The sequence below is a fragment of the Gymnoscopelus braueri genome (assembly GCF_963280865.1).
Source record: "Gymnoscopelus braueri genome assembly, chromosome: 6".
Classification (NCBI taxonomy): Eukaryota; Metazoa; Chordata; class Actinopteri; order Myctophiformes; family Myctophidae; genus Gymnoscopelus; species Gymnoscopelus braueri.
Window position 1 is genome coordinate 57338368 of NC_137607.1, and position 72089 is coordinate 57410456.

Here is a 72089-nt window from a genome sequence, read left to right on the forward strand (position 1 = left end):
GATTTTATCATGGTTACAATGGGTTCTGTATAGCAGTGGTTCTAAAAATAAATCATGTCAAGGACCCATACATTAATGTGTCTTTGGCGCCAGACCGCCATCTGAAAATAATTTGTGCCAAGGACCCCCCATACAAGATTTGTGGTGTGAACATTACTAAAAATATTCTGACATTTTCAAAGAATGTCAATTTTTTTTTTTAAAGAGCTGACATATATGTTTAGGGCCATGTGGCACCCTGGACCACACTTTGAGAACCCCTGCATTAAACCATGGACCTTACGGGTCCATTTGGTTCAATTCTATCCATCATTTATCTGGGGACCCCCTGGAACCCACTCAAGGACCCCTGGGGGTCACCGGAAACCACTTAGAAAACCAATGCTGTACAGGAACAGGTAAATACTGATTCAAGAAACTTGAAAACAGCCTGGTTGAGGAAATCTTAAAATGACCCCAAAGCTGTTTGAAAGTGAAAATACCCTTTAAAGTTTCATCTTATGTGTAATTAATGCAAGATATTTTGTATAATTGTTTTCTTTTTTAACTTTATTTTGGCTATCACTTGGCTTGATTTGTGTTCCTTCACAGTTATTAAAGTGTTTTTCTTACCTGCACATTGTCCCATGTGAGTGAATATGAGTTGTCCCTGGGCATTTCAACTGTCTTACGCAATAATGTCAGTCTCCTTTTCCCTTTTTGCTGCCCCTAAAGGTGAATCAAAACAAATTTGCATCTCATTACACAGCATTTGAATATAAATGTTGTAAGGGTTATTTTTGGGATGCTTTCTAATTCTCAAGGTTTTTCTTTTTCCTTGAATGAGAGTACTATTCCTTTATTCTGATGGATTCCACTGCAGTTAATGACTTTAGCCTGTGCAACGATGACTATACAGCATTACCGGTAAATACAACAGTTCAAACTGGTTTCACACCTGAACTGACGCCTTCCATTTCTTGACCTGGTGATCATGGCCAGTGCGCATACGGTCAACATGGCCTACAGCAGCAGTGATGGACTGACTGACTCCCAGGCTGTTCAGGGTGTTAAACATTTTCTTAGAGCAGCCCTGCCTCCAACATTCCACTCCCAGACAACTTTGCACAAAGTTTAATTTGAACAAGGAAGATGTGTAGAGGATGATCGACAATACCATCCCTGCTCTCTTGTCAATCACTGCTTGGGCTTCTGTCTGTGTAATATTCCTTAAAGAAAGTAAATGTAAATTAATAATGTATCGTTTTCTGTGTTTCATAACACTTACAAAAATCATTTGTAAATACTCCATAAAGTGTCATACCTCCTCTTATCATCTTCAGTCACCCAGTGTTGTCGGGTGATTTGTTTGGCCTGGGGAAACATAGACCTGAGGCAGTTTAAGGTCACTGGAGCCTTCCCCTCCCCCCAGTGCAGGCTGCTCTCCCATGAGAATTTAGAGAGCACTTCAGGATCAGCTTTCTTCGTGAAAGGCCCTTCTTTGTCAGCAACTAGTACCTTCCTCTATAAATAAAATCATTATATCAAACAAAAACAAAATGGAAAAGGTTAAGAGACAGAAATCATGAACTAACAAACAAAAAAAGGGTTATCTTGCTTATCAAGGGGGCCTCTTGGTGCCACCCACCCAAACAGACTCAGTAACAATATATAATGAATGATTAATATGTAAATGAATGATTGCAAGTATAAGTATGGATTACCTCTTCTTGGATTAATTGAGAGACGCAGGTCATGATTGATTGATTGATTGAATATTTTATTAGGCAAAAAATGTAAAACAGCACAGTTACATTTAAAATACTTTGTCTAACAGGTCCGTTCATAAAAGTCCTTGCGGACTTGTTTCCAATGAGGGCCTTGGCCTTTTTTGCTGATTCGATTCCAATGAGTACCCTGAATAACTTAAGCCATTTGCTATGGCGTAAATAGCTGAAGGCTTGGGCTTTGGGTCCATCTCCCATGGGAACCCATGGCCAGTCTTGAAGGTTTTCTGGTTCACTCCCTGTTGGAACCTCTCCCTCCATAGGAGAATTTGGGGTTGATCTGATGTTTGGGTTGGGTGATGGAGTTGTTGTAGGGGGTGATCCTCTTGGTTGTGAAGGAGAAGGTGATCCTTTTGTTTGTGAAGGAGAAGGTGACCATGTTGGTTGTGAAGGAGAAGGTGATCCTTTTGTTTGTGAAGGAGAAGGTGACCATGTTGGTTGTGAAGGAGAAGGTGATGAAAAAGTACTCTGTGGGGTTGATCTTCGTTTTGGGCTGGGTGAAGCTGTAGATTTTGAAGGTGATCCTCTTGATTTTGCTGGAGAAAGGAATGTAAATTTTCTTTTTTTCCCCCTTTTCTGTACACATTTCTTTTCAAGGAAATAGGTACAGATTTTACAGATGAAGGTATTTGCATCAGGAGAGACTTGTGGAAATACTCTTTTTACTGTCCTAGGACTTGCCAGGTTAAGTATTTTTCTTCTGCTGTATCCTCTTGAAGCAGCTTTAACAAATTCCACTCCACAATTAGCACATTTTAAGTCACTAGCAGACTCCATGGTTAATTCGCATCTGTACTCCTTGCTGATGTTCTTCAACTGAGCTGTGAAACCTCTGTGAGGATGAGGTCAGCAGGGCGTGAACGAATCGAGTCCTTTGAACAGCTCTTTAAAACAAACGATGAGATTGGGAGCTGTTCATTTATATTTACACACACACACACACACACAAATATATCTATATAAAATATATATGTACACACATATACATATATATATATATATATATATATATATATATATATATATATATATACATACATATACATATATATACATATACATATATATATATATATATATATATATATATATATATATATATACATATATATATATATATATATACATATATATATATATATATATATACATACACACACATACATACACACACACACACACACACACACACACACACACACACACACACACACACACACACACACACACACATACATACATACGTGTGTGTTGTATATATGTGTTATATAATGTATATAATGTTAATATGGATATTATATGGATATTTATATATGTATTATATACATATGATATACATTGTTTGGTATAAATACATTATATATTATATTATTTTAATAAAATGTTATATATTATAATATTACATATTATTAAATGCAATAATGTATTATTATAGTATAATGTTGCGTGTTGTACTAGAGTATATAATATGATATAACGTCAATTATATCATATTTATATAATATAAATATATATATATATATATATATATATATATATTTACATATATTTTGTAATACTAAAAATGACCCATAAATGAGCCAGCCTTTTCCTTTTCTCTTTGAAAGGAACGGATCCCCAAAATCCGGCTCCCTTAAAAGAGCCATGAATCCCAACAAGAAGGGTAATAAAATGTGTTTGTGTAAACAGGCATTTACACACACACACACACACACACACAAATATATCTATATAAAATATATATGTACACACATATACATATATATATATATATATATATATATATATATATATATATATATATATACATACATATACATATATATATACATATATATATATATATATATATATACATATATATATATATATGTCACAGTACGTTTGGAGAACCAGTACGATTGAAGACAGAGCGCTCGTTTTTAGGCACGGGGCTCCTTCGGGGCGAGGCGGGGCTTTTCGAGACAGGGTTTATTAGCGAGGCTGGCGAGGAGGAGAAGGAGGACGCGCGGCGCTGCGAGGCGGGGGTTTATTACGCGAGGCTCGCGAGGAAGAGGAGCCTCCTCCTCCTCCTCCTCCTCCTCGCGTAATAAACCGTCCTCTCCTTCTCTCCTTCTCCTCCTCCTCCTCCAAGGAGAAGGAGAACGCGGAGAGGCGGGGCTTTGATGCGCCGACTCGGACCTGTCTTTTGTTGTTCCCCCCCACATAGCAACCAGGAAGCTACGCTAGGGGAACCATAATATCTATGAGGGGAACGCTGAACACGCGTTCACACGCACACGCTTGTCCATGACGGAGGCGCGCCGGCTCAATAGAGCTTGTGTGGTGTAAAAGCCCGGTTTGAAAGACGGAGTAGGAAGTGTTTCCTGGTGGTATTGATCACACAAGTTTGCGAGGAGTCCGGAGGAGTCGTGTCCAACAATTTCTTTTATTGTTTAAACAGGCGAACAAGATACAAATTCCAATAATGTACTGCGCAATGTTTCTATCTAGAGTGGACGTACTTATACTCTGTATGGTACTGTCTCCGGGGCGGGACCTTGACACCCGCTGTTCAGTGACAGAATGATCACCCAACCACGGAAGCTAACTATTTGCAGCACAGCAGCTGCGACTTAGTATACTGGCTCCACTTATTCAGCCTTACGCTTATATCATAATCAGTACATTTGCTACTCGATTTCATTAGTTATACATATCTTCGTTCAATTATACACATTCAATATCTCACACACATTAAAATGAGACCAAAAGGTATTTCATTAAATTATTGCAAACCAAAGTTATACTCATGCAGTCCTATTTAAAATACAGGTTTCTTTTTGAGCTTTTGTGTAACTAAACATTTATCCACCATAATTTATTTATATTCAACAGGTTCTAGGTTTTATATCAGAATATCATTGTGTTTTCACATTAAGTTTAATTATTGTACTTTATAGTCTTTTAGCAGAGTTTTAACTAAAGGCAAATACTCTGAACAGGTCGAATTATAGCAGCTGGTTCTGCTCCCCCAAAATATCAGCTGTTTCCTGACTCTGGGCTCAGACAACATATCCCTTATTTACCTTGCCTCCCAAAGTAGTTATTTTATAATTAGTGATCACAGCTTCTTTTTGGGCATCTGTTCACAACAGGAGGTCACCCTGGTCTATTTTCTCCTATTCTTGAGTTAGCTCTTAACTATATCATCTTACCAAAAAAGGTGTTAGGCTATGAGCCTTACACTGTCTCCTGAACTAGAATACTTATTTTTAACCCTATTATTTTCCATTGTACATTTCCTGCAGCCTTCAGTCATGAATACACCACATATTCCTCTCTTGGAGATATATCAATAATTCTCCACAAAAGGGTATTCAAGGACTGATGGCACTCATGTAAGTGTCACCTAGAATCTCTTTTTTTTTTTTTTTAAGACAAAATCTCCTGTGGATTGGTTAGTTTTCGCCTTCCTCTCTTGATTATTGGACTGTGGAGTCAAGCTTTGGTTAAATCAAAAATAAAATACATCAAACAGAAAAATAACACTTCACTCTTTGGAATAAACTAAAAATAAGAATAAGAAATCCCTTCCTCAGTTGGACCTGCATTTAGCGAAGCCTAAGGAAAGTAAAATTAAAAGACATAGTTATTACAATTCAAATTCATTCAACAAGTTGATCCCAAATGGGATGTGCGCGCTTTCCTGGTGTTTCTCCCTTTTTTTCTTTTCGCTTAAACTAACAAACGCAATTCTTCTTAATTATCCTCCTTCCAGGCTCCTAGAATGTACAGTCTCTGAGGTAATGTTCGTTCACATCTGGGGGCTTAGAATGTGATTACCTCGACGGTATGTTTCAAGGGGTATGACACAGAACATCTGGTGTGTCCAGCTCTGTAGTGTGCTCGTACTTCACCAAGTTGCACAGCTCTGGGTCAGTGTATGCAAAAGAACTCAATTCAATCTCTACTTCCTGTGCACTGACCTGTGGGGACTCTGAGGTGAGGACGGGCATCTGTAAGGCTTGTCCATACATGGTTTTGGACATGCCAACCATCACCAGGTTTCGGATTATTGGGAGGCAGCAGCATAGGATCAGAACTACGACGACCAGGATCACTAGAATAGTGGTTCCCATAGCAGCAAAGGATGCACCCCAACCACCCAGGTGACTTTTCAGCCAATCAGTGAGATCGTCGTGGGTGCCCGAATGCACCTGGACTTCAGCTTTCAACATTTTCAAGTGATCCATCGCCCGGGTAAAAGATCCATTCACTGCTGTAGCGTTAGGGATATAGGTGCAGCAATACGATTGGAACATTGCGCAAATTCCACCCTGATCAGCCAGCATAAAGTTCACAACATGTCGGTTCTGTAATGTCATCACACTGGTTGCAGCCAGTTGTCTGCCAATGGCGCTTAATGCTTCTACCGTGAAGTTTAAGAAACGTTGTTGGTTGTAATAGATGTAATTGATCCAGGCAACGTTTGCATTAATTCCAGCACTTGGCATGAAAAGAGACAGTGCGTACAGCGCAAATTCATCTTGGGCCCTGGCTTCCTTTGGAATATTTCTAGGAATTCCAAAAGCGTCAAAGTATACCTGATCCTCTTTCATGTCTTCCCTTCGCGTCCTCCCAGCTCCACCCGACTTCTTCTTGCTCTGTAGGTCACCGGCTGGAATAATCAGTAGACTCTGCACAGCCTGTACCCTGGCACAACGTCCAGTCCAATTCAGGGGTAGTGTAGTATACAAGTGATGTTCCCCACACAACCAGAATGTGTCTGCCACGGCTTGGGTGGCATAGAAAAGTGGACATAATTGAGGCTGTGGGGATGTCTGGTTCCCTTTAATCATGTGTCTTATTGGGTGAACTGACAACTTTCCGGTTTTTGGCCTGCATTCATACTCATAATTGGTTCTCGTGTACAGGTGTGTATAAGATAGATCGTATGTTTGCTCACAGTTGTTGTCCTCTATCTGACCGACATCGGTAGTGTTGTCTCCTCCTCGACGTCTTTCAAAACATTCCAACTGTTCTCCTATCTTAAGTGTAGTACCACTAAGTGTGGACGGGGACCCAGTGTCAATTCGAACGTCCATCTTTGCACATCTCTCTCCCATTGACATCACAGGGGTGATCAAGTAATGTGAATCAGCCAATTGTTCGTGTTCCATAACTGACTCATCATAATATTCCTTGGAACTTAAGTACTGTAGACACTCTGCTCTGCAAAATGCAGAGGGATCCTTGCGCTTCTCCTCTTCACAGCTTTTCCAGCTGTGCGGTGTGTTCATGATTAATATGGTGTCCATTCGGGCCTTGGAGCAAATATAACAGTCTGTCTGTCCTGTTGACCGACTAGTGAATTCACTCCACTGCCACCACGGATTGTCCATGGCGGTTCGGTGTAGTTCATCCACTGGTTTTTGAATTCCAAGGTCAAAACGTTTGAGCTGTTCTTCCCAATGTTCGTCATCCTCAAAGGACGTCTTCCTAGTAGTCCTACTTTTATTCAATACGCTCGTCAATGTTCCTTGTGATGTATCATCAAGATAGATATCACTGTTCTTAATGTCCAAAACTAAAGTAGGTGTAATGTCATTTGGAACGGTGGGTGCATTGCTTGGGCCCACAGTGGTTGGTACTGGGTCACGTTCAGAAGAATCATTTTCGGGGTCTGGCTGAAATTTGGAGACTAGAAAATCAAAAATAGAAATAATTCTCTTTATGGATTTTACAGCAGGAACATTGTTAAAAACATGTATTATATCTTCGGGGATGGATTGTCCGACAGGAACAGTATGAGGGACTGGTGTTACAACTGTATTGTTGATGGGGCTTGGTGTTTGCTCTAATATGATAAGAGCCACTTGGCCAATAGGGCATAATCCGTTTCTTTTGTCCGCATCCATGCCGTGCTCCTTGTGTAAACAATTGGGATCCTGAACAAAACAAGTGTATAATCCTGCATCTGTACGTTCAAGATCCATGATTACTAGGGAGCAATCTTCATTGTCAAAAAAACGTCGTCCGCCTTCTTCATGTGCCCTTTTGTCCATACCCACCATCTCCCCTCTGGCATCTTTCCATACAATCCCATGAGTCTGGGGATCCAATGTCTTATTGCAGGAACAAGGAAGAATTATATATTCCCCCAGTATTCCTCTAGATGTCTTGACAGTATCGGAGTGGCCTGGTCTTAGTTCGAGCTGGCCTACTGCGTGGGGCAGGCTGTGGTTGTCCTGATTGGTCAGCTCTCTTACGAAGACGTGGGGTAGGCTGTGGTTGTCCTGATTGGTCAGCTCTCTTACGAAGACGTGGGGTAGGCTGTGGTCTTTGTGCTTGGTTCCCACTGACAGGTTGAGATTCGGAGCTCCTTGTGGGATGAGGTGGGGTTGAGTCTGGTGCGTGTTGTAGGTCGATGCAGTGGTCGTCTGGTCCCTCTCCGCCGTGCTCTGAGATGCTGTCACTGGTAGTTGCTGGAGGAGAAGGCTGGTGATTATCAGTTTCACCAGTAGGATGAAAGATGTCGTCAGGCGTAGGTTCCCCCGGATGGAGATCTGATTGACCTCCGTCTGCCTCTGGTTCTGCTGCGATATCCTGATGTCCGGTAGGGATGAGGTCTCCTTCCTCAACGGGGGCTTTAATGCAGTGATTAAAGTGGAACCAGGTGGGCGAGCCTTTGACCTGTATAGCTGTTCCGGTAGTTCGGACGACTTCATATGGCCCCTGACGCCGTTCATTATACCAGCGTCGTCGGAACACCTTTACAAAGACTTTATCACCCGGCCTGATGGTGTTGACGGCTGACCTCTCCGACTCCTCCTCCTTCTGCTCTGCTTCCTGTTTTGAAGACACGTACAGTGCAATTTCCCTGTGCAAGCGGGACATATAGCGAACGTAAGCTTTCATTTCGTCATCCAAAATTTCAAGACTAGGCCCTTTTCCACTGGCATAAATTCTTGGAGTAAACATACGTCTCCCCATCGCAAGTTCATGTGGAGTCATATGTAGATGTCTTATCTCACTAGACCTACAAACCATCAACGCCAAGGGCAGCGCGTCTACCCAATTAAGCCCTGTGTGTTCACAGATCTTAGTAATTCGGTTTTTCAAAACGCCATTCATCCTCTCACAGATACCTTGACTCTGTGGATGATAAACTGCTCCCAGGCGCTGTTTTATTCCTAATTTTTGCAAGATTAGTTTAACTGTTTTATCTACAAATTCCTTGCCGTTGTCAGACGAAATGCGTTTTACAATTCCAAAGCGTGGGAAGACTTCTCTACAGAGGAACTTTGCCACTGACTGTGCGTCTTTATGCTTTGTTGGAATAGCCTCCACCCACCTGCTAAACCTGTCTACAACCACAAGTAAATATCTTTTCCCTCCTATTGGCCGAATCATGTCCACATAATCAATAACAAGCTCCTCCATTGGACCGTGTGGTGTTGGAATGTGTCCTGGGGGAACAATCATGCCTCGTCTTACATTGTTCTTTAAGCAAATCGTACACCTTCCTATCATGTAGTCAATTTGTTGTAAGAGGTGGGGTGCCCAAAAGCCATATTCTTTAGTTATCTTCCTGTTACACTCCCCTCTTGAGACGTGACCCATTCCATGGGCTTCACGTATCAATAAGCCTAATAAATCAGGTGGTGCAACTAGCAACCCTTCATGTGAGCGCCACAATCCAGTATGATCTTTACTGGCGCCCCTCTCATCCCACAATTTTTTGTCTAATTCACTGGCATTGTCTTGTAACAAAATTAAATCTCTCATTGTGATTTTTTCTTCCAATTCTATCACATGAGACACTAGTAACACATTACCTTGCCTTTTTGCACTTGAAACAGCTTTGGCAGCTGTGTCTGCTGCATTATTACCTCGTGTGATGCGTGTGTGATCCGTCTTATGAGCTGCACATTTCGCAATAGCGATCTTTTCAGGTTCCATCATTGCTGATAACAATTTTAAAATCTGTTCTTGGTGCTTTATGGGGACGCCACTACTGCCTTTAAAGCCTCTGCTCCTCCATATCGCTCCAAACAAATGACATACATTCATGGCATATGAACTATCAGTGTGTATAGTCACCCGTTTCCCTTTAGCCATCAAACATGCTTCGGTCAGTGCTATCAATTCAGCTAACTGGGCAGAGCATGGCTGTGGTATCTCCTCCGCTTTCATAGTGATAAAATCTGCATCGTGGGCCTTTACCACCGCATAACTGGCAATTAAAGTTTCTCCAATGCGGTAGCAAGACCCATCAGTCCATAATTCCAGTTCTGCGTCTGAAAGTGGCAGTGCCTGCAGATCAGATCTAAGTTTAGAGTACATCATAACCTCGTGAATGCAGTCATGGGGTGTACCATCCGATTCTATGGGTATTGAATCAGCTGGATTAACAGTAGAACATCTAATTACTGTAATATCTTCCTGTATTAACAGTTTGTGATAATCTCTGATCCTTGACTGGGTCAAAGAGTACTTGCCACGGTTCAAAAGATTCTTTACGCTACAAGGGGTTGCGATGGTTACAGGGTAACCCATAGTTATAGCTGAGGCTTTCTCATACATTAAATATACTCCCGCCAATGTCCTGTAGCATGGAGCAAGTCCCATTTCTACATCTGAGTATTTAACAGAGTAGTAAGCCACCGGCTGGGATTTACCGTTAACCTCTGTAGCCTGGGTCAAAACAGCTGTAGCATGTGTTCCATCGTCTGACGAAGAAAAGTACAACAGAAATGTTTTTGTATAATCCGGTAGTGCTAGCGCTGGTGCCTCCATCAACCTCTCTTTTAAATATACAAATGATTGTAGTGCCTGCTCTGTCCAGGTAACTTCAGCATCTAATCTTTCTGATTCTGTGTCTTTTATTAAACTTCTAAGGGGGCCCGTTATTGTCGTGTACTGGTGTATCCATGCAGCTGAAAATTGTACCAGACCTAGAAATTTCATCACTTCCCTCACTGTCCTTGGTTGTGGGGCATTCCGTATGGTTTCCAAATGACCATCTGAGATACCACGATGTCCATGTTTTATCTTTTGACCTAGGTAGACCACAGAGTTTTGGCAATATTGTAATTTCTTTTTTGAAACTTTGTGGCCTTTCTGAGCTAACTTCTGTAACAGCAAAATTGAATCTTTATGACATGTCTCCCTGTCTTTTGAACAAATTATGAGATCATCGACATAGTGGAGGACTGTGCTGTCCATTAGCTCACCTACGTCAGCCAAATCCTCTTTTAAAACTTTGTTAAAAATATGAGGAGAGTGTTTGTAACCCATGGGCAAACATGTGTAAGTGTAGTGATCCTTTTTGAAAGTGAAACCAAATAATCCCTGACTGCTCTTTTCTAGTGGGACACTAAAAAAAGCTCCTGTCAAATCCAGGACTGTAAAACAAGTGGCTGTGGGTGGGATATCACAAAGGAGGATATGTGGGTCTGGAACCTCGGCTGTGGATGCCACAACAATATCATTTATGGCTCTAAGGTCATGTACTAAACGGTAGGTGTTGTCAGGTTTTTTAACTGGTAAAAGGGGCATGTTACTAATGGGGTCTTTTGTTTTTTGCAACACTCCTGCTTGAGTTAGTCCTTTTATCTGGGAATCTATGCCTTCAATTGCAGCGTCCTTGAGGGGATATTGATTTCTCCAAGGGGGCGTGGTACCTGCTCTGATAGTCACATTCACTGGTTGTGCAGATTTGACACGTCCAATGTCTGTGCTATTCTGGGACCACAGAGTTTCTGGGATTTGTTTCAACATTTCCTCCATAAGAACCTGTTCAGGCTCGACTGGACACATGGACATATTTGACATTCTTACTGTCTGGGGTGTCGACATTCCCTGGGCAGACAGCATAATCTTCAGATAATGTCCATTTGTACTTCTCCAGATTGACGGGTTTTCTTTCAACTGCTCAAAAATGAGTTGGTCAGCATCATACATCATTGTTGCTATGTGTTTTTGTTTGAAATGTTCAGCCACCCTCAATGTGACATGGGGTATGCTGTCTTGTATACTGAAAGTACTGTCCATGTATTCTTGTCTGTTTATTTTCATGGCCGCGCCTTGGGGCCCAAGAATTATGCAACTTGAACTGAGGTGTACTTGGTTTGGCTGTTTTTCCATCCATCCTGTAGCATCAGCGGTGCTGGCATCTTTGAAGTATTTTAATGTGCAATGTGGTGGTGTTGTGGGAATTCTTGCTCCTTGCATATTTGCAACAATGAATTTTTCCCATTGCCTGGCGGGTGCCATTAAATCATCACTCAAATCTCCCAACCAATATACAATCGGATCTTCGTCTTCAATGAGCATGGGCATTTGAGTATGTTTATCATGTGGCACCTTCACCACACAGCCCTGTGGTGTGCATTTGATTGTACAGCTCATTCTGCATAGAGCATCACGTCCCAAGAGGCCAATGGGGGTGCTGGCGGCTATTAGAACTGGGATTTCACAAGTCTGTGTCTCCAGCTGGATTCTCACAGGGTTTGTGAGTGGAATCAGCTGTCCTCTACCCTCAAATCCGATTGTCTTAACGAAGTGTCCAGACATAGTGAGGTGATGTGCGTCTTCAGGCCGAATGCATGTATAAGCTGCCCCGGAGTCAGCCATTAATTGAGTTGGCCTTCCGTTCAACTTTACCCACACTGTGGGATCCTGATCTGGCTGCGACATCACCAGCTGTTCACACCTCACTTCGGATTCATCAGGGCATAGTCATTCGAAACCTCCTGAGTGGGGGCCTCGGTGGGGATTCACAGGTCCCTGTGGTCCAGATTTCTGTGTAGTGTATGTCTGGTTCTCTGAATCAGAGGCTGAGGATTGGGAAAACTGCGTGGGCTTTTGGGGACAGTTCCTAATAAAATGCTCCATTGATTGACAGTAATGGCAACCTGTATAATTGAAAGGCCTCCTTCCGGTATATCTTGGCTGGTATCCTGATCGTGGCTGGTTCGTACCCGGCTGGGCTTGTGTTGGGGTTGAAGCGGAGGCTTGGGACTCGGTTTGCTGTGTGTCGTACTGGGGGTTTCGTGATGTATAGTTTGTGGGCTGTCGGGGTGCAGGAGGTACTGTCGCTCCTCTGATGATTTCCGCTTGGACGGCCTCCTGCTTGACCAGTTTCTGGCTTAACTGTACTTTGTTCAGTTTCCTTAATATTTCAGCGTCTGAAGTCATTAAGCTGTCAGCCCTCTTGCGTTGTTGTTCGACCACATGAACAATATTGTCTGTGTAAATTGGCAAAGTCATCTTGGCAAGCCCCACAACTGGCTCCAGCTTCTCCCGCATAGAAGGAGACAAGCCATGCTCAATCTTAGCTCTCACCAGGGCTTGTTCCAACTGGTTCCTTTCTGCGTCATTCCCAGTGATGTCACGCCACCGGCTGTATGCTCTGGCTATGTAAGTTCTTGGGTTTTCAGTGGGGCCTAGGGGGTCTATAATAATGCTGTCCGGGTGGACATTAGTAGGGAACAGGTTTCTGAGGGCACGCCACAAGGCCCCCTTGTGGGCTGCAAAAAGCTCTCCGTCATACTGACCGGTTGCATTGTACCTGTCCAGTCCCGCCTTGCTCAGGACATCTTCCAGAACATGGCGTCCACTGATCGTCGAGATCAGCTTTTTAAAGTCCCCCATCGCTAGTGGAGTCCCCACCAGAATTTCCTCAAACTTTGAAAGCCATGGAAACGCTCCATCTTGCAGGTGTGGAAGTTTCGCGACAATATCTGTCATATCCGTGTTTGTCCATGGTCTATAATCCAAATTCTGTCCTCTTATGATTACTGGGCACTGCTGCGCAGATCCTCCCTCTCCGTCTCCCTCTCCCTCGTCCTCTTCCACGTCCTCTTCCACTTCCTCTTCCACTTCCTCTTCCTCTTCCTTTTCCTCTTCCTCTTGCTTGTCACTGCTGATTGTCATTTTGGATCTTGTGTATCTACTGATACTGTCCTTTTCTTTTCCTTTACTTTTATCCACTTTACTCCGTTTCATTGTGAGGCTTTTAGGTGCCCCACGACTGGGGGTGTCGTCCTGATATCTGAATGCGTCACCTCTCAGACTGTTCGTCAACTCCTCTTCCTCCAGTCTGAGTTTCCTCATACTCTTGTTTAGAAAACGCCTGATTTCACTGCCTGGGGGTTCCTTTCTTACATCTCCAACCAGGGCTTCCCTGTCGGTTCTGACGTCTTTTAGCCGACGAAACAGCAAGCGTCTGGCGGTGTCGGACAATTCAGTTGTGGGAATTGCAGACGGAGACCCCTGGTATTTTGATGCCTTCTCCTCGTCTTCTTCTTCAGATCCATCCTCAGAAACATCTGTACCTTCGTCTTCCTCGTCATAGGCGGCGGCTCCCTTCGGCTCCTTTCTCTGAAGTTCCCATTCATCCGCTCCTTCCCTCTCAGCGTCTGCAAGTATTTTCATGATATTGCGGTTATACCCACCGTATGACGTCGTCTTTTTGCTGGGCTCAGCTCCCTCCGCTGACCGGTATTTTTGTCACTTTGAGATTTGTTGCGGGGTTGCGGCTTGGTCTCCGACCTAAGCTTGGTCTTTTTCCCAGAGATTTTAGACTCTTTTTCATCACTGTCTCTGTATGTTATTTTCGGATCTGGATTCAATTCCATCTTGCCCTCTACACGTCCTTTCTCAATGGGCACTCCTGTGTCGCTCTCGATGTGATATCGGCCTCCGGTATACAGGACAGGCAAGATGGGATATATGTTTGGCGTTTTAGTAGTGACGGATTCAGTGGTCACGGGGCAGACTGGCACAGGGGGCAAAGGTGAATCTGTGGATGTTATGGGGATCTGCTCTCCATATGGAGGAGGAGCCAGGTGGGAAAATGGGACAGCAGTGGCTTCATCTAATTTGGTAGTAGCCAGTGTAGACATGAGAATCTTACTCTGACGCTCTGTAAGGGACTTGCTCAGTTTCTGACCTTCTTTAAGAAATAAACCCAACACTTTCTCCTCATGCACTCTTTTCTCATCTCTCTTTTTCCCTTTCCTGCCTGTCTTTTGATTGGTCCTATATGTACTGACAAGAATCTGCATTGTTTTAATGGTTTGTACGTCAAATGTACCTGTGATTGGCCATGGTTTCTGCAATGATGGCCAGCGTGTGTTAAATTTTTTAGAAATCTTTTCAATGTCCTTAAAAAACGGATTATTCTGTTGCACAATTCCAGTTGGTGTAGTTGCTGAAACAACAGCCACAATGCTAGAACTTTCCATTTTCCCCAAGTTACAAGGTCACGTTTTTACAAAACTACAAAGATGTACTCTTATTGCCAATTTCCTAGTAATTCTGCATATATTTTGTCTCACACTAGTCCAATTTATTGCAACACTGCGGATATGTGTCACCAAGCTATACTTTGCAATTTGATAGGTTCAAGCACAGATTTCAAAGATTTGCCAGCCCCAATAAGGACTACTATCAGCTCTCCAAATGTATATGCAGCAGTGGTGAAAAGTATGTATATTTTGGAAATGTATAGTCTCACGTCAAGTACGTGTAAACCCTTACCAATTTTGTATGTGTCTGTTATTTATTTGAAAATAAGCAAAGTTATGTATGAACAAATATACCGATATGTGTACGTAGTTGATATGTCGCAATAACTACAAGGCCACAACAAATGCAAAATATAAGGCAGTAATAACTCGATATATACCTGACATGACAATTTTACTCCTAATTAAAACTAGTATATGTTTAAATTATATCTGTTTGCAACAATTTAGCTACTCTACTGTATAGTAAAAAGGAAAAATAACCTGGGTCCCTAAGACTGTATCTGTATTGTACACAGCACGGTCTCCCCCCAGATCCTTATCTCCTCCCACAGCACAGTTTTTAAGAAAGCTTTTATGCAGCAAGTAAAAGAGTCTTGGTATTCTACTTCTCTCCCCCCTTCTTTCCTTTTGAAAAAAGGAAAGAAATAAGTATCTAAAAAATAATCACACACAATCACCTAATAAAATTTTTAAGGTGTTCAAAAACGAAATTTATATTAAATCAATTGCACAATTTTTAACTACCTCCAAAACAGCCCAATAATCAACCAAACGTATCATACAGTGCTATTTATGAAAGTAGAAAAATGGCATAACGATCAGTACGATTTACAATTCAACTTATCACAAACGGCCTTTCAGACGCACTGAGATGAGAAAAAACTACAACTATGTCCGCTCTGAACTACAACGATTGTATTTCCTGGAATACGGAACCACGGACCAATAGCCAACCGATCCGACAATGCAGTACAACGCAACAGTCACGTGATAGCAAAAGGCCAATCAAAGACTCATAACAGAGCCAGCGTGTCTGTGACGATTTAACGCACTGAGGGGTCCGGACTAACACAGAACAGTATATAAAACAAAACACAATATTTGGGAACGAAAATGATGCTCACGGGGAAACAAAGTCATTAAAGGGAAAAAAAGTTAGCTTGGGAATAAAATCATTAAATGGGAAGAAAGGTTAAAGTGGGGGGGAAAAAAAAGTTAACACAACAATCAGGCCCACGAAACAGCATGAGCTGAGACGCAAACGGTTTAACCACAGCAGGTTTAGAAAAATGACAGAAAGAGGACAGAAAAGGACCGATTCCAAGCAGTCATTAGCTGCAAGGATCGGGGAGTATCAGTATTAAAAATAAATCGTGTACAAGAGTTAACCTTAACACATGTGTATGCAGTTATAACAATATAAATACAACAAATCAGTCTTTACATGAACTAGTAATAAGTATGTATGCAAGCCTTCTCAAACCTAATTTACGTAGCAGGAATGGACCCGTTGTTATCAGTCCAGAACACGTTGCGCTACAGGAACGGCGTCCCGTCCCGTGTCGCCACGGCCTCAACCGGAAAACAGCCCTATCCTACAAAGAAAAAAAAGGAAAGAAAACTGACATGACACAGCTTCTTTTTACACAAAAACACAGAAAGCTACAAACGGCTAAAGGAATCATTCAGCCCACATTTGAGACCAATTAAAGAAGCATGTGATTAATAAGACATGCATATTATATGAGATAGGACCAAACATGAGTGAAATCCACCCCGCCGCTTGAAACTAATATACTTCGCCATACATAACAAACATTTTAAACCATTCCCCAGGATCCTATATAAGTGCACATCAGATGCAAGCCTGTGCTTTCTGATACGCCGGTGAACGCCACATCTCTGCGGGCCTCCCAGCTACTTTCCTATCTATACACTGAATGTGAGTTCACACTTTTCAGGTGCCTAATGCAACCCCGTGCTTTTAGGACTAGACCAACAGATTTTGTTTAACAGATCAGATGTCCACCTATAGGACTTTCCAACATGTTCATGTATAAATTGATCAGCTAATTCAATCTACCGATAATGAAAATCTGTATCTCACAGGACTCTACCTAAACATACACTGAATGTGTCCAACACTGTCCAGGTAGTCCTCAACAAGCTAAATGTACATCATTACTACTTAGCCCGTCTATTTAATTACTCCATGATGGGAACCATCACAGAGTAACAAATATTCCGGGTGAACGCAAATGTATCCTCCGTACAGTGAAATGCGAACATCGCGCATTCAACTGAACAAAGGGGTCATAACAAAAGCGTTCCACCGGAGCCGGCGAAACACACACATCAATGCATTCTGTGTTAAAGTGTACGCGCCAGCACAGTGTGTAAAAACACAGCGATTCCTCAGGACTCCAGGCTCGCAAAACCACCCGGGGACGACATCCATTTCCGCCGGAACAAAAATGGCTTAGAGGAGGTTCTTCTTAACCTACCGCTATAAACACGGACAAAACTTAGTTTTAAAAGTATAATATACATACCTTCCAATGGTGTCCCGTGTCCTTTTAGCAGTAAAGAGTAAGGCTGGTTCGCCAAGTTAAATGTGGTGTAAAAGCCCGGTTTGAAAGACGGAGTAGGAAGTGTTTCCTGGTGGTATTGATCACACAAGTTTGCGAGGAGTCCGGAGGAGTCGTGTCCAACAATTTCTTTTATTGTTTAAACAGGCGAACAAGATACAAATTCCAATAATGTACTGCGCAATGTTTCTATCTAGAGTGGACGTACTTATACTCTGTATGGTACTGTCTCCGGGGCGGGACCTTGACACCCGCTGTTCAGTGACAGAATGATCACCCAACCACGGAAGCTAACTATTTGCAGCACAGCAGCTGCGACTTAGTATACTGGCTCCACTTATTCAGCCTTACGCTTATATCATAATCAGTACATTTGCTACTCGATTTCATTAGTTATACATATCTTCGTTCAATTATACACATTCAATATCTCACACACATTAAAATGAGACCAAAAGGTATTTCATTAAATTATTGCAAACCAAAGTTATACTCATGCAGTCCTATTTAAAATACAGGTTTCTTTTTGAGCTTTTGTGTAACTAAACATTTATCCACCATAATTTATTTATATTCAACAGGTTCTAGGTTTTATATCAGAATATCATTGTGTTTTCACATTAAGTTTAATTATTGTACTTTATAGTCTTTTAGCAGAGTTTTAACTAAAGGCAAATACTCTGAACAGGTCGAATTATAGCAGCTGGTTCTGCTCCCCCAAAATATCAGCTGTTTCCTGACTCTGGGCTCAGACAACATATCCCTTATTTACCTTGCCTCCCAAAGTAGTTATTTTATAATTAGTGATCACAGCTTCTTTTTGGGCATCTGTTCACAACAGGAGGTCACCCTGGTCTATTTTCTCCTATTCTTGAGTTAGCTCTTAACTATATCATCTTACCAAAAAAGGTGTTAGGCTATGAGCCTTACACTGTCTCCTGAACTAGAATACTTATTTTTAACCCTATTATTTTCCATTGTACATTTCCTGCAGCCTTCAGTCATGAATACACCACACTTGAGGCCGAGGAAGCGCGCCCTCGCGCCTCCAGGCGCGAGTGCCCGCGCTGACCGGCCGATGCTCTATTAGTCGACTCAGCGCCGTTTGATTTGTAAACCGATAGGGACAGAATAGTTATTTTCATGGATCACTTTGTGTGTGTGTGTGTGTGTGTGTGTGTGTGTGTGTGTGTGTGTGTGTGTGTGTGTGTGTGTGTGTGTGTGTGTGTGTGTGTGTGTCTCAGGGAGAAAGTAAAACAAAAGCCAGAACACAATAAAAGTATCTAAACAGTCCTGCTTTCAATAAACCAAAAAAAGCATGAGCGCGTGCGCATGTGTGTGCGCTTGTGTGTGTGTGTGTGTGTGTGTGTGTGTGTGTGTGTGTGTGTGTGTGTGTGTGTGTGTGTGTGTGTGTGTGTGTGTGTGTGTGTGTGTGTGTGTGTGTGTGTGTGTGACTGTGTGTGTGTGTGGCCATATATGTTTGTGCACAAGCCTGGCTTGTGGCTCCCTCTAGTGCTGGGTGGGTGGTAAAAACGAGCGCGCTTTCTTCAATCGTACTGGTTCTCCAATCATACTGTAACATATATATATATATATATATATATATATATATATATATATATATATATATATATATATACATATATATATATATATACATACACACACACATACATACACACACACACACACACACACACACACACACACACACACACACACACACACACACACACACATATACATACATACATACGTGTGTGTTGTATATATGTGTTATATAATGTATATAATATTAATATGGATATTATATGGATATTTATATATGTATTATATACATATGATATAAATTGTTTGGTATAAATACATTATATATTATATTATTTTAATAAAATGTTATATATTATAATATTACATATTATTAAATGCAATAATGTATTATTATAGTATAATGTTGCGTGTTGTACTAGAGTATATAATATGATATAACGTCAATTATATCATATTTATATAATATAAATATATATATATATATATATATATATATATATTTACATATATTTTTTAATACTAAAAATGACCCATAAATGAGCCAGCCTTTTCCTTTTCTCTTTGAAAGGAACGGATCCCCAAAATCCGGCTCCCTTAAAAGAGCCATGAATCCCAACAAGAAGGGTAATAAAATGTGTTTGTGTAAACAGGCGCACACTCAGAACAATTGAGGAGATAAGAGAAATATCAGGTTACAGTGAAATGACCACAAGTCTATTGAATTGACACGGTGAAACCAGATGTTATCCTTTTTCAGACCAGGGGTGGCAGCACCGCTGAGAAGTTCCGGGTGGTACAAAAAAAACAAAAACAGTTGGAATATCATGGGACCGGTCTGAAATCCGATGCAAATTAAATACTTTCTTCAACACGTTGGAAGCTGTTATGTTCCGCTAAAACTTAAAACATCTGAGAGAGTGGCGCAATTGCTTTGCTTTTTGGATACGATGTGTAGAAAGGGGTAAGAAACATGTAAAACTGGAAAATGTGCGAAAATGTCGACCGCAGCCGGCAGGAATTAAAGAGGGACCTCATCTCGGAGCTACTTAGCGGAGGGAGAGGTTCCGTAGGGGCTAGCTCAGAATCAGCTATATAACCTCAGTTATCTTGGCATATGCCTTAAATTTTTTATAAGATGGTCTGATCATCTGTGACAGCACATTTAGGAAACATCGGATTTTCATTTTGCGCCGCTGTCTCGTTAAACCCAGCTGGGTGAATATTCAACACTTCACCACGGTAAACGCTACGCTCATGTAATGTTCACTGCATTAAAGCTGTGGTTCTCAAACCTTTTCAGGCCGTGACCACCAAAAAGAATCATATTTGAACTGGGGATCCAGATTTAGTTTGACTAGGTTCCACAGATAAATATTGTGAAAATAGCAGATCTACAAGCTCGCGAGGCATTGTGAGCTCCGTTGTGGTCCCGACCCACAGGTTGAGAACCACTGACTACAAGCAAGTTACATGTCTATGTTGACCACGTAATGTAATATTACAGACAGGCTTATTTGGTTTCCAAAATGCGTAGTGTTGTATACTCCGTCGCGCCTCATTGTTTATGTGCCCAAAAGATCAGATCTGTAAGCTGTCGACACGCCATGACGCAGCGTGTTGATAGCTTTTATGTCTGTTATTTTGGGTAGGTAGGCGACGACATTACGCGCGGTAGCAATGTATCTGGGTTTGAGAGGCTATGTTAACTTACAGTAGCCTACTAGATTATAGCTGGCAGTTGTCACACTATTGTAGCTCTGTTCGGGATTATTGCACAAATTGCTGTAACCCTCATGTCAAATTAGGGTGTACACATTATGACATAAAATAAATACATATGAACCAGTTCATTAAATGAATAAATAAGTCATTAAAATATGAATGAGTAATTCATTAAATGCATAAATGATAAATAAGGATTGAAATTAAAATGGTTTGATAAAGTTTAGAGTCAACAGTCAAACTGTACCTGTAAAAAAAAGAACACATCCCTTTAAGGACACACTGTGTGTCATATTGGAGCTGAGAGTGGAAGGGGTGAGAAGCAGACACAGAACGACAGAAAGTGACTTTAAATTGATTTGAGAAAGAATGAACTGATGAAAAACGTTTCATACAGCCATAAAGAGTGTTTAAGAGTGTGAAGAGTCAAACTTAGGAGCAGCACCTGCTTGGTTTGTGCTGGTGTTTGTAAAGACCAGGTGTTTTGGTGAGTTAGAAACAAATTAATTCACCACTGCTAAATATTTGTACTTGCTCTTTTAAATGCAAACATTTTGTATTATTTGAACTTATTTGAGTACAAGAGTGTGATTTTTGATGGTAAAATGTAAAGATTTATTCATGTAAAAAACAAATTGTTTGGTCAAAGCAGCTTAGCTGGGCAGCCAGCTGACAGCAATCAGTCATCAATTTGGGTCTAGTTGTCCACTGCAGCTAGTGTTAATTGGCCCACAGTAGCTGAAGCCCTTTGTTGTGTGATCTGAGTCATTGCTGATTGATAGTGATTTATTTTCTTTATGACCTGTTGTACAGGTCAGGTTTTTTGTCCCTGTTGAAAAACAGTGAGGATATGTCTTGGAGATACAAGATGGCGAGCTAGGAAGCCCAGGATTCAAGGAACCGATCTACACCCCAGTGCAAGGGTCCACTTTGCATGGTCAGACTACTACTGTGACACTCACTGCCAGAGCGGTAGGAGTGTTGGGATTTATTTAGGATTTTTTCCAATCTATTATTTTTATTTTTGGACTGAATTAATCAAGGCACAACTTGAACTGAAAGAAGGACAAGTGTCAAAGTGTCACAACATTTTGGATTTAAGACAACTCAACTGAACTGAAACCCTAACCCTTCTCTGGACGAAGTTGATTAGGAAACATGGCGATCTAATGCTGACTTCTTACTCGGAGATGCTCAACAATCAGATCTACACAAATCAAGGAGAATACTTGAGAGCCTCTTGTCACCAGCTGTTGACATTGTAAAGCAGCTGACACCTTACTCACCCCATCCATGTATTTGGAGATTCTTGACTCAGCCTTCGGCACAGTTGAAGACGGGGATGACCTTTATTTCAAGTTCCTTAATACACTACAAGACTACACTGAGAAGCCCTCAACTTACCTTCAACGACTCCAAGTAGTGCTGAACACCACCCTCAGGAGAGGCGGTGTAAAAGCAACCGATATGGACAGACAGCTTCTGAAACAGTTTTGCAGAGGTTGTTATGTCAATGCCCTGATATCCGAACTAAAACTTGAAGATAAAGACAAGAAAGACAACCCACCTACCTTTGCAGAACTCCTGTTGCTACTCCGCACTGAAGAGGAAAAGCGTTACTCCAAAGAGTGTCGCATGAAACAGCACTTTAGTGCTTCAAAGCAGAAAGTATCCTCACACTTCCAAGGTGCCTATGGTCAGTGTGCTGAGGAATACAACACATCACCAGAAAGACACAGTCAGTCTAATCCCGAAATACAAGACCTAAAAAAGAAAATAGCTCAGTTGCAGTCCCAACTTACAAAAATGACACAAAAAGACAACAAAACCCATTCCCAGAAAGCACCTCAAAAGCCCACTACTAGCAAGTCCCCGGATGAGAGTGCCAGACCACAAAAAACACAGTCTAGCAACCGTGATGGAAACAAACACCACAGTAACAAGCCAAGGCCCTGGTACTGTTTCAGATGTGGTGAAAATGGGCACATAAAGCCTCAATGTGAAGCTGAGCCCAACTCCTCTCTCGTAGCTGCAAAAAGGAAACTGTTAAGAGAGAGACAACTGGAATGGGAATCAAAACATGGCTCCACAGAATCGGATGATTTAAACTAGCATCAGTTACCATTGAGGGACAAATGGCGGCTGAGACACCAACAAAGTGTCCCAAGAGGAAACAGCATGCCTCATTAGCATGCTCACACCCAAAGCAACGGGCCGTAACCCTACCAAAAGGGCTAATTGGAGCTAAAACCACTGCACAAGTGATAATAGCAGGAAAAGATTGTAATTGCTTGTTAGACACAGGTTCACAAGTGACAACAATCCCAGACTCATCCCAGACTCAGAGAACCTGTCACATGTACCTATCCAGTCACTGAACAATTTACTCGAAGTGGAAGCCGCCAACGGCCAAGAAGTCCCCTACTTGGGGTATATTGAAGTGAACATCATATTCCCCAAGTGTTCCCTTGGCCTAGATCTCGAAGTGCCCACCTTAGCCTTAATCGTGCCCGACATTGGCTCAACCCTGTCATCAGTCTTAATAGGCACTAACACATTAGATGTCCTTTATGAGCAGTACTCAAACGCCACACTTCAGAATGACCATACACTGCCCTATGGCTACAGAGTTGTCCTTAAAACTCTTGAAATGAGACAAGAAGTTGATTCCAGCCTCGGAGTTGTGAGACTGTTCAGCAAAGACCCCGAAACTATTGGCCCTGGTCAAACAAAAGTTGTGGAAGGTTCAGTCAGTTGCCGAATACCCAACACTGGAAATTGGGTGGTGGTTGAACCACCAAAAATCTCATCCCTACCAGGTGGCATAATGGTCAACGGTGGCCTAACGAGCCTCCCACCCAAACTGCCCCGCTGCATAGCAGTGATCCTTAAAAATGAATCAGGCCATGAAATCACCATCTCTCCAAAAAGCATAATAGCTGAAGTGAATGCCATTCAAAGCGTTGAGCCCATCACCACTGATAACCCTGACACTCACACTAAACCTGACCAAAACTCAGAGAGAGACTTCGACTTCGGGAATTCTCCAATACCCAATGAATGGAAAGATCGAATAACTAAGACACTGAACTCCATGCCAGATGTCTTCGCACAGCACGACCTCGACTTTGGTCGCACTGACAAGCTAAAACATCACATAAAGCTCAGTGATGAAACAACCTTTAAGCACAAATCGAGACCGATACACCCCCAGGATGTGGAAGCTGTGTGTAAGCATCTCCAAGAACTCCTTAAAGCTGAAATCATATACGGGAATCAGAGTCCCCTTTCTCTTCGCCGATCGTAGTCGTCAGAAAAAAGAACGGTGACGTCAGACTCTGTATAGATTATAGGAAGCTCAACCTCCAAACAGTGAAGGATTCATATGCTTTACCAAATCTGGAAGAGTCTTTCTCAGCTTTGAACGGATCAAAGTGGTTTTCAGTACTAGACCTCAAGTCCGGCTTTTACCAAATCGAGATGGAGGAGTCAGACAAACACAAAACTGGATTTGTCTGCCCACTGGGATTCTTTGAATTTAACAGGATGCCACAAGGGATTACCAATGCCCCGAGCACCTTTCAGAGGCTCATGGAACGTTGTATGGGAGAATTAAATCTGAAACAAGCCCTTGTCTTCATTGACGACTTGATAATTTTCTCCCAGACTCGGGAAGAACATGAAAAACGTTTGTTAAACGTGCTCAACAGATTGAAGGAGTATGGCTTAAAGTTGTCTCCTGAGAAATGTAATTTTTTCCAGTCGTCCGTCAAGTACCTTGGCCACATTGTTTCCGAAAAAGGCATTGAAACAGACCCTGAAAAGATTTCCACCCTTAAAACCAAACAACTTGAAGGAGTTAAGAACGCTGTTAGGATTTTGCGGCTACTATCGTCGCTATCTAAAAGATTACTCAAAGATCGTGAATCCCTCAATGTACTCACTGCTGGATACCCACCTCTGTGGAAGCACAGTAACTCCAAGGTGAATACAGGAAAATACCACAATCCTAAAGATAACTTTGGTGATAGATGGACAACAGAATGCCAAGTAGCATTTGAGATGATCATAGACAAGTTGACAACTGCCCCCATCCTTGGGTTTGCTGACCCCAAGTTACCCTATATCTTACATACAGATGCAAGCACTGTGGGGTTAGGTGCCACCCTATACCAGGAACAGCAGGGGCAGAGACGCGTCATTGTTTATGCAAGCCATGGCTTATCACCTTGTGAAGCTAGATACCCAGCTCACAAATTGGAATTCCTCGCCCTCAAATGGGCGGTAACAGAGACATTTCAAGATTATTTGTATGGAACTCCATTCCTCGTGGTCACTTGACAGTAACCCGTTAACCTACATACTTAGCTCTGCTAAGCTTGATGCTACGAGCTATAGGTGGCTATCTGCTTTGTCAACATTCAACTTCCAACTGCAGTACAGAGCAGGAAAGCTGAACCAGGATGCAGATGGACTGTCCAGACGACCACATAGTAGATTGATTGATGACTTCACATCCCAGAAAGAGATGGAACGGATAATGCAATTCACTCAAAGACACTTACCTGAATCGGAACACTCAAACCTGATGGTTGAAAGCACAATCAAAGCTATCTGTGAAAAACATTTGGTCCATTCCATTTTTTATGGAGAGCCTGCGGGGACATTGCCCGTCACGGCTTTAGTCATGTCACTTACCTATAGCCCAAAGGCCATACCAGTAAGCTTTGGAGATGAAGATAAGCTTGGCGGTCTACCCGTCATTCCCAATTTCACAGCTACTGAATTGATGGAAAAGCAGAAAGCCGATGCCTGTATTCGAGAAGTGATACACCAGATGGAGACCGGAGAGAAACCTCCACCGTTTTTGAGGAACGAACTCCCTGAACTCGGGTTGATATTAAGGGAATGGAACAGGCTGGAACTGTTAAACGGCTTACTATATCGAAAACGACAAGATGGTGCAGTTTTCCTACCAACTTGTTCTACCAGAAGAGTTGAGACCCATGGTCCTGAAAAGCCTGCATGATGACATTGGCCACATGGGCGTGGAGCGAACATTAGACCTCGTCAGAACACGGTTCTATTGGCCAAAAATGTCAGTCGACGTAGAAAGCAAAGTCAAAACATGTAACCACTGCATACGCCGTAAATCCTTACCTGACAAAGCTGCACTGCTTGTTAAAGGAGAATTCCGGACAAATTAAGTGTTATCTTTCATGTCTCGTTACTCACCTAGCGACGTAAAAAGTGGCGTTCTTTTTTTCCATATATTCCCCTGTCGTCATTTTTTAAACACCCTCCGTTGTTATAATGGGAGCGCGAGGGTTAGTGAAGTTCGTCTATTATAACCGACGCAATGTTATTTTTTTCTCTACTACGATTCATTGTAGAGTCTCATGATAGTCAAACATGCGCTGAAAATTCCTGCGAGCCTGCCGTTAATGGCGAACGATTTAACACTGGATGCTTGTTTCTTTCCAGAACCTGGCAACTCGTGTTGCAAGTATTGGAAGTAAGTATTGGAAATTGTTATACTCAAGTAAAGTACAATTACCTCAAAATTGTACTTAAGTACAGTGAGTAAATGTACTTAATTACTTTACACCACTGCTGGGGATCCCCACCCTGACAAGCACTTGGACGCACTTGAAAGCACTCTGTCTGTCTGTCTGTCTGTCTGTCTGTCTGTCTGTCTGTCTGTCTGTCTGTCTGTCAGTAAATGAAAAATCAACGATCAACGTCAGAAAGCTAGTGCGGACCATAATGTATTGTAGCCACACTGTACAGTGGTTCTCAAAGTGGGGTCCAGGGACCCCAGGGGTCCTTGAGGGGGTTCCAGGCGGTCCCCCACTTAAATGATTGATAGTTGAACTTAGTTGACCTTGTATTTGAACTGCGTTTTCAGGTGCTTTTTTCTGCAAAGTTCATGCAAAATCATTCAGATCAAGTACATTTACTCAAGTGCTGTACTTACAGTAAGTACAGTTTTGTCAGAAGCACTTTTTAATACTTTCCATTCGTTCAATATTTTTTTTTACCAACACACGGACGTAAAGGGTGTTCAATGGCCCTGATTTATGGAAAAAAATGCAAAAACGGAAAAATGGAGTTAGCTGGTTCCTGCCGGACAGCAACGATTATAAATTATATATAAAACATACAATAATAATCAAAATGAATTGCTCCATTGATTAGAAATTGATAATTCAAAATATGCTCCTCATTGACTTACATTGTACAGTGAAACAGCTCTCAAAGTCACTATTTTAGCCCGTAAACGAACACAAACGAAGCTGATTCAGACAATATAGAACATCACCAAACCCAGTACTGTTGACGTTTTTAATAAAAATGTCAACTTCCTTTTGATTTTACTATTTGAAGATCCGGATCCGGATCTATGAATCCAGTCCGGGTTTTCTTCCTAATAAAATATAAGATAATAATTCAACAGGAAGTAAACATTTGTATTAAAACTCTATATTGTACCGGGGTCGCTGTGGGCGCTGGGGGGCGTGTCTTCTCCTCCGTGTCATCAGCGCCCATACCCTAGGTGGGGTTGGCGAAAGGGCCTACTCTGTGTGGAGTTTGCATGTTCTCCCCGTGTCTCCTAGGGTACTTAATACCCTCACAAAAACATGTAGTAATCCTGGTCTCTATACTGCCTCCCCCATGACTGCCGGGGCGCCTGATGGAGGGGAAGGGAACTGGTTGGAATAACGTGTTCCTTCCACGCGCTACATACCGGGTAAACTCCCCCCTGTCAGGTGACAAGAAGGTCAGTTGGCTCTCATGCATTGAAGGAGGCATGAGCTCGGCCCTGGGCTCCCTAGGCTGGTGGGGGGAATGTAGCACCCAGGATCACTTAGAAAATTGGCACCGGGTGAAAAAGGGTTACAAAATCGTGGGATAAAAATTTATATATAAAAATAAACTCTATATTGTCAGTATCAGCTTAGTTTGTGTTCATTTATGTGCTAAAAGAGTGACTTTGAGAGCTGTTTCACTGTATAATGTAAGTCAATGAGGAGTATATTTAGAATTATCGAATCAATGGAGCAATTATTTTTGATTTCTTGCCCACCTTTGGAGTTACATCATGGCAAGGTAACTACACAACCCAAACCTCAACCAAAGTGGTCTTGCTCTTTTACGTTATAATTGAAAAAAAGGTGTTTTTAACAATGGAACTGATGTGTTGATCTAATTTGAAGGCACTGTGGAAAGTTGCACCAAGGTTTTTGGTAGATGTCGGCCAAAACCCACAGGGGTCCTTGTGGAGGTCCCAGGGGGTCCCCAGCTAAGCAGTTTATCCACTTTAACCCTTGTCATACTTTGCTTATTCGAATATAACAGATGTACAAGCTCACAACACATCACAGTGAGACACATTGTGAGCTTGTAGATCTGCTGTTTTTGAAAACATTTGAAATAGTAGAAATGAGGGTGACCATATTCTGAATTCCCAAAAAGAGGACACCTAACGAATGCACGCGCGCGCAGCGCGCGCGCGCGATTTTTTGGGGCGGTTCTGGGCGGTTTTGGCCGTTTTTTGGGGCGGTTCTGGGCGGTTTTGGCCGTTTTTTTGGGCAAAAATGTGTGGATTTTGTAACTGTTTTTTTTAAACTTTATTTCGGTTTTAAGGTTAGGGTTAGGGTTAGGATTAGGTTAGGGTTATGTTATTTAATTATTTTGGGGGAGCCATTCTTCAAAATAACCTCTCTCATGTCTATAATGTAAAAATGTAAAAAATGACTCAAAACCTGTTAATTAAACAAAAGAAAATAGAGAAGTAGCCTGTTATTTAATGTTTTGGTACCCCATTCTTCAAAATAACCTCTCTCATGTCTATAATGTAAAAATGTAAAAAATGCCTCAAAACCTGTTAATTAAACAAAAGAAAATAGAGAAGTAGCCTGTTATTTAATGTTTCGGTACCCCATTCTTCAAAATAACATCTTTCTCATGTCTATAATCATGTAAAAATGTAAAAAATGCCTCAAAACCTGTTAATGAAACAAAAAGAAAAAAGAGAAGTAGCCTGTTATTTAATGTTTAGGTACCCCATTCTTCAAAATAACATCTCTACCCTTATTTGCCACGGAGACATATGTTCCTGCTTTGCAAACAGTACACTCTGCTTCGCATTTGTCACGACCCAGACGAAAACACGGGTACTTTTTGAGCATTTCATCCGTGAAGTTACATTTGCGTTTCGGCATTTTCTCCGCCTCTGTCTGTCTGTGTAACTTTTTCGGGGAGCAATGATAGGCAGCGCTGAGCGCGACACTGTTCCGTGTGTGTCTGTGTGAGTGAGTGTGTGTGTGAGTGAGTGTGTGTGTTTGGTCACGTCTGCTGACAGGCTGCTGGAGGCACACGTGAGTCACGTGTGCCTCCAGCAGCCTGTCAGCAGCCGTGTTGCGGAACCAGGGTTACGGAAGGACCATATTTAGCGCTTTCAGTGTAAAACAAATAATAATCCCAAAACACCGGACATTTGAAGGATTTTATAAACTCCCCCCGGACAGGCCGGACAGCACCTCAAAAGAGGACATGTCCGGGTAAAAGAGGACGTATGGTCACCCTTCCAGCCCGAAAGGCAGGCCTAATATTGCCATTGCATTTTAGCTATGTGTGCAATAAGGCAACTTAAAGTCAATGTCCAGAGGCATTAAAATGCCTTTTGTTGAATTAATATCTATTTAATGATTTTAATAACTGATCTCAATATGGGCCCACAGTGATTATATGATATAGTTTTGGCATAATCATCATCATCTCTCTCTCTCTCTCTCTCTCTCTCTCTCTCTCTCTCTCTCTCTCTCTCTCTCTCTCTCTCTCTCTCTCTCTCTCTCTCTCTCTCTTTCTACCTTTCTACCTTTCTACCTTTCTTTCTTTCTTTCTTTCTTTCTTTCTTCAGTAACAGTTACACACCTCCTCCACCAGGGGGCGAACGGCAACGGTGTGTGGTGGACTCTGGACCCTTTTATTGCGCATGAGCGAAACACGTGTACTTATCAGCAGTAAGTACGTGTCTTTTGGGGGAACAAGAGAACAACAAATGAACAAAGTGAACAATATGTCTCATAAAGGAGGTAAAACGTGTCAAATGGAGTCTGTACGGCTGAAGATAAATGAACACATGACATCGGTGGGAGAGGAGATATTGTGTGTTTTGGACAAACAGCAGCGTGGTGCTGATGTTTGTTGTGTGAAGCTTGTCAGAGTGTTTGTGTTGGAGCGCCTCAGTGCGGCTGCAGAGTGCATGTGCAACCTCTTTCAGAGAGAGATAGAGACACTAGAAACTCTGCTGGAGAAACAAAACAAACTGCTGGACATTGACTTTGATATGGACCTCGATCTACACACTACAGGTTTGTTAACACATCTTTCCCTGGCTGTCAGGTGGAAACCTTGCAGTGGTGTAAGTAACTAAGTACATTTACTCAAGTACTGTAGCCTACTTAAGTACAACTTTTTACTTCTACTCCACTACATCTCCAAGACATATTATGCTTTTACTCCGCTACAATTGTTTGAAAACTTTAGATACTAGTAGTTACTTACTAGCTACTTACTAGATTTTACATAACATATTACCCACTTCAGCCCTATATACATTTCAACCATTTGAAAATAGCCGATCTACAAGCTTGTAGATCTGCTATTTTCAAAAGTTATTTATACATTTGAAAACTTGTGAAATGGGACATTATGCATAATGACTACTTTCTACTTTTGGTACTTAAAGTACATTTTGATACCTATACTTTTGTACTTTTACTCAAGTAGATTTTAAATTCTTGACTTTTAACAGAGTATTTCTACACTGCAGTATAGATACTCTTACTTAAGTAAACAATTTGAGTACTTTTTCCACCACTGGTGGAAACCTTGTCATGTTCAAAACCTTTTTTACTCTTATATTGAAAACATTTTTTTAAAAAGTGATAATAGCCGATCTAAGCTCACATTGACGATTGATTTTGGGAGGGGGACGTTGAAATATGGAGATTCAAGGTTTCTGTTCAACATGAGCTGCTTTTACATTTACCAGTAGCTTCACTGCATGTTTGCCTTCCCACCTTTTGGCATCGCTTTCATTGGCTGAGCTAGTGGTTTTCAAAGTGGGGTTCGGGGACCGCAGGGGTCCTTGAAGGGGGTTCCAGGGGTCCCCAGAGGAATTAGTTAATACAGCATATCATTGCTGTCGGGCAGAAACCAGCTAACTCCATTGTTGAGCTTTTTCACTTTTTTTTCATAAATCAATGCCATTGAACACCCTTTACGTCTGTGTGTTGAAGAAAAAAAGAAAAAAAGCTTAAAAATGCTTATAAAAGAAGTATTAAAAAGAATTTCAAACTTTCTGCTAAACCAGCTAAGTCCACCAAAGGGGGGTGGAGTTAGCTAGTTTTGCTGACTCCAGGCTCCACCCCCTTTTGACCTCATTGTGAGCTTGGAGGTCCATTCAGCTGTTCTTATCAATGATGAACAAAACCTCCACTTTTTGTTTAGTTTTTTTTTTTCATTTCCTGAAAAATGAACATTTTGGAGTTAGCTGGTTTCTGCCCGACAGCAGAGATGTACAGCAATATACAACCCTATATACATACTACAAGCTCACAATGCATTGCTTTGTGAGCTCGTAGATCTGCCATTTTAAACAAAATCTAGGGGGGAAATGGGGGTCTGCGGCCAATTACATATTTATTTTGGGTCCTTGACATGAACAAGTTTCAGAACCACTAAGCTGTCCTCCTTTTGGCTGGGTTGAAGGGACATGCTGTGAGCTTGTAGATTGGCTATTTTTGGTGCGTGGCTTTTAGAGGGAGGCAGAGAGAGAGAGAGCGCATGGACCCCCAGAACTCTAAGAATTACAGACTGGCAAGGATCCATTTGGTTCCTAACAATCAATCACTTTGCTGGGGACCCCCTGGAGCCCCCTCAAGGACCCCTGGTGGAGGCGGGACCTCCCCGGACCCCACCTCTATCAGTCAGCCAGTCCTCTTGCATTAAGATTAGCTGAATTCTAAGTGCAAAATGTGCGGGATCAATTTAATTATGCACAATTCCCGCAATCCCATGCTGAAATTCCAGGTCTTATGTTTTATTCAATCACTTAGTGTCATAACATGTACTTAGCCACATTAATGTGTATCATTTAATACAAATCTTTGTATTTGTTTCGTATTTATTTTACTTTTATTCTTATTTGCTTTCATCTATTTGTTTTATGTCTTCAACTTTAATGTCGCACACAGTTAAACCGTTTCTAAACTTTCATTGCATCTATCTGTCTAGGTGTTGACATTAAGGGACATTTGCTGCCTTTTACCTGCTTGTGTGTGAGAAGATTGTGCTCATGAGGGTCAAACACTGTGGTGTGTTCTGCTATCTGGCCTTTGCTGAGTGCTGAATCCCTAAATCACTGGTCTTCAACATTTTTCAGGCCAAGGTCCTTACTCCTTATCTGAGAGAGAGATGAAGCAGAGATCCCCGCTACACTTGTGTTCCAGATTAAACGTTTTTATTGATTTCATAGATAGCTTCATAGACTTGTTTGACAGAACTATCATCAGTTGTGAAAATTCATGTTTTTTTGTTCACATAATTATCTTTTGCATTAATATGTAATAATAATGTAATAATATTCATGTTCACAAGTATTTTCAGACATTTAACACATTCATTGCCAGGTATTAATTAAATAATTCATCCACCACTGCCAGCGGTTTTACCTTATTTTGAGTCTTTTTGACAATCCACAGAACTTTTTTTTTCAACCCGGATGTGAACAAACAATGTCTCTGTAAAAAGTCTCTCTTCTTTCCACCGGGAAAAAATAAATTGTAACTGCGATCGCCCATTCTGTATTGGCAGTTGAATATAGCTTGTTTTCACCAAAAACGCAATCTGGGAAAATAAATTCGAGATACATTTATTTTTATAAATCTGATTACATTGCAGCGTAATCACTAAAATGGTGGCGCGGCGCTGTCAGACATAGGATAGGCTCCTGTCCTCTGAATTACTTTCTGTTTAAAAGAGACTGAGGTGCTCTTATTTGTAAATGGGGGGGGGGATATTGCCTAGGGCGCCAAATTGCCTAGCACCGGCCCTGCACACACACACACACACAAAAAATAACAAGTTAACCTAGGAGTCCTCTACAGTGAAAAGGTGGGTCGTAAGCAGGTTCTTAAAAGTCCCTAGGGTGGGAGCAGCTCTAGCTATAGCCTGGTAAACCCTCCCTCCGGAAATCTCATTTCTATTTGATTCCAGGAGTGAGTCTGGCCTGATAGCCCATTGTGGGGGCTATCAGCGCCGTCGCACATCGTTCTGTGATTGACAGCGACAGTTGGCCAATCAGGTGGCGAGTTCGAGTGAGCCCGAATGGCACCGAGTGCAGCCTGAATCCAGCCGACAAAACACGAACGGCAGCCATCTTTTCTGTCCGCTATATTCTCCGCTATTTTTTTACTTCAAAAAGCTCTCTAACTTCTATTTTGAGGCACGGAATTTACTTATAAGATATCGTTTGGATAGAATTTAGTTGTTTAACTTCATATATGTGGTCAATTAATCATGACAGAGCCTATTTAAAAATAAAAATTTAGAGAACCGGTAGGGGCGGGCAGTGACACCCATGTATCCGAATAAGGCAACCCATTTTGGGCATGGCCGTCTCAAAAGTCCCGTTGCGTCACATTAGACTGGTGAACTGCTGATTGGCTGAAGGGGAAAAACGATCATTGGCTGAAGGGGTTGTCAGTCAACGGTATTACTCCCGCCCAACTCCAGCCCACAGCCAATATTGTAGAATGGGCGATCAGGCCAGACTCACTCCTGGAATCAAATAGAAATGAGATTTCCGGAGGGAGGGTTTACCAGGCTAGCTCTAGCCCGGAAACAGACAAATCTGCCAGTGCAAAAAAAATAAGTCTGGCTCCGCTTGGTTGTGATTGTATTCCGGGTCACCAATTAGGAACCAGTATGCAAATATGGGGCAGGTTTATCACCAGAGGCATTTTTTTTATCCGCCCCTTGGAAATGCAGGTTCCACACAGAGATTCCAGACTAATATCTACGCAGTGATATTAATCTGGCCATGCCAGGCTAGGGCTAGCCTGGTAAACCCTCCCTCCGGAAATCTCATTTCCATTTGATTTCAGGAGTGAGTCTGGCCTGATCCGCCTTTCTGCAATATTGGCTGTGTACGCCAAACGGACGAGCCTATCAGCGTCGTCGCTCATTGTTCTGTGATTGACAGCTTACGTTGGCCAATCAGGTGGCGAGTTCGAGTGAGCCCAAAACACGAACGGCAGCCATCTTTTTCTTGTCCGCTATATTCTCCGCTATTTTTTTACTTCAAAAAGCTCTCTAACTTCTATTTTGAGGCACGGAATTTACTTATAAGATATCGTTTGGATAGAATTTAGTTGTTTAACTTCATATATGTGGTCAATTAATCATGACAAAGCCTATTTAAAAATAAAAATTTAGAGAACCGGTAGGGGCAGGCAGTGACACCCATGTATCCGAATAAGGCAACCCATTTTGGGCATGGCCGTCTCAAAAGTCCCGTTGCGTCACATTAGACTGGTGAACTGCTGATTGGCTGAAGGGAAAAAATTATCATTGGCTGAAGGGGTCAGTCAACGGTATTACTCCCACCCAACTCCAGCCCACAGCCAATATTGCAGAATGGGCGATCAGGCCAGACTCACTCCTGGAATCAAATAGAAATGAGATTTCCGGAGGGAGGGTTTACCAGGCTAGGCTAGGGCAGCTCGTCCACATAACATACCTGTTCAAGCTACCTCGCCAAACAAAACAAAAAACTAGTTTAGCTGGTAGAACTTGGATCTCGTCCTAACACTCTCATCTGAGTTGTCCCGCTGATGCTGCCTTTTCTCTCCTCCTTTTGTCTGTGTGTAAAGAGGTTTCCCCCGAACATGAGGAGAGCAGTCCCAGTCTGGTCGAGGAGGAATCACAACCTCCACAACATGAGGAGAGGAGCCCAGGTCTGGTCCAGGAGGAACCACAACCTCCACAACATGAGGAGAGGAGCCCCAGTCTCGTACAGGAGGAACCACAACCTCCACAACATGAGGAGAGGAGCCCCAGTCTGGTCCAGGAGGAACCACAACCTCCACACATTAAAGAGGAACAGGAAGAGGAGGCTGATGTGTCAACATTGGCATTACTACCTAGGAAGACCAGTTGTGACACTATCTTAGGTAAAAAAAAAAAAAAAAAGACTATTAGCACTTATCTAACAAGACTAGGGGCCCTAACTTTCGCCCGGTGATAATGGGCAACACAATTATCATTGCTATCTACCGACCAGAGCAAAATCATTAATTGATAGTTGATTCACCTTATTGATAAGGATAATTCCTTTTAACACTCGCATGACTGAGGTTTCATACTCCTCCACCAAGCCTGAAAAACGATCATTTTGATCCCCAAATCAGGCTATCCTATTGGCCACTGTCTCCCCTCTTGGCTCCAGACTAGTTCACACTTTCTCCCCCAAACAGTGGGGGGTTCCATTGTCTTCTAAATAGCCATTAACATCTCAATTGCACTCTGCTGCAGGCAGAAACATTATAAAATAGTAATGTAGTATATATATATATATAAAATAGTATTATAAAATGTAATGGTAACAGCAGATTCTGTATGTAAAATCTTTATTAAAAAAAAGCGTATAAAACCGCGCAATCTGTAGCGTCACATTAAACTCTTCAGTGAAACAGACAGTGAAATGGGTTGCCAAATTTTGAGAGAGAAATAAGCAGGCAGGTCTATGAAAATGTTACTGCATACGTTGTGCCCTGAGAAAAGTGAGACATGAAGCAGTAGGCTAGTGTGTATTTCTGTCTGACTCCTATATTGTGAGCAGGCCTGGTGTTTCGGGCATCAACTCGCGAGTTGAAAAACAGTAGAAACTAGCTAAATAACTTTTTTTTTTTTTGGCTGATTTTCGTTTTTTTCCATATTAACACAGTTCGAATGTTGAGGAAGCTTTCGATCCCAACAGATATCCGTTTTAGAATCATTAAGTGGTTTAAATTACATTACAAACACAGCAGTGTTTCTGTGTTTCTGTCGGTCTTGTGGGGGCGGAGAGTGGTTTTAACTTGCAGGGACAACAGTAGCATGAGTGGTTTTGGTTGGTCGTTGGCCCATTGTTCTCCAGTTACAAGCCTAATCCCCACCCATCAGTTTCGCTCCTCTCTGTGGTGGTGTAAAGTTACTAAGTACATTTACTCAATTACTGTACTTAATTTTGAGGTATTTTACTTTACTGGAGTAATATCCACTGGGTGAATATTCAACCTGAGGCTGAAACTAACTTCACCACGGTGGGAAGCGGCTAGCCCTGGTCCAGAGCGTTAGTCAGTTCCCTCAAGTTCCCTCAAGAGTAGTGAAAATAAACAAAACCATTTCGCTACTCACCGAAACAAAGGCTGTTTTGTGTTGTTGAAAGTCTAGTCTCGGAGGTGGGAAGCCTCTCAGCACCCCACCTACTCTGTAAAATACACTTTTTGGGCAGAAAATAAAATATGTCCGCGAGACGGAAATTATTTATATTTACTCCACAGTGCCCTCTACAGATTTGGTTAATGGTAAGTTCAAATTGTCCAGATCTGTAGAGGGCGCAGTGGAGTAAATAAAAATAATCTCACTAACGCTCTGGACCAGGACTAGGAAGCGGCCAGTATTGCGTTAGTCTTTTTCGGGACAGAATCTAGTTGTATAAACAATATAACATTGTAGCGAACACAGCAGCTACAGTAGGTGAGGGCAGCCCCAGCTAAACAACAGGCCGCTCGACGTTCGTATGGAAGTATTTCACTGAAGATGTGGCCAAAACAACAGTGGAGTAACGAGGCTAGGAGCTAGCATTGTTAGCTCGCCGCCAAGCGTCATGGCAGAACGTACACCTGGTGTTTGCATTTCTCCATTTACAACTCGTACATCTACATAAACGTTCATATTTCAAATATAAAGTGCTTATCTCATGGCCAGGGATGTTAAAATTCTGTTCGGGTAACCCATAAGTACCCATAATCTCCGTATTGTCAAAAAAAAAACATTTTAATCCGATCGGTGGCCATTTTCTCCGTATTTTCTCCATGCTTTCAACTACGTGACCCTATCGGTTGGGAGGTGTAATTGCACTCTGATACACTATAACTCTATGAGCAAATGATCGCCAATCGGATTAAAATGCTTTTTATTGAACAATACAGAAGTTACGGGTACTTATACCCACCCGAAGTAAATTGTAACATCCGTGGCCACGGAATAAGAACTTTATATTTGAAATCCGAACTTTTATGTAGATATACGGGCTGCTGTAAATGGAGAAAGTGCAAAAAACAGGTTGAAGTTTCGTCATGACTGTCATAATATGACCGTCAAGTAATGCTGCTATAAATCTAGTAGCAGCAAGCGAACTATAGTAACTTGTAAACAACCCAGTGTGCAAACTGCACAAAACACGTGGGCAGCTATATTATTATTACCATTATAATGTAATTATATATATATAATTATAATAATAATAATAATAATAGGAAGACGTGAAAAACAAGCCCAAAGTCGCTTATAATAAGCAGACATGGCAACATAGACTTGCATAGACTCGCTTCGCAGCTCGTCTACGGGCCGCTCTGCGGGGGGTCTAGAGGTGTCAACTGCTCTTGCCTGGGGGAGAGAGGGGGAGAGCGGTCAATTTAGCCGAAATATAACGGTTGGGATGGTATATATGGTATATATTTCATATTTATAATACGTTTCAGAAAAAAAAAAAAACGGAGATGATTTGAAACAAATATTTAGGAAAAGTCATGAAAGGGGAACTTTCTCATAGCTTCATGAGAGAAGATAATCCACTTTAAATTCTCAAAATCGGTCATATTGATAGCTTAGTCATGCAAGTGTTAACAGGTCGTTCATGAAAGTCCTTGCGGTCTTGTTTCCAATGAGAACCTGTGAGCAATTAGGGGTTAAGAGTCTTGCTCAGGGACAAATTTCATTGACCATTGATTAATTGTTTAGTGGTGATTTTCCTGAGAACCGGAATTTGCTATTACTACAAATGTAATGGTTATAGTAGCACCTAAGATTAGGTAACTAATGTTAAAACAACAATTGTCAATTTCCTAGAGGGTGGGTAGGTGGACGTCACAAACGTAACATGTGGACCTGCGAGGCGCACCGTTGCTCCGGTCCGCACCAACACTGGTCAGGGGTCTGCCATCAGAATAGCCACACCTGTGTGCCTGGATGCCACATGTGCACCATTGCTCCACCACCTTAGTGTTCCTATTGACTGGGGTTTAGACAGCCATAACTCCAGTTCCCAGCATGCTAAAAGTCCCAAACTTGGTAGGTGCTCTTAGATGGCCAATAGGGACAGGCTGATAATACTTAAGCCCCGTCCCCTCTGTGGTCCTTTTGGCTGGGGTTTAAACAGCCATAACTCCAGTTCCCAGCATGTTAAACATCCCAAACTTGGTAGGTGCTCTTACAAAGCCAATAGGAACAGGCTGTAGTTGCTTAAGCCCCACCCCCTTTGTTCCTATTGGGTGGGCTTTAAACAGCAGTAAACCCAGTTCCCAACATGCTAAAGACCCCAAACTTGGTAGGAGCTCTTAGACAGCCAATATGGACAGCCTGTAATTGCTGAAGACCTGCCTCCTCTGTGTTCCTAATGGCTGGGCTTTAAACAGCCATAATACCAGTTCCCAGCAAGCTAAACGCACCAAACTTGGGGACGCATGACAATTGCGAGGGGTGGGGCGCTACCTTAGTTTTTACAAGCACAGACATGCCCCTGGCCACTCCCACTAACTTGACCCTGTCAAAGCGATGTGATTGGTTAAAACAGTTAAACCTGGATTTGGTTGGTTCTGGCCACAGACAGAATAGCATTCAGAATTATCCGATGTCACACTTACTGTTCCATGCTATATTTATAAGCTATATTTATTTGCAGTGGATTACAGAATGGAGAAAAATTACAGTAGGATAATGCTAAAACAAAGCTAATCCATTTTACAGCAAACGCAGACAAACTAAACAGTCCCCAATTTCTAACACAACTTTGCAATGACACGGGAGACATCCTCGCAAAGGACAAAGATACGATACAAATACAGCACAACAATAAGATATAACACACGTTTCCTTTCCGCTGTTGTAGAGTGGCCCGGAAATGCTCAAAGATGTTGAAAACGATCTATACCGCTGTCAAACCCTGGCCACAGCCCCCCACTGTTCATTTTAAAAGCTTTTATATATATTTTTAAAAGTCACAATGTACAACTGTAGTACCAGTAGTTCAGATACATGTTTAATTCACGCAGAAACTATACTACTGTCAAGCTCATGTCCAACTTAAACAAAGCATCGTTCGGCACATCACCATGTCACCTGTTATGTGGTCCTTCTCCAGGTGAATCTAGGCCTTCCTCTCTTCCTCCTGCCTTGCGGGTTCCATGTTAGAGCATGTTTTGTTATTTAACTATTTTGTTTTCTAAGTGTGTGGCCTATCCAGTTCCATTTCCTCCTTCAGATTTGGGTGTCTATTGTTTCCTCTTTTGTGATGTCCCACAAGTTGGCATTGGAGATGCCGTTGGCCCAGTAGATTCCTAGGAGATAGCAGTTTAGGAATTCTTGTAGTTTTTTTGAGTATGTTGGTGGTTATCTTCCAGGTTTCTGATCTGTAGAGTTAAGTAGGGTGTATTTGATATTAACATTGAAGATATGCAGTTTGGTCTTGCGTGATATATTGTTAGCTTTACAGATTTTATTTAAGATGTTGAATATTGTCCTTGCTTTTCCTTTTGTTGCACTGACATCCTCATTCGTTCCTCCATCCACGGTAATTATGCTTCCAAGGTATGTAAAACTGGCTACCTCATCTAGTTGGTTTTGGTCCATGATTATTGGGGAGTTGTCCTTATTGTTAATTCACATTATTTTGATGAGATGATTTTGAGCCCAAGCAAAGCAGCTGTCATCTCTAGTTTGTGTGATTTTTCATGCATCTGTTGGTGTGCTATGACTGCTAAATCATCAGCAAAGTCTAGGTCTTCTAGCTGTTCAGTCAAGCTCCACTGTATGCCGGTTCAGCTATTGCTTTGCATATACATACGGAGGTGTCTAAATTGATGACTCGATGTATCTGTTTTTGGGCGGTGAAACCGCCCCTATAAGTGAGATTTGGAAAAATGTACTAACTCCTGCGCTGTGATCTGGGCCCAGGAAATTAGTAGAATTATCCTGCGCTGTGATTGGCCAATCACAGCCTATTCAGGACTGTGATTGGCCAGTGTCACATGACACATGTGCATAGCCCTATATAAGCAACCATAACTTGAAAAAAACCAAATTTTGTTTTTTTCAAGTTATGGTTTTGTCCATCATAAAGAGTGTTTCAATAAATGTATTTATTTATCCTTTGTACATGATTGATCGACTCCATTCAGTATTGTGATTAGCTAGCAAGACACCGCCCACTTCACACAGGGTGTGATTTTTAATCTATTTTTTATGATTTAAAAATGTATTATAATGTTTATTTACAGTGGAAGTTCCCCAACTACCACAGCTATAAAACAGAGGACACGCTGTATGGAAAAATGTAAAGTTCAAACATTGAATACGTCTTCTCTCATTTTATATTTTGCCTAGACTTCCTGCACCTCCCTGTGTGTAAAGAGGAGGTTTCCCCTGAACAGCAGGAGCGGAGCCCCAGTCTGGTCCAGAAGGAATCACAACCTCCACACATTAAAATGGAACAAGGGGAGCTACCTCAAAGACCAGCGTTGACATTGCTAGCAGTGGGAAGTGAAGACAATGCTGAAAACGGAGAGACAGAGCCTGTAGCCAGCACCTCAACTGAACACATGACAACACAAGCTGTAGAGGACTGTGGAACATCACAACCAACTAGTGGTGACCAGCTCCTCTGTTCACATTGCTCTGAATCTGACATCACTGAGGACAGTGATGTGTTGGAGACCGGGGAAGATCGGTCTGCTTTAAACACACTGAAATCATTCAAGACACAGAATGTGGAAGGTCAAAGAGTGTCTTTAAACAACAAGCTGTCCCAGGACCTGAAATCATCAAAACAAACTCACTGCACGAGGAATCTCAAAGCAAAGAAATCACACAAAACACAACATGTGGAAGAACAAAGATCGTCTTTGAGCAAAAAGCTGTCCCAGGACCTGGCATCATCAAAACGAAGTCACTCCATGAGAAGTCACACAGGGAAAAAATCACAAAAGACACAAACTGTGGAAAAAGAAGAATTATCATTGAGAAAAAAGTTGTCCAAGGACCTGGCATCATCAAAACAAAGTCACTCCACGAGGGGCCACACAGGGTATAAGCTCATAGATGTTGTGTCACACAAGAAACATGTGGACCAGCAAAGAATGTCTTTGAGCAAAGAACTGTCTGAGGACCTGACATCATCTAAACGAAGTCTCTCCACGAGGAGTCACATAGGGAAGAAATCACGTAAAACACAAAAAGCGGAGCAGCAAAGATTGGCTTTGAGTAAAAAGCTGTCCCACGACCTGAAATCATCAAAACAAATTGTCTCCACAAGGAGCCACCCAGGGAAGAAAATACCCAAGACGCAACGTGTGGACCAAAGATTGTCTTTGAGCAAAAAGCTGTCAGAGGATCCGACATCATCAAAACAAAATCCCTCCATGAGGAGTCACACGGGGAAGAAAAGGTTTGGCTGTACAGAGTGTGGCAAAATGTTTGATTATAAGGGAATTCTGAAGAAGCACACAATGATTCATACAGGAGAAAAGCCTTTTGCTTGCACAGTCTGTGGCAAAGGCTTTAAGCAATTGTCTCATCAACAAACGCACATGAGGGCTCACACAGGGGAAAAGCCCTATATTTGTACAGTTTGTGGCAAAGGCTATGGCAGAAAGGGCATACTACAAATACACCTAAGGACACATACAGGAGAAAGGCCGTATATTTGTATGGTTTGTGGCACAAGCCATGTTCAAGTGGGTGACTTAAAAAGTCACATGATGACTCATACAGGTGAAAAGCCCTTTCATTGTTCAGTTTGTGGCAAAAGCTTTAGACGAGAAGCTGTACTATTGGTACATATCAGGACTCATACAGGGGAAAAGCCCTATATTTGTACAGTTTGTGGCAAAGGTCATGCTCAAGTGGCTCATCTAAAACTACATATGAGGAGGCATACAGGGGAGAGGCCCTTTAGTTGTACAGCTTGTGACAAAGCCTATGCAGCCATATCTAATCTAAAAAGACACATGAGGATTCATACAGGTGAGAGGCCCTTTATTTGTACAGTTTGTGACAAAGCCTATGCAAACATGTTTAATCTAAAAAGACACATGAGGATTCATGCAGTGGGGGAAAGAATTTAGTTGGATTTTATGGCAAATGCTTGGGGCAAAATGCACATCTGAAGATATGATGATTATTACACAGGATAACCTGATATTTGAACAGTAAGAAATACTTCTAAATGAAGCCATCTAATCCTCTCCGAGCAGGACGTAGAGAGGGTGCTGAAAGGGGTGAGCCACAGGAAAGCAGCCCGACCGGTTGGGATCTCCGGGCTGGTCATTAAGACCTGCGCTGACCGCCTGGCACAAGTATTCTTTAATCATATTAGTCAACGTCTATCTTGTTCACTTTGTGGGCCTGTCCTGCTTCAAGAGGTCCATCATTGTCTCCATAACCAAATACCCAGAAAAGCCGGGTAGTACTGACCTCAATAGTCCTGAAGAGCTTCGAGAGACTTGTAAAATATAGCATCTGGTCCTCCCTCCCTCCAGCACTCTGGACCCACTGCAGTTTGCCTACCGCTCCAACAGAGATGATGCCACCCCCCAGGTACTGCACGTCATCCTCTCCCATCTGTCAACAGGGGGGGGGGGGCTATGCCAGACGGTTATTCACTGACTACAGGTCGGCCTTGAACACCAGGCTCCAACACCCCAGGCTGTCTAGGAAACTAAACAATCTACGTCTGAACTCGGCTATGAGTGCCTGGGTCCTGGACTTCCTAAACCTCAAACTCCTCCCTATAGGGATGTGCACTTAGTCCTTTTGTTGTACTCTCTTTGTTCTGTTACGGTTGTTTATTTCATGTTTGTGTTTTGATTTTAAAAAATTCATTGTTTTCTATGGCAGGTAATGTCTCTTTAAGAAAGACAGGAAGTGGTTTCAGTTTTGTCATGTGACACACGTCATGTGACTTCAACCAGGAAGTGCACTAGATTTCATGTAACAAACTTTCATGACACATGCAGACTTGAGCTCCTGTGTTTTTGCATCTGCTATCATCTGCTCTAAATCTTCTCCTAGTCGTAGCATTGTTGGTATGTTTTGTCTTCTTTGCACCTGGTCTTTCATTCTAGTTAATTATTTTTGTACAAAAAAGACGTTTTGTGAAGTTTGGTGTAAAAAGCCTGTCAAGTTATTCTTGGTCTAATTCTCACCTGTGATTACATACCTGTTACACTGCTGCAGAAAGGCCTGTTTAATTCATAATGTTATGCAACAACATTTGGTACAGTGATGTTGTGTAGTTTACCTTTGATAGTGATTCCAATTGTTTAATTGTTAATTTATTGTGCAAGTATGTAAATGTGACAGTTACATGAGTCATTTCATTTCCATGCAAGATGTTTACAAAGTGCATACTGTAGTTCTGATTATGCCCTTTTGTCTGCTTTCAGTTTTACACTTTTTTCTGACAATAAACCTGATGACTAAGAGAGGACAGTCTCCAGAGTTTTGATGGAAGGAAGGTGTTTATACTTACTGCCAAGTTATACACTCTACATAACGAGGGCGGCACACTCTTTATATCTCTGTTCTGTCTAAACTAAAGGTCTTTCATTTGTCCCCACTCCGGTGGATAGACAATTTGATGCAAGAGTTGACTTATTCAAGTGTTTTTGTAAAATTAAACTGAAACTGTTTTATTCACGTAATTTGGTAGATCAAGATCAACCTTCTGTTCATGAAACTAGTAACGTTACACCCTTTAAGCCTACGAGCATCTTTAGTCCAATTGTGAATAATTCCTCTATTAATACATACTGCAGACTTGTGGAGCAAGAAGCTGCAGTTGGTGCCTACTCACCTTGTCGTTTTTCTTTTGCCATTTCACGCGTGTCACGCAGGGCTTGTGTGATTTCCACTCTGTACCACTAGGGGCAGCAGCGGTCTGCCTTATTCGGTTGTTAAGTCTGACGTCATTTTGTAGTCCAACGTCACGTCCGGGTCCCTAAGGCACCAGCCTCCATCCACTGCTCATTGTAAACAAACATGTCGGAGCGCGTGGATCTTTTTACGATAACCTCCTTTTTTAGAGAGGATCCATTGAGGGTTAAAAAGGGTCTTAATGCGTTTAACTCCGATAGAGTTATCAACGTAAGTGTTCTCCCAGGGGGTATAATAAAAGGTAAAGTCCAAGCGTCCATGAAAAAGAAAATATACGAGGTCGAGGTGAGTTGGCTAGCATAGCTAGGTAATGTTTAGGCATTCTGGCTTTTAATGTTATATGCCACGTTCCCTGGCTTTATATTAGCCTTGGATGAAGACTGTCATAGATCTATTTTACTCGATAAAATAAATCTATGACAGTCTTGATCCAAGGCTAGCTTTAAATGTGCCATGATCTGGATTTTAACGTTATATGCCACGTTCAATTTTCATATCATGTTCAGGTTTATAACATTATATGCCACGTTCGCTGGCTTTTCATGTGCCATATATATATGCCACATGAAAAGCCAGGGAACACATGTTCTGGATAAAACGAAAAAGCCACCCCCTGGGCTGTTAGCTAATGTTAGCTAGTTGCAGATGTATGGTAGGCTAATATAAACAGCACTGCGATGTCTTAGACATGTTAGGGTTGGTGTGAGGTCTAAGTTGTTTTGAATACAGGTGCATGTAGAAAGTCAGACAGTGAAGTACAGCACCTGCCAGTGCCCAATTGGCAAAGACAAATGCCATCATATGGCAGCATTGCTGATTTGGGTGGAGAAAAATGTGTCCCGTACAGACGTGGAATGTGTGTGGAAGAGGGCAAAGACACCGAAATCTGACGAGATTGTTGCCAAGAGAGTGTCTGTGATGACACCCTCCACATCACTAGGTAAGTAATTAACGTTAATTTGCATCATTTTTGTAGTGTACACAGGGTCCTTTCTTAGTTGGCCAGTCAGTGATTTTATGAAGCATTAAAACATTGATGTTAAGCTTAAAGGTGTACTATTTTGGGGACTATTTTGATTTAGTATTTTCACTTGACATGGTCTCAATTACTTTATTATTAATGTCACTATGCTTTGTATACTATTATTTCAGCTGGAATCAAAGGACCTGTAACCCAGGAGGTCATGGACTGGACCGTGGCATCCTTGTCACAGCTTCACCGTTTTACAGGGATGGGGTGGGTCCTGAGTCCAGAAACACCTCAGGTAGGACTTGTGTCTTTTGTAATTTGATTTGGCCCCCAGTGACAATCCAGCTAGGTTGTCAAATCATCCCACCACACTCAATAATTCTGTACAATGTTAAAGGTTTAATTTCTCATAATTTTAGTAGGGCAGTTTAGAGGCTCGGTGAGCACCCCAAAAACACATCTCTGTAACTTGTTTTTTTAGGACCGTAAAGGTGTCTAGTTATGATTTCTTCTTGTTGCCCTGGTCAACTAATGACCCATGGGGTTTATTTTCAACCCTTTCTTATACCTACCCCCAACCCAAACCATAACATGATAACAGATAATACTATAACTCTTGAACCAGACAACGTACAAAGACAAATAAACCCACTTTTTCATAGAATGTTTACACCAGGAATTTAATGGAAAGGTCACTGACATAGTACAACCATTCTTTATTGGTGAAAAACACACAAATATCAAATTCTGGCTTACATATAGGCATAATATAACTTTCTTAAATAATCAAAACCTAATTTCACTGATCAGTATCATTCATCTCAACCTCTTCCCTCTTATCATCATCATCATTTAATATTGTTAGGATGATCATGCACCAACCTGAAAGCCTTTTGAAATTTTGGGTTCTTCTGAAGCTTTTTGAGTGGTGCCACTTGCCCTTGAAGGAACTAGTACAGCCCTGACCACTGAATACATAGTACCCAAGCAGGGTGCTATGGTATGGCTGCCCAAGAGAGGTTGCTAGCTCTGTGACATTTACCAGCTGACAGTGCCTGCCTGTGCCAGTGTCAAGGTAGATGAGCAGGTTGATGTCGTCATCAACATCAACAATCATTCTTGGCAAATCTGCTAACACAAGAACTCTATTGTGTATTGATCAATCAACTCACTTCTCAATCTAATGCCACAAGTTTATGAGCTGTTCCTTCCACGATGAGAGCAGCCGTTTCACATTTTGCCAGCCGGGATGCTGCCTCCTTACTCCCCCAGACCTTGAGCATCAACTGGCAGAACTGTCGCTTATTTTCCTCATTGCCCAGAAAGAACTTAAAGTCCTGGGGTTTCCTGGTGGCTTGACCTTGCACTATGAATTTCTCTGAAAGTCCACGCCTCAGCCTCTACTGCGCCTTGAAGGAATCAAGAGTGGTCTTGATTCCATCAAGGCGCAGTAGAGGCTGAGGCGTGGACCAGCTCGCCTGCCCCCATGCCAGGACACACTCATCCCCCACATCCAGTGGGTGAACTATAGAGTGACCTGTTACAAGCGAGCAGCTGAGCCAATCTTTTGGAGGCCTAAATCCTATGATGATGGTCAGGGGTGGCAGAAGACGGAAGGAGTGATTTTAGAGCCTGTCTGGTCTTGTTGCCAACATCTCTCATTGACCTGTTGGCTGCTGGTGTCATCAGTGATGATGATGATGAGAGGGAAGAGGATGAGGTGGAGTTTGATGATGAGATGGATGATACTGATCAGTGAAATTGTGTTTTGATTATTTAAGAAAGTTATATTATGCCTAAATATAAGCCAGAATTTGATATTTGTGTGTTTTTCACCAAAAAAGAATGGTTGCACCATGTCAGTGACCTTTCCATTAGATTCCTGGTGTAAACATTCTATGAAAAAGTGGGTTTATTTGTCTTTGTACGTTGTCTGGTTCAGATATGAAAACGCCACTCCTGTGGACATCGATTTAAAATGGTCACCAAATGAACCCCATGGGCCATTATTTGACCAGGGCAACAAGATTAAATCTTAACTAGACACCACAAAGGTCCTAAAAAACATGTGGTCAAAAAGAATGCACCTTAAAAGTTTAGTACAAAGAGAAATATAGATGTGATCATTGTTTTCTGCATTTTTTTTTGCTGTTTCTGTCCTGAAGTAGCCTCGATCTCCAGGCTTTTATTGTTTAGTGTTGCTAAAAAATAAAAGCCTGGCCCATCGAGTCGGTGTACTCGGTATGAGGAAGTGTTTCACTTCCCAACCAACCAGAGTGCAGTGGGCGTCGCTCGTAATGTTGTGTTAACGGGGCGGGGGTTGACGGACAGATCGGTGAACCAATGGGATCAGCCGCAATCTCTCGCCGGCTCTTTACACCCGCCCCTCTATACACGAAATCAGGAGCGTTGGGGCAGTCTAGTCCTGAAGTAGAGTCAAGATGTGCTTGAATCTTTATAATAACCACTTTAACGAATTCCTTGGGTCAAAATGATAATATATCTCTGACACTGTGTGCTTAACTTTAATCTAGACACTCCCTATTAAGACATGGGACTGGCTGGTGACCAGTGCAGGGTATGCCGAAGCTGAGGACAAGGCTCTGCATGTGGTGTCATCCCTTGCTGTCACTGAGGAGGAGAAGCAGCAGATCGAGAGAGCCACAGTTTTCCAATCTAAGAACGAATTATGGTAACAATACAATACTAAACTCCTCAAATTTTCTTAAACTTTGTAAAGAAACTATAAGGTCAGTCAGGTTTACATGTGACGCTGTCTATTGTTAAACAAGACAGACATGGGCATTTTGTGACCCAGAGGCCAGAATCGGCCCTCATGATGGTTCTGCCTGGCCCAGGAGGTCCAAGACAAACCACACCATTGTACTTATGAAGCTAAATAAAAGAAACTTATAACACTCATAAATACTCATAATGTAATCATAATGCCTTTTATAATGACACATATCATAATACTTCATAATTACTGGTCACTCACTGACCAGTAATATGACCAGGATCATAGTGTATCATAATGCTCATAGTTGTAATACATTAACATTTTTGGATATTGCATTATAATCACTATGACAATGCATTATAGTGTGGTAGTACTAGTCACTATAAATGATTGTTGGGTACTTTAAGTTACCCCATTTAAAGTCCGTGAGCCAGGGGGGTTGGTCATTATCATCTGAGGGGATTAATGCTCATAGTGATTTTTGTCAAGGTATGCATGTTAGACCGGGAGCCAGGCCCAGCCCTCACAATGTTCTCTGCTAACTTTTTTTCACTATTATTTCCTGTTTGCATATACCTTGGGCCATCACAAGTTCATACTGAACACCCCCAACTCGGGGCTGTTTGGTCTCAGGGGCCCCAAAACCCCTTTTTGGGGCGAAATTCATGTTAATGGCAATATTAATTTACTAAAATTACATAAATTCTCTTACACATATGAAATTCGGCATGGAGTATCCTGACAGATAGGGGTAAGTAGCTAAATAGGATTCTGGTGCTTGCTACCATTGTATTTTTAAATATGACCTAACATCCCCAGAAACACAAAGAAAATACTGTCCGCTTGACAAATAACAACAAAGATGATTATTTTCCAGCACTTTATGGTGAATATCACTGCCTCACTTGTATATACAAAACTTCCCATGTCCATAAGCTTCAATTTGAGCCCAAGATGACCTTTGTATCTTGAAGATTACTTTTTCTGTAGCCAAAATTCTGCACTATACCTCAAAATTGAATATTCAGTCATGTAGTAGAGGCCCTAGGCAGTGGTGTTCTAGATTTGTTTGGAGGGTATACTATAACAATTCCCCCCCTAGTTCCTCCCACACGCACGGCACGCACGCGTGTATAATTAATGAATGTAAAAAAATTGCTCGCGCTCCGCGCGCGTTTCTGCCCCGCAAACTCGGCCAGGCCCACTCAGGCCCAGTTTCACAGTAACACTGAGTACACTTACAATATGCTTTATACTGATTTTCTACTGTTTCTAATGTTAATCAACCTGTAACTCAACCACTTCGGAGCTGCTTTTAGCCTTACATGCATTTTTTTTTACATTTTATTATTACCATAGAAGTGCAACTGCAAGCATTGTTATAAACAAATGCTGGTTAGGCTTATCAGATATAATTATAGCAGTGTTAACAGCGAGCCATTCTGTATCTATTACAGAATAGTATTAACTTGGCATTGAAGACACAAACTGTATTGAAGATTCAGGATTTTGCTGTGCTATGACGCGCAATTTGAATACTAATGAAGTACTCAATTCAGTGACCTACGTTCAATGAAGTGAATGGCAGGTCGTTAAAATATGTGAATTCCTTCACCAGTAGCCATTAATTATCACCCCAAGAACGATAAGCGATAAGCCTTCACGGCTTCACCTCAGAGTTAGACTAGTCAGACAGTCAGACCACATTCTTGCTGTTTGTATTGCTGCCCCCCAGCCCAGCCACTCCTGGGTGCAGCGTATCAGATGCGTATCAACGTATCAGATACGCCGTTTCGAACCGTTTTTGGATGTATACGGTGGCGACGAAAAAAATCTGCAGGCCATACTGCGTACACAACACATCACTGGCCCTAGGAGGGGTCCACGCACGATTGCTTATTTATTTATTTTTCTAGTTTGGATTTTTGGCATCCATAGGATGTATCTATAGCTGTATGAGACCACTGTACTTAATCTATTGCTGATATGAGACCACTGTACTGTATCTAGACCACTGTACTGCATCTATAGCTGTATGAGACCACTGTACTGCATCTATTGCTATATGAGACCACTGTACTGCATCTATAGCTGTATGAGACCATAACTGTATTGCATCTAGACCACTGTGCTGCATCTATATCCCACTGTACTGAATCTATAAACCACTGTACTGCATCTATAAACCATTGTACTGCATCTATAGACCAATGGTCCAGTGGTTTACAGAGCCTGGGGGGGGGCCAGGCTCTGGAACAGCTTGCCCTCAGTGGGGGGCGGTCGCCGCAAAGACTCGGTAGATGCAGTACATTGGTCCACAGATGCACTACAGTTGTCTATAGATGCACTACAGTGGTCTATAGATGCACTAGAGTGGTCTATAGATGCCCCACAGTGGTCTACATATGCAGTTGAGTGGTCTACAGATCACAACAGTGGTCTACAGATGTAGTATAGTGGTCTACAGATGCACTACAGTGGTCTACAGATGCACTAGCGTGGTCTACAGATGCACTGTGGTGGTCTACAGATCACGACAACGGTCTACAGATGCAGTATAGTGGTCTACAGATGCACTACTGTGGTCTATAGATACAGTAGTTAGTCTATAGATGCAGTACAGTAGTCTCATACAGCTATAGATCCAGTGCAGTGGTCTCTAGATGCAGTACAGTGGTCTTAAGATGTAGTATAATGGTCTCTAGATGCAGTACAGTGGTCTTAAGATGTAGTATAATGGTCTATAGATGCAGTACAGTGGTCTCAAGATGCTGTACAATGGTCTATATATGCGCAGTACAGTGGGATATAGATGCAGCACAGTGGTCTAGATGCAATACAGTCATGGTCTCATACAGCTATAGATGCAGTACAGTGGTCCAAATACAGTACAGTGGTCTCATATCAGCAATAGATACAGTACAGTGGTCTCATACAGCTATAGATACAGTACAGTGGTCTTTTTAAAATAGGCAGAATACGCAGTACAAATATACATATGCAAAATGGTTCTTGCCCAAAACTGAATGAGATTTGGAAAGTGGTGATGGCTATTTTTCCCTCGCCAAAATGTGTTCTAGCATGACAAGGTTGGTCCCATTGGAAACCTGAGGTTGTCTAGAATCAAAGGATATCTCTATCTTTGGGCTACGTCTAAATTTGAGCGTGCCACAGTCTCCGAAAGACAGTCTCGCCGGCGTTCCAGCCAGCAATCCCGCAGGTCTCATAGGGGTAATAAAACATTGAAAAAAACACACTTTTTTTCTTGGGATGATCAAAATCCCTATATTAGAGGTCCTGGATGCCAAAAATACAAACTAGAAAAATAGATAATAAGCAATCGCACGTGGACCCCTCCTAAGGCCTCTACTATGACTGAATATTAAATTTTCTCCGATTTGATGTATAGTGCAGAATTTTGGCTACAGAAAGAGTAATTTTCAAGATACAAAGGTCATCTTGGGCTCAAATTGAAGCTTAGGGACATGGGAGGTTTTCTATATACAAGTGAGGCAGTGATATTCACCATAAAGTGCTGGAAAATAATCATCTTTGTTGTTATTTGTCAAGCAGACAGTTTTTTTGTGTGTGTTTCTGGGGATGTTGTAGGTCATATTTAAAAATACAATGGTAGCAAGCACCAGAATCCTATTTTGCTACTTACCCCTATGTGTCAGGATAGTCCATGCCGAATTTCATATGTGTAAGACAATTTATGTAATTTTAGTAAATTAATATTGCCATTAACATGAATTTCGCCCCAAAAAGGGGTTTTGGGGCCCCTGAGACCAAACGGCCCCGAGTTGGTGGTGTTCAGTATGAACTTGTGATGGCCCAAGGTATATGCAAACAGGAAATAATAGTGAAAAAAAGTTAGCAGAGAACATCCTGAGGGCTGGGCCTGGCTCCCGGTCTATGTCTAGAGTTAGAAAATATCTGATAGCATTGCACCAATGGTAGCTTTATGGGTGCTATCATGCATTTTATTTTATAACACTAGGCGAAAATTACATGGGTCAATATATGAAAACATACTACTTAGCCCCCCCAAAAACATTATACAAAAAGTTTTTCAATTGGTTCCGGTACCTCCTAGGCATGCTTAAAAACATACAAAAAAATCTAGGAAATGATATGTATCGCAAAGCCATCATTTTCAAGATGGCGTCCAATAAGTTTGCCAGGAGCTTAAATGGATTTAGGACACTGTTCAACCTAGAAAGGTGGTTTTGGTGTCTAACCCTAGGTTTTAGGGTTCAAGAAATGTGGTTGAATTAGTGAAATTACCATCAGTAAATTATTTATTTCATGAAAACCGAAGTACATCTTATGTCATACTGTATGTATTCACTATGTTGTCACTGCCTGTAATAGAAAACAAAATCTAGAGATGTTAATTTTAACCTTTTTGAACAATATATAGTCGGAGCTTTATCCCAACAATTTTTCAAAGAGAGAGGGTCAATAATGAGAGAGAACCATCATTTGGAAGTAGACTGCTTCATTCGGATTTTGAAAACTGTTTTGGCATGTGGTTATAAAAGGATCACACACAGAAAGCTACCACAGATGCAATGCTATCACATTTTCCTAGCACTAGGGGTGTATACCTACCCAAAAATCACTATGAGAATTAATCCCCCCAGTTGATACACATTACCCTGTATTTGGGGTCCTGGCTCACGGACCTGGAAAGCCTGTATGTTCTTTCCCTTCAATCCGGGAAAGAATCTGTGTAATTTGTTTTGTGTCAAGAACCCCCAAATTGTATTTGACCATGGACCCCCAATCTGAAAATGTTTTGTACCAGGGACCCCCAGAAGAGGGGATTTAAAAAATGAAAATTTACCAAGCATGGAGATTTTTCCCATTTTTTTCTGCTATTTTTGAGTAGCAGTATGATTATTGTTAAAAACATTGAGTATTTATGAGTGCTTATAATTATACTGCTTATAAGCACATAATAATGCTTCATACGTATGTTTATAATACATCATAGACATAGGATGCTTTGCTTGTCTAAGTGAACTCTATCTTATTTTGGGTGTCTTCATAACAGGATGGCTTATCGCAAGAAACGGATCACAGCTAGCAACTTTGGTTTGGTCTTGGCAGCAGTCAAGCGGAAGTCATACCCTCCTTCCTTATTCAAAACCCTGCTTGGCCAGTACAACCTCAAAGAAGGGTCTAAAGTAAGTTATTCTGTAATAATGATTTAAACGGAAGGTTTCATTGTCTCTAAAAGGTAACTTATTAAGACTAAGTGAGTGATATGTTCTTCCCCCCTACCCTTCTCAAGGCATGTGATTGGGGAATCACCCACGAGCCAAAGGCAAAGCAGCAATACACAGAGCAAACAGGTGTTGTTATCCAGGAGAGGGGGGTGTTCCTGTCTGACAGTGGCCTGCTCGGTGGATCTCCAGATGGCACAGTGTCGGCCGATTGCATTATCGAGGTAAAGTTATATTTGGTTAATATACAATATACTAGCAATTAATCGAAAATAAACTGAAACAGAAATTAGGAACCAATAACTGACCCTAATCTCAAATATTGAATATTTGATTTAATTTCTTTTTTTCTTTTCTTATATCCATGAATCAACATTTAAAAAAATAATTTTGTATAATCGACGAAATAAACCCTGTATTATATTTCATTCTACAATGGTGGTGTAAAAACAATGTGAAAATAGCCAATCTACAAGCTCATGTGTCGCATCGTGTTGTGAGCTTGTAGATCTGCTATTTTCAATCTACCGTAATTTTCGCACTATAAGCCGCACCTGAATATAAGCCGCAGCAGCTAAATTGAATGATTTGTACATATATAAGCCGCACTGGACTATAAGCCGTGGGTGTAAAATCCATAGATTTAGGAGGTCGCCTAGTGGCCGTTAGCTGTAAAAATCCATAGATAAGCCGCACCGTTATATAAGCCGCAGGGTCGAAAAATGGGAAAAAAGTCGCGGCTTATAGGGTATATTGATTTAGTCATATGGCCCAGCACTTTAGTATAGAGCAGCAATATATCAAGATCGTGATATGAGACTAGATATCTTAGATTCTGGATGTCAATATGTGGCATAAGTGTTGTCTTAAGGCAGCATTACAATAAAATTGCGACATTTTCTGAACTTAACACACTATTCTAGCTGGTCTATTACTTGCCTTTACCCACAAAATGGTGATATGTTTGCCATATCACCCACCTCTAGGTGAAATGTCCCTGGTCAGCCAAAACCAAGACTGTCCAGCAGGCAGCAGAGAGAAGAGACTTCTTTCTGCAATTGGATGCAGTGACTGGTTCCCTGACACTAAAAGAAAATCATCCCTACTGGCATCAGATACAGGGTAACCTACACCTGACCGGGGCCAACACTTGTCACCTGGTAGTTTGGACCCTTGGTGACCTCGTCATCCTGCCAGTGCTGAAAGACCCAACATGGGCTAGAAACATTGACACTCTGGAAACATTCTACAAAGATTGTTTCCTACCAAAGATTCTGTCAGAGTTGTAAATCAACACTGCACTTACAGTGGTGGAAAGTAGCTGAGTACATTTACTTAATACAGACACAGCGACCCATTCAACATTGATCTCTCTCGCTCCCTCTCTCTCTGTGTGTGTTAGTCAGTCACTCTCTACCTCATCCATCCCTTTGCGTCACAGTGGAAAGAATTAAAGGAGAATTCCGGACAAATTAAGTGTTATCTTTCATGTCTCGTTACTCACCTAGCGACGTAAAAAGTGGCGTTCTTTTTTTCCATATATTCCCCTGTCGTCATTTTTTAAACACCCTCCGTTGTTATAATGGGAGCGCGTGGGTTAGTGAAGTTCGTCTATTATAACCGATGCAATGTTATTTTTTTCTCTACTACGATTCATTGTAGAGTCTCATGATAGTCAAACATGCGCTGAAAATTCCTGCGAGCCTGCCGTTAATGGCGAACGATTTAACACTGGATGCCTGTTTCTTTCCAGAACCTGGCAACTCGTGTTGCCAGATTCTGGAAACAAGCAACCAGTGTTAAATCGTTCGCCATTAACGGCAGGCTCGCAGGAATTTTCAGCGCATGTTTGACTATCATGAGACTCTACAATGAATCGTAGTAGAGAAAAAACTAACAGAGAAAAAACTAACATTGCGTCGGTTATAATAGACGAACTTCACTAACCCACGAGCTCCCATTATAACAACGGAGGGTGTTTAAAAAATGACGACAGGGGAATATATGGAAAAAAAGAACGCCACTTTTTACGTCGCTAGGTGAGTAACGAGACATGAAAGATAACACTTAATTTGTCCGGAATTCTCCTTTATGGATATAGATGTTTGGGGAAGGTACCAATATCTCTATGTAAAGTAATTGGTTATTCTCTGAGAATGTAATTAATGGAGTTAATTTTGACTTGTAAAGATGGACCCTCAGAACTAAACTAAAGTATGACGGGTCGTGCTGCAAAAGTAGTCCGATCTACAAGCTCACAACGAGTCACAATGCAGCACATCTGCTAGCTTACAGATCGGCTATTTTTTGGGAATATGAATTAAGCATAACACTGGTGATTTGTCTGTGCATGTATCAAAGAGTGTAGAAACAGGACTGTAGTGTCCAACTCTCTCTCTCTTTCTGTCTCTCTTTAAGTACAATTGGAGTATTTCCAATTTCCAATACTTTTACTTCTACTCCACTACATCTCAGAGGCAAATGTTGTACTTTTACTCCACTACAATTATTTGAAAACTTTGATTACTATTACAAAACATACATTACCCATTTCGGCCATTTGAAAATAGCCGATCTACAAGCTCACAATGCGTCAAGCTTGTAGATCTGCTATTTTCAAAATCATTTTATACATTTCAAAACTGTAATGGGACATTCTGCATAATGAGTACGTACATTTTGAATTCCAGACTTTTACTTGTAACGGAGTACTTATACATTGCAGTATTGATACGTTTGCCACCACTGTACTTACATGAATGCACATAGTATGTATGTGCATTCATCTGCACTATTAAATTGACAAGTTAAAAAGTTAAACACACTGTATTTTATACTGTTATTGTGATATATGAAGTTTTTGCACTTTATACAACAGTTTATTTCTACCAATGTTTCTTTATATAAAGAAGAGAAGCACTTTAATTCAATGTTACTTTATTAAAAGTTAAAGGTTCAAACATGAATTTGCGTTCCTTCCTTTCTTTTTCAAATCATGTTCATGCAATTTCACGAAGAATGGGTGTTTGGAGGTTTGTAAGACACACACATACTTTCAGTATCTTGTTGATGTTACATCTGAACTGATATGGGATATGGTCCAAAATGCTAAACAATTTCAGCCTCTGAATGGAACGCTCCACATGGATCCGAGCCCTGGAGATGAGTTTGTTTTTGTTGACTTCTTCCTGTGTGAACTGTCCATTGACCAGGAAAGACGGGATGTTGAGCAAAACCCCTTCTGGCAAAATGTCCCTAATTGTGAAGCCCTTGTCTGCCATTACCATATCACCTGGTTGTAGTTGTTGGAGAATTCCACAATCTGCCGTTATTGCCTTATCTGAGGCACTTCCACCATACAGGTCACTGGCAAATGTAATCACTCCATTAGGAGCCACACCAATTAGAGTTTTCATTGTGGTCCGTCCTTTGTACTGGCTGTATAAATGACACTGTGTATCAAGCTTCTCTGTCTTGGAGACGGCAACCTCTGTGCAATCCAGCACAATTCTACAGTTACGAAAGGGCCAGAAACACTCTGGCAGCGATGTCTGATTCTTGGCTGTGGAGGGTATTTTGTTCTCAAGCATATTTACATACAAAATGTCATACAGCACACAAACAATGGTGATAAAGATGTTGGTTACTGTGCCTGTGCTACAATTAAATCTGGTTGCAAGGTCTACGTGGCCGCAATTAAGTTTAAGCTTCATTAAGGTCAGGAGCAACTGATCGACTAGGGGCATGAATTGGACTGTGCAATTAGAATGATACTGTAGCTCAAATTTAGATAGAAGCGCTTCCAAAAACAGGACGGTAGCAGCATCAGGTAAGCCAGTGAAATATTGTACTTTGTCAGAATTGGAGGAAATTTGACTGAAGGAAAACGTTTGCTTTTGTTTCTCAATTGCTTTTTCAAATTTTCATTCTCTCTTCTCAACATGTCATTCTCTATCTCCATCACCACAAGACTGTTTTTAGTACTAGAGGTCTCTGTTGAAGTACTAGGGATCTCTGCAGTCGCAATGTCAGCATTGTGTACTTCAAGTTCATCTGTTGCTTCATCTTCAGCACTGGTAGGGAGTGGGACCATCCGTTTCTTCTTTTTGGGTGATTGGCCTGGGAAAGTCTTCCCCTCGTTCCATGCAAATCTTGATGGCCCAGCAGCTTTGCCATTCGGGAAATGCCAACTGCACACCCTGGAGTTGCAGTTTGGGGTGAAGTCGTCACGCCTGTAAAAAGAAGGGGGGATGAGAGATCATCATTACTCAATTAAAATGTTTTATTAGTCATGTGCACAACAATTACAATGACAAACTGAAATGTCTGACTCCATCCAAACGATATAATTTGTTTAATATGTAATTTCTTTGTTTGATACAGTATGTATGTGAAAGGGAAACAAATAAGTCAAAAATAAAAATCAAACATACAAGAGTGCATAAAATAAACTGAGCACATTCATTGGGAATATCTGTAACGTACACCTGGTTATTCATGCAATTACCCATGTTTAAACTGTATAGTACCTTTATTAGAAGGATAAGCCCCTTGAGATGCATCATCTCATTTTCGAGGGGGTCCTTTCAGTGGTTCTCAAACTTTTTCATGTCAAGGACCCTCAAATTGACACTCATTAGCCCGGGGAACCCCATTTGAAAAGTTATGCCAGGGACCCCCAGAGACGATCTTTATGGAAGTACAGCAGTGATTTGTGATTTTCAAACATTTTAATTTCAAGGACCCCATGATACCATTTCATCAGTGTTAATTTAACTGTGAGTGTACAAATGGAACCAAATGGACCCGTTTGTACACTCTCTGAGTTACAGATACATAACATAAGGGTCCATTTTTGTTCCTATTCCTAACTATCAGTCATTTGGCTGGGACCCCCTCAAAGACCCCCGGGGTCCCTGGACTTTGAGTACCACTGCTTTAGATAACCATTGCAAATTGTCTGGTTGTGTAGCTGACATAAAGCCTTCAGTAACTCATATCCCTTTACAGCCATGGTTGTAGTGTTAAATAAATACAGATGTGACTTTTACCCCTCCACTACGCCCTGATTGCAACTGTGTTGAGCAGAAAAGCATCTAAAATGCACAATACATCGATCCTTGAGGCAGATGGTACTTTTGTAGCCGGTTGACTTAAAAAAAAAATGAAATCTCTGGCTAGTATGTATGACGTTGATACCGGTTAGCTAGTCTGCGCTAGTCAGCGCTAAACTTAGTTTTTCTAAGTATTTCTTCAAATTGAAACTTACCTTATTAACTGCAACCATTTCCTCTTCTCTTTGTCGTTGCATGGAAAGCGGTAGAATGAGACTTTAGTTGTTATTTTAGTCTCAGATCTGTTCAAACACCGAGGGACACAGCACTGTGGCATATTAGCAAAACATGCACCGGGACCCGGAAGTAGTTCTGACGCGGCTGCATACGTCACGTCTGAATAACCGAATTGCTACCTGCATCTCACCCACAGACAGCAAGCATATTTGAGTTACTAGTTACTGTATCCTCTCCAAACTGTGCATACTTTACTTTACACTTTTGTATTATGTTTTGACACTTGCTTTGGAAATGTAAATGTTTTCTCATGCCAATAGCTCATTTGAATTGATTTTTTTTTTTTTTTTGGGGGGGGGGGGTTTTAGGCAATGTTTTTCCTAGAAAGACAGAGATATCATGTCTGTTGCATAGAGACACACGGGGACTACAAATTTCACGCCCACTTTTGAGACAGCGCCGCTACTCGAGGTCCGTTAGAACGATGAACTGCAGCTGCCAATGCAATCCCTATGAGAGGATATGAGAATTAGCCTACTTTTGAAATATTCCTACATTAACTGGAGACGATATTGATTTAAATAAAAATATGTTTCCAAATGTATGGAGTGTCTTTGTCAACATATCTTCTTGTTTTCTTAATAGTTGATGTGTTTCACATTTAATTTGCCACTTTAACGAGTTACCCATAATGCTAACACAGCAGAGGGTAGACAGCAGACAGGCATTTCAGTGACATCACTGTCTTTACGAGCGCCGACCGACAGCGTACCCACTGTAGAGGCAGGAGAGGCGGTCGCCTGCCCAACTAAGGTCTCGCCTCCCCTAAAAAAAAAAATAACCCGAAAATGTGTCATTGCGTGCTTAATGTCCTCAAAGTCACGCATCCAACAAGCTTTGAACTGAGCAGATTGGACCTTCTGTTCCAGAGATAATGACCAAAACCTATTGAAAACGGCCACTTTCGCCAGTTTTCTGGGTATTGAAAACCTCAAGGGATGCGTCCGTGATGCGACCACTTAAAGTCTGGATCTCCGATGCTAGCGGTTTTGACATACTGATGGAGTATATTATAGTATATTGTGGGTAGTATATCGAGATGAAAGATATGGGACATTAAAAAGGACAAATTAAACAAATGGGACAGATTATTAGAACACAAAAAAAATCGCTACAGCCTCAGTAGTTAACCAGTGAAATGACGGTATTTTACAATGCCTCTCATAGAGATTGCATTGAGAGCTGCAGTTCATCGTTCAAACGGACCCCGAGTGTCAAAAGTGGGCGTGGATTTGTAGGCTTTCCGCTTCCGGCCGTGTGTCTCTATACAGTACACGATGTGACATTTATTGCCTTGCGCTCCTGCATAATTAAATAAATAAAGTAACGGGCGTCAACGCTCCTAGTAGGCTGCCCCTATTAACCGTTTTCAAAATGATATTCGGTTATTCTATGAAATATATTTATAAGATAAGATATTTTAGTTTTTTTCCATATTGCTGTCAAGTTTAGTTTAGTTTAGTTTGTAAGCACATTGTTGTAACAAATATAGAAACAATACATGACGAGGCACAAAGCTGTGTGCGGCTTTCATCATGAAGTTTAAAAATAAAACCTTCGAAATTAAACAAATATATTTAGCTCATCATCAGCTATATAGTCTCAGTTATCTTGGCATATGCTTAAATTCTTTATAAGATGATCGGATCATCTGTGACAGCACGCTTAATAAACGTCGCATTTTCATTTTGCGCTGCTGTCTCGTTAAACCCAGCTGCGGGTGAATATTATCCAACACTTCATCACGGTAAACGCTACGTTCATGTTTACTGCATTAAAGTAGGGGTTCTCAATCTTTTCAGGCCATGACCCCCCAAAATAACCATATTGGGGGCCCCCATTTAGTTAGACACGGTTCCACAGATAAATATTGTGAAAATAGCAGATCTACAAGCGCTTAGCAAGGTTAGTCCAGTCTTATATAGTTAATGATATAGGCCTACTGTAGCCTACACAACAGTATTCCAAATAAGCTGAGGAACTCTGGTATCAGGTTCCCCTACCCCCTACAGTAGGCCTACCTCTGTTCTATCAAAGTATTTGTTCAGATACAATTTCAGCACGGACGATTTTGATATTTTTAATGCACATTTTCATGTGCATGCAACAGCACAGGGTTGCTACACGTACATGAAGTTAGAGGGATGGGCAGAAACGGTGTATTTCCACATTTTAACCACTGCTAAGTTAATGGGTTTTTCTTTCTTCACAAATGAATTCTACTTTGTTGTACAACAGTGTCCCATAAAAGTAGTGAAAATAGCCGATCTACAAGCTCACAAAGTGTTGCATCATGATGCTTTGCGAGCTTGCGTATATGTGCTATTTTTGAAAATAAAAGTATGTGGGTTTTATGAATATGATATGAAAAATGATTAACAAGAGCTTTTGACTAAATAATATAACTACACAACATACTGCATACTATTCGTTGGAATGGACCAGTAGTCTACTGAAAGCGGTCTCTCTCTCTCTCTCTCTCTCTCTCTCTCTCTCTCCACGAGTATGCAAATGAGCCATGCGGTCTTAGAACGTACTGTAAACACAAGCACTCGCTAGCCCAGACAGAGAAGTTACAGCAGTCTGAAAACCTTAGGGGAAAGGATTTGATTATTATTACAAAACACTGTAGCCACTTCAGCCCTACAGTATACATTTCGACCATTTGAAACTAGCAGATCTACAAGCGCACAATGCATCGATTGTACGCATTGTGAGCTTGTAGATCTGTTCTTTTTTTGTAACCTTGTGAAAACTTGTGAAATGGGAAAATAGCCGATCCGCACGCTCTTGGCTGCAAGCTTTTGGGGGCAGGGAAAATAGTTGCTAGACTACATGAGGGCTTCGTTTTTCTCTCCTCCAAGGCAGGTTACAGTAGTCTATTCACACCTGGCTTAGACCCTGTGGAGGTGTGTCATTACAGTTACAGTAATGACATTACAGTACGTTACAGTTTGGGGGTAGGGGTAATGGGATCATTTGCATCCTTTGTGCGTAGTAGTAGATGTGTGTGTAAAGTGGTGCAGTGTTTCACTGTGTCAACTCGAATGCTCCTTTGGCAAACTAATATTTCAGTATGCCGTGTCTGTACAGACATATAGGAGATGGACCGGGACGGTAAACTGGGATGGTTCCAGAGAGAAAATTGAACTTCCACAGAACCTAAAGAAGTTCATTCTTAGGCAGGTTGAGAGGGAATTTCCCGGCGTCCAGAAAGCAAATATAAAGACAGTTATTGATAAGGTTAATGAGTACCTCCGTACAGAGAGAACAAAGCACAGCAAGATAACCTAAATTATTTGATACTGTTTTTTATGATGTCCATCATGACCCATTTTTTTTGTACAGTACATTTGATGCTAAAGATACTGTTGCATCATTTTAGTTTTTTATTGTGTGGCTTGAACAGGCAAATTAAATGCATACAGTGGTTACCTATTGACTTCCTCGCCTTAGTCTCCCAAAGATTCTGAAGGGTGCCCACCATAACCTTAGGTGGTGAAAGGTAGGGGAGTGTTTTAAGTTTCATTTTTGTAATACAGTAGGTGGACAGTAGGTGGCAGAGGAGAGCAGAGGAAAGCAATTACTGTAGATGCAGTTTATTTCTTAAAAGCAGAAGTCATTAGAGAACTTATGAATGCAGACAATTTATCATTTTATAAATAAAACAAACTTATTTACTAGAGTATTTCCAATTTCCAGCATGCGTGTGTCTCTGTGCTTTGCTCAGGTCATGAGAGATTTTTAATAAAATAATTTACATTGATTTAACCACTGCTGTCTTGATACTTTTACTTAAGTAAAACATTAGCAGCCGGCAAGAATAAAACAGGCGGGGACTTTGGGAGCTGACACATGACGTAAAGTGTGCAGAAGGGTTAAAAACAGATCTCCTCAGAATATGCAAATCTTGCCATCTAACTGCTCCTCAATCGTTTGTCTATCCCCTGTCCTTACCATCCTCCTGTCACACGTCTAAGTGTTTTAAGTGTTTTAATTCATACAAGTATTGGAGTTTAACTTGAATCAAATGATTAGTAACTTTCTGTAACTAATCAACCATTAACAGGCCAAGTAATACCATAATGCTGAAGATCTAATAAGCTGGACTTTTAGTTTCGTAGCATTTAAAGGCCTTATCACAGTAAAACTGTGAACCTCCCTGCAGCTGTGCCTCAATTCAAGGCTGTAGGAACCGTTCATCAAAAGTGACAATTTTCCCTCCCGTGAAGATTAGCACACTCCTGGGGAAAAAGCCATTCTGAACCGGGAAACAGTGCATCGAAGTCGAGAGAGAGAGAAAGACAGATAATCTACCACTTGTGGACATCACATCCCCACCACTGTCTCTCTTTCTCTTGCAAGAAGATTTGCGGCCTCTATTTCTGCCGCTGGAGTCAATCAGAGACATTGCCACTGCCACCAGGATCATCGAAAGAGCGTCAATTCTGAGCCAGGAGTAAGTTCGAAGCCCATTCAGCAACCAGGATACCTTGCAGGGTCAGACTGTGGATCTCACCATCAAACCACTACCCGACCAGATTGCCCAAACAAAAGGTCTGTTTCATTGATTATGGTGTCATGGCAACAGAACAGATGCAATTACTTTTGTTTTGATCAACTGATGCAAATAACTTGTTGAATCTATTGTCTTCTATTTCTATCTACTTTCATTCTTTTCACTCTCTCTCTTTACCACAAAGAGCTCAGAAAGTTATAAAGGTAACAAATATATTTACCCCTTTTAACACATTGATTGCCTAGATCGAGTTAACTCGTTTTTAGAATCCATCGCTTGATTGCCTAGATCGAGTTAACTCGTTTTTAGGTCTTTTCATTGGTATAAGGTAGATTGCAATATTCCACAACTTGTGTATTAATATTAAGCTTCTACGACAAAAGAAAAGTCACATGATCGTAAAAGTCACGTGATCTGAGCAAAACACTACAAATCCGGGTGCAGAGACGCATTCCTTGTGGCATTCTAAACAAACAACCAGCAGAGACAGACAGAGAAAGAGAGCGAGAGACGGTGACTGAGACAAAGAAGGAGCGAGACAGACAGAGAACGAGGAGCGATCGAGAGAGAGAGAGAGAGAAAGTGTGAGAGGAGAGAGTAAGATATATATATATATATACATATATATACCTATATATATATATATATTTATATAGTATAGTAGTAGGCGTACATTTGTTATAGGTGGGAGTCGGGACTAAAACGAGTCGCTCGTTTTTAGGGACTAAAACGAGTCGCTCGTTTTTAGGCGAATATGCCGGCTGTGGGAAAGAAATGCAAGGCCAAACGGCTTCGGAGGGACCCGACCCAACGAACAATTTTGGAGACCATGTCCTTCACGGCTCCCTCGGGACCACCACCACCACGACCTGTGGAGGAACCACCACGACCCATGGAGGACGAGAAGCCGTCGGCGGTGGCGTCTTTCACCGCTCCCCCGCGACCACCTTCACCACCTGGGGGATCCGCGGAGATAAAGGCGGAGATGAAGGCTCCCAATATCCCCGAGGGATCTGTGGTCGTGCAGCCATCTCTGTCGGCGAAAGACATTTATGCCTTCACGACCACAGAACCCTCGTCGCGACCACCTCCGCCATCGGAGGGATCCGAGGAGGCGAAGACTGTCCCCGAGGGATCTGAGGAGACATCGGTGTCTTCGACCGTCCCCCGGCGCCGTCGGCGACCGGCACCGGCACTGAGGGCTACAAAGCAACCACCTCCGCCAGCACCGGAACCCGAGGGATCTGCGGTCGTGAAGCCATCTCTGTCGGTGAAAGACAATTATGCCTTCACGACCACAGAACCCTCGTGGCGACCACCTCCACCCCTACCACCTCCCCCACCACCTGTGGCGGTATCTGAGGCTGAGCCTGAGGACACGAACCCACCGGTACCAGACATCGATCCCGGGCACGGGTTGCGTCGTAGCGGCAGACAGAGAACCGCGTCGTATCGCCCAGACCCAGATACTACTGACGGTGAAGAGAGCTCCGATTCGGACTGCTCTGGCAGCTGGGAGCCAAGCCCAAGGAAAAGATGTCTTGATCCGTTTACCAGTGGTAAGAATATATATATATATATATATTATTTTTTTTATCATATTTTACCTTTTGGTTGCACTCTGAAAATAGCAGATCTACAAGCTCACAACGCCTCGCGCTGCGACGCGTTGGGAGCTTGTAAATCGGCTATTTTTTGTACCTGATATTTGTATAAAGTCTGTGGGGCACTACTTATCAACCTTATATCGACATATAAAATGGTACCAAACGACTCGTTTTTAGGCGAATATGCCTATTGGAGACCATGTCCTAAACTACTCCCTCGGGACCACCACCGGTATGATCATTGAATGTTCGTCTAAAAACGACTTGTTTTAGGCGAATATGCCTATTGGAGACCATGTCCTAAACTACTCCCTCGGGACCACCACCGGTATGATCATTGAATGTTCGCCTAAAAACGACTCGTTTTTAGGCGAATATGCCTATTGGAGACCATGTCCTAAACTACTCCCTCGGGACCACCACCGGTATGATCATTGAATGTTCGCCTAAAAACGACTCGTTTTTAGGCGAATATGCCTATTGGAGACCATGTCCTAAACTACTCCCTCGGGACCACCACCGGTATGATCATTGAATGTTCGTCTAAAAACGACTCGTTTTTAGGCGAATATGCCTATTGGAGACCATGTCCTAAACTACTCCCTCGGGACCACCACCGGTATGATCATTGAATGTTCGCCTAAAAACGACTCGTTTTTAGGCGAATATGCCTATTGGAGACCATGTCCTAAACTACTCCCTCGGGACCACCACCGGTATGATCATTGAATGTTCGCCTAAAAACGACTCGTTTTTAGCGTCGCTATCCCGCACACACACACACACAATGTAGCCCGGTGTGGATTTCTAGGATATTGCACTCTGGGTCAGCCAGTTATAAAATATGTATTTATTTTATTCTGTATCTATCTATATGCATGTGATTTATTTGATTATGTTGACGATGTAGCCTATGAATTTGTTGACTTGTAGATCTGGGGGGGGGGTTTTGGGGGGGGGGGGTGGCATACTTCAAAGGGAAGAGGTCATTTCATGACAAATGTTTTGATACAGTTATGGGTCGACATGAGGCCATGTCAACAAAGATTTTTGTAGATCAGTTTTTTTTTGGGGGGGAGGCATACTTCAAAGGGAAGAGGTCATGTCATGACAACAAATGTTTTGATGCTGTTGTGGGTCGACATGAGGACATGTCAACAATGATTTTCAAATCCCTTTGATGGCTTTAGTTTTTGGGGTTGAGGCCAGGTGCACCGAGGCCCCCACCATCATCATAAAATTCATCAAAGGGGACTAAGGTCACCTTATGTCCATCAACATCAACAGTGTTTGATCTTGTTTACTTTCAGACGACGAATATGTGTCGGATGGTGCAGAGTCGTCATCTCACCATAGACAGTCTGCTAGTTGTAGGAGAGGTAAGACTTGAGTCTGTTTCAAACATTTTCGGTATGTAACTCTTGTGTGTACAAATGGAACCAGTGAAATCAGTGTCCTAATCTGAAGAAAACCTGGACATAGACATACACATTGATAGCTAGCCCTAAATTACCATTACAGTACAAATGGCACCAAATGGACCCTAGGGGTCCATTTGGTTCCATTTGCACACAGCAGGTATGTACTCTTGTGTGTACAAATGGAACCAGTGAAATCAGTGTCTAACTTCTTGGTTCGTTGGTTTTTATAGATGGCATTTTCTTCATAACGGGTCCATTTGGTTCCATTCTAAATGACCATTACAGTACAATGTTATTTCTGCCAGTAATGTCACACACACACAATGATATATTGTGCCATGATGTACTGATGAGCTGCTAGGGATGATCGTTGAGCAAACTAACATTTATGCTCTAGCGTTCATCCAGGCCAGGTCTGATGAAGAAGTGGCGCAGCATCCACATAGCAGAGTGAAGCTCTGGAAACCGGTTTCAGTGGGAGAACTGAAAAACTTTTTCGCCCTGTTGTTCCTCACTGGCCTTGTGCGAAAGCCTGATCTAGCGCACTATTGGTCGACCGATGACCCTCTACTCACACTGTTCTTCGGCCAAAACATGCCACGCAACAGGTTCCAGATTATCTGGCGGTTTCTTCACTTCACAAACAATGAGGCTGACGCTGCTGCTGCTGCCGCTGCTGCTGCTGCTGCAGAAGCTGCTGGCGAGGTTGCTGTTGTTGACAGGCTTTGTAAAATCAACCCGGTCTTGCTGTACCTAACGGACAAATTCAAGGAGATGTTTGTTCCAGGTCGCAACATCAGCATCGATGAGGGGATGCTTCTGTGGAGGGGACGCCTAGCATTCCGAGTGTACAACCCACAGAAGCCCACCAAGTATGGAATAAAGTCATACATTCTGTGTGATTCTGGAACGGGGTACTGCTACGCAATGAAGCCATATTCTGGACAGTACTCCTCACTAACAGACACAGTCACTTTTCTGTTGCAGGGTCTTACAGGGTACGGGTTTTCTTTGTTTATGGACAACTACTATAACTCAGTGGCCCTGTATGAACTCCTCCTTCAGAACAACACGCATGCCTGTGGTACTATGAGGCTCAACAGAGGTGAACCACAAGCCATGAAGGATGTGACGATGTCCAGCCTGAGAGTGGGAGAACGGAAGATGCTTCACAATGGCAAAGTGATTTTATTGGCCTGGCGAGACAAACGCATCGTTCGATTGATCACAACCCAGCACAAGGATGAGATGGGGACCCAGCTTGTGAGGCAGAAACACCACAGAGACAAAGTGCCACAGGAGAAACCAGTTTGTGTCCTGGCATACAATAAGAGCATGAACGCTGTTGATCGGCTAGACCAAAACCTAAGCTACTATCCCTTCATCAGGAAGACAGCCAAGTGGAGCAACAAGTTTGTGGTCTACCTATTCCAGATCAGCATGTATAACGCATTCATACTCCACAAGGCAAGGAATCCAGGTAGCAACTGTAAATGCATGTTCGACTTCATCCTCAGTGTTGTCAAATCTTGGACCGCTGTGAGATATGCCCCAGTGGAAGCAGATTATACCCCCCCACAAGATGTCCCAGCAGACCCGCCTGTCCCCCCCCCAGCCGCCTGTCAGCAGCAACCTCGCCAGCAGCAACCTCGCCAGCAGCCTCACCAGCAGCCTCATCCTGCACCCCCCCGCCCCCCCCCGCCCCCCCCTGCCCGCACCCGCCGTCAGGGGCCCCCTCCGCCCCCCCCCTGCCCCCCGCCTGCGTCCTTATGCACCAAGATCGCGCGAACCTCGTGACCGATTGAGTGGCAATATGAAAGTCCATAAGCTTGTCGATGCCCCCCCCACCGCCAAAAAAGAGGGCCCAACAAAATGGTGCAGAGTTTGTAAGAGGAGAGGGACTCGGAGTGAGTCAAGGTTACAGTGCAAAAGCTGTTTGGTACCCCTCCATGCTAAATGCTTCCATGATTACCACACTATGGAGAAGTATTTTTGAATCATTTTGATTGTATTTGTTTGTTTTACTTACTAAAATGCACTTTTGTTTTAGTTTTATTTTGTATTTATTTTTACTCTGATTTACGACGTGAAGCCATCTCTGTCGGTGAAAGACATCTATGCCTTCACGTCTTATATCGATTATGCTCTGAGCCAGCCAACAGTTGGCACATTTATTTTGATTTATGATTAGTACGTGAAGCCATCTCTGTCGGTGAAAGACATCTATGCCTTTGTAGCAGGGCGGTATGGGTAAATATGTATTATAGCCAACTACGCCACCTGGGGAATTGCACCCCAGGAAATGATTACAGTGTAAACCAATCGCCTGAACAAAGATTGCTCCTCACACAAGTTCGTTATAAGATCAAATAATTAAAAGGCAGAAACAGTGCTATAGGCAAATATACAAAAAGCTTTATTATAATTAAGAACAGTGTAAATGCATCAATAATAAAAAGGGCAAAACAATTAATAGCTAAAACAAAGTCACAATGCAATCAATAATAAAACCTAGGTGCCGGTAGGGCCGATGCTGGGGGGGAAGGGGGAGGAAGAGCAGGCCGACCGACCCAGAGGAAGGGCACCCCGGCACAGCACACGGTTTCACACTCAAAGCTCAGCAAAGGGGGGGGGGGGGTTACCACAACCCGACTGGGCGGCCGCCACCTGTTTCCACACACCAAGAGGTCCCCAGCAAAAGGCCTGCAAGACAGAGATTAGGTTTTAATGGTGTCGGACAATTATAGTAGTTTAACATTGGACTTGGATTTAGGGGAGCTATATATAATATACAATATATATATTTACTATATCCTACATATATATATATATATATTATAATGGATGCCGTCTGTAGGCCTAGTCTCACCCAAAAGAAACAATAATCATAAAGCACTAAATAAACAAAATAAACAAATAAACAAAAGTAATAAACAAATAACAAAATAAGTAATAATAAGCAAATAAACAAAAGCAGATAACAAAATAAGTAATAATAAACAAATAAACAGAATAAGCAAATAAACAGAAAAGGCAATAACGCTAAATAATAAACAAATAAACAATAAGGCTGGCTGAGAGCCTGAGTGGGGACATCTGCGTCGGGAAGTGATACTCTAAACCCGTATGAGGGTGTACGCTCAGCTGAGCCAGTTGGTCCACGCCGTTTAGAAACGGGGAGAGGAGAACCTCAGCGAGGAGCGTCAATATGAGGGTTTGTAATACAGGCGTGGATGAGTCAAAAAGCAGCAGAGCAGCAGGTGGTATCACAGTGCCTGAAACGATAAGTGGCCGTGTCATTCTACCAATTTATAATACTAATGTTCATTAAGACAGGAGTAGAGAGACACACAGTGACGTACCGCTATGCAGCAAAGGCGGAAGCCGTGATGGCCCGCTTGCAGCGGCGGACACCGGTAGGAATAACTGTAATAATATAAAGGCCATGATTATTATAGTGCCGCTATGACATAGAATTAATTGGCTTATAATGTGGAGAGGAAGGACCACCAACGTACCAGTTGTGCAGCGTGAAGCAAACACCGGACTGGGCGTAAAACGCCGACGAGGTGGATAAACACACCGAGGCTATAAATGACACAAACGGTCATGGTCAAGTTCATGACCATGCGCCACACAGTACAAGACAGTTGCATAAACAGCAAGACGGAGAGACATACCTGCGCTGGTGCGCGATGCAGATACTGACAGGAGAGCCCAACAGGCCAGCCTGAACATGTAGTGGACCGGTGTGGAGACAGACAGACAGCTAACTAAGTTTGAGGGTGCGTTGCCTTAATACTGTTGTCAATCAGCCCACTGATGAGTGGGCGGAGGATGGCAGCGTGGGAACCCACGCCCATACTGCTACAATCCATCCCACCCAATTGCATCGTCGGCCCGACGATGACTTATCCCAACACGACCAAACCCTAACTCCAGGGTCTATACAAGGCGGAGACAGCGTTCGATGCCGAAACAGGGGTGGAGACCAGTCCTCTATCCACTGCCTGTGGAAGATGGAACAGGTTGGAATGTTGGCCAGCTGTAGACCTGGAAGTTCGGCGTTGGACAGCCTCGCCACTACTGGATGGATCCTCCGGTTGAGAGACCAGTGATCTAGAGAGTGGAAGTACCCTGTTGGACTCAACTAAGTCCACAGGCACAACCGCAGTTGGTTCAAGAGCCGCCAGCACAATGGGGACCAAATCACCCTCGTGAGGTTCCCCATACTCTGGACTCATCTGTGGATCACTGTCTCTGTTGCCGGATGGTTCGTCCAACCGAGGAACAGAGGATCCTGAATGTAAGTCTATTAATACCGCAGGGTGCTCGTTCGGATTAGCAGGCCCAACCGAGATGTAATCTGGTTGGCTAGAAGGACACAGGGGAGGCCCTGTTAGAAGTGGACCTGCGGGTGGGACCAGTCGGGACTGAGGCATGTCTGAAGACAGAACAAACCAGTCTCCATCACTCTGGTCTTCACCCGCCAAGGGTGGTGACTGCAAGGGGGGTGACTTCTCGATCCGTTGGTCACTGGGGGAGGTGCCGACCGGAGACTCTCTCCCAATCCGTTGTTTGAGGAGGGAGCGATGGATATGCTTCACTCTGCTCGGGTCACTGACCGGCGCAATAGTGTATACGGCCCCACCAGGCATGGGCGCTCTAAGTACTCTATAGACTTCGGAATGCCACAGGTCGTGAATTTTGTGGCGGCCTCTTACACCAAAGTCACGAAGATAAACTAGCTGCCCCTCTTCCAAGGACGGGTCCCGGACTTTGAGGTCATGATGCGCTTTCCGGCGGTCTGCCACAACCTTCAACCGATCCCGAGCCCCCTCGAAAGCTATCTGAAGCCGGGTCTGATGTTCAATGACCCAGGCGTTTACACTACCCGCTACCGGTTCCGGGACCCTCCCCAACAGGAAGTCCACAGGTAGACGTGGTTCCTGCCCAAACAGTAAGTAGTAGGGGGTTTCGCCTGTGGCCTGATGGGGGGTGGTGTTATAACAGAATAGCATCTGGGGAAGGTAATCGACCCAGTCCCTCTTACGAAAAGAGGGCAGAGTGCGCAAGAGGTTATGTAGAGTTCGATTGAAGCGCTCGCACTGTCCGTTCCCAGCCGGGTGATACGGAGTAGTGCGAGACTTTTGAATGCCGTACAGATTACAGAGCTGTTGGATGAGTGATGCTTCAAAGTTTCGGCCCTGGTCAGAATGAATGCGGCCAGGGACCCCTAGTTTGTAAAACCATTCGTTGACCAGCACCTGGGCAACAGTTGACGCCCGTTGATCGCTAGTGGGAATGGCCAGTGTATATTTACTGAAGACGTCCGTTATGACCAAGACATTCTCCAACCCTGTCCGGGAAGGTTCTAAGATGGTAAAGTCGACGGCCACAATCTCGTTGGGCCGGGACGCCAGTAAGTGGCCCATATAACTTCGTGCAGGCGGTCGGGTGTCCTTGGCCACCTGACACCGCTCGCATTCCAGGCACCAGCGGGCCACATCAGCGGACATACCGGGCCAATAGCACCGCTGACGCACCAACTCCGTGGTGCGCTCGACTCCCTGATGCCCGTGGTCCTGATGTAACTGGGTCAAGACCTTGTCCTTCAGGACAATGGGCAAGACCAATTGGTCTGACTCTGCTCCTCCATCCGGGCGGAAAACCCTACGGTAGACCACACCCTCCTTCTCAACCAAGCGGTCCCATTGACCAAGCAGCGCTAACGCTGTCTTTGACAGCTGTTTACGCTCGGTAGGATTTGGACGCGTCCCCTGCCTCCAGTACCCGAGAACCTCTTGAATGACCGCGTCCCCTGTCTGCAAAGTCTGCAAGTCAGACAAACTATGGCCTGGCAGTGCTGTGATGGTGGTAGTAGCCAGAGCTATTTGCTCCGGTGGCTCCGCCAGTTGCAGCATCGTTGGAAGGGCTGTCCCCGGAACCAACCCCTGTAGTGCCGTAGGCCCTAATGGATGCTGTCGAGAAAGCGCGTCAGCATTTTGGTTACTCTTGCCTGAGCGGTACTTAAGCTCGAAGTCGAATCGCGCCAAT

The 72089-nt window shown here is 42.4% G+C and overlaps 2 protein-coding genes across 2 annotated transcripts; both read left to right on the top strand.

The window, feature by feature from the left end:
• Positions 1-22221: 22221 nt before the first annotated feature.
• On the top strand, positions 22222-42835 carry LOC308087021 (uncharacterized protein; the record flags this gene model as incomplete). Its single annotated transcript, XM_080430663.1, has 4 exons — positions 22222-22666; positions 30024-30305; positions 34872-35171; positions 40645-42835. 4 exons carry the CDS (start codon positions 22222-22224, stop codon positions 42381-42383), a joined length of 2766 nt encoding a protein of 921 aa, XP_080286789.1. The 3' UTR covers positions 42384-42835.
• A 2121-nt stretch (positions 42836-44956) lies between these two features.
• Positions 44957-54467, top strand: LOC308087450 (uncharacterized protein). The gene is made up of 6 exons (XM_080431306.1): positions 44957-45133; positions 45346-45458; positions 47698-47855; positions 52963-53095; positions 53203-53358; positions 54121-54467. Exons 1-6 carry the CDS (start codon positions 44995-44997, stop codon positions 54421-54423), a joined length of 1002 nt encoding a protein of 333 aa, XP_080287432.1. The 5' UTR covers positions 44957-44994; the 3' UTR covers positions 54424-54467.
• Positions 54468-72089: the final 17622 nt, after the last annotated feature.

Coding starts and splice junctions, on each gene's coding strand:
- LOC308087450 (XM_080431306.1), top strand. CDS start 44,995: ATGGCAGCATTGCTGATTTGGGTGGAGAAAAATGTGTCCCGTACAGAC. Junction 53,096..53,202: donor ACCTCAAAGAAGGGTCTAAA/GTAAGTTATTCT, acceptor ACCCTTCTCAAG/GCATGTGATTGGGGAATCAC. Junction 53,359..54,120: donor CGGCCGATTGCATTATCGAG/GTAAAGTTATAT, acceptor ACCCACCTCTAG/GTGAAATGTCCCTGGTCAGC.